Source organism: Sebastes umbrosus, chromosome 10 (genome assembly GCF_015220745.1).
Source record: "Sebastes umbrosus isolate fSebUmb1 chromosome 10, fSebUmb1.pri, whole genome shotgun sequence".
NCBI classification, from domain to species: Eukaryota; Metazoa; Chordata; class Actinopteri; order Perciformes; family Sebastidae; genus Sebastes; species Sebastes umbrosus.
Window position 1 is genome coordinate 18,086,285 of NC_051278.1, and position 72,089 is coordinate 18,158,373.

The 72,089-nt window shown below is 38.6% G+C and overlaps 3 protein-coding genes across 8 annotated transcripts in view; 1 reads left to right on the forward strand and 2 right to left on the reverse strand.

Moving 5' to 3' along the window:
• Positions 1-2,399: 2,399 nt before the first annotated feature.
• kcnk1b (potassium channel, subfamily K, member 1b) lies at positions 2,400-16,188 on the reverse strand. The gene is made up of 3 exons (XM_037783065.1): positions 15,675-16,188; positions 9,722-10,117; positions 2,400-5,744 (listed from the first exon to the last, which is right to left on the reverse strand). The coding sequence occupies exons 1-3, from the start codon at positions 16,027-16,029 to the stop codon at positions 5,488-5,490; spliced, it is 1,008 nt and encodes a 335-aa protein (XP_037638993.1). The 5' UTR covers positions 16,030-16,188; the 3' UTR covers positions 2,400-5,487.
• Positions 16,189-24,614: 8,426 nt separating this feature from the next.
• Positions 24,615-51,387, forward strand: map3k4 (mitogen-activated protein kinase kinase kinase 4). 3 transcript variants are annotated; one of them, XM_037782817.1, is made up of 27 exons: positions 24,615-24,882; positions 32,752-32,942; positions 33,864-35,311; positions 36,891-37,151; positions 38,267-38,419; positions 38,555-38,712; positions 38,830-38,946; positions 39,056-39,155; positions 39,310-39,393; positions 39,488-39,757; positions 39,846-39,995; positions 40,393-40,554; positions 41,487-41,620; positions 43,191-43,269; positions 43,385-43,463; positions 44,761-44,854; positions 45,174-45,296; positions 46,918-47,018; positions 47,110-47,190; positions 47,599-47,790; positions 47,883-47,953; positions 48,039-48,155; positions 48,246-48,405; positions 48,519-48,641; positions 48,983-49,089; positions 50,048-50,227; positions 50,411-51,387. In XM_037782817.1, exons 1-27 carry the CDS (start codon positions 24,851-24,853, stop codon positions 50,429-50,431), a joined length of 4,788 nt encoding a protein of 1,595 aa, XP_037638745.1. In that variant the 5' UTR covers positions 24,615-24,850; the 3' UTR covers positions 50,432-51,387. The 3 variants fall into 3 exon arrangements, with proteins under 3 accessions (XP_037638745.1, XP_037638747.1, XP_037638746.1); XM_037782818.1 differs by lacking the exon at positions 24,615-24,882 and adding an exon at positions 24,991-25,142; XM_037782819.1 differs by lacking the exon at positions 45,174-45,296.
• A 4,729-nt stretch (positions 51,388-56,116) lies between these two features.
• agpat4 (1-acylglycerol-3-phosphate O-acyltransferase 4 (lysophosphatidic acid acyltransferase, delta)) overlaps positions 56,117-72,089 on the reverse strand; it is a 20,274-nt gene continuing 4,301 nt past the window's right edge. For 2 of the 4 annotated variants that reach the window (XM_037783245.1, XM_037783244.1), the window contains exons 2-9: positions 60,424-60,605; positions 59,553-59,722; positions 59,290-59,451; positions 59,043-59,196; positions 58,803-58,905; positions 58,636-58,711; positions 58,264-58,462; positions 56,117-56,587 (exon numbers count right to left, since the gene is read on the reverse strand). In XM_037783245.1, coding sequence (XP_037639173.1) covers positions 56,496-56,587; positions 58,264-58,462; positions 58,636-58,711; positions 58,803-58,905; positions 59,043-59,196; positions 59,290-59,451; positions 59,553-59,722; positions 60,424-60,601 — 1,134 coding nt within the window. In that variant the 5' untranslated portion in view covers positions 60,602-60,605 and the 3' untranslated portion in view covers positions 56,117-56,495. The other 2 variants (XM_037783243.1, XM_037783242.1) reach the window with 2 other exon arrangements.

The following is a 72,089-nucleotide window of genomic DNA, read 5'->3' on the forward strand; positions in this document are numbered from 1 at the left end:
TACCACAGCGTTGTCCAGTCTGGGAGTTGTCCGCGTTTTCATCTTACAACTTTAACCTTTTCACAGTGTTTTCAGTTCATGAAAGTTAATTAAAACTTTTGTGGCCTGAAAATGTTGTTCAGTTGTACTTAGCTCCATCCTCTCGTGTCACTTCCGGTTGCGAAAAACCAAGATGGCGACGGCCAAAATGACGAACTCGAGGGTTCAAAACGGCAGTCCACAAACCAATGATTGACGTCACGGTGACTACGTCCATTTCTTATAAACAGTCTATGACTGCAGCCAGCCACCAGGTTGTGATCCAAATGCTTTGGGTTCATTTATTTATTTTCGCTGTCATGCCATCCATCTTTATATACAGTCAACGGTCACCAACTACAAGGAAATCAAGTAATTACTGTAACAATTTACCACTGCCACCTGCAGGCAATGAATGATATAGCTGCATTTTTATATCTACTGTTTACTGTGTTTGCTTATGTTCATATTATATAATTTAAACCTGAAAAAGGTGCATTTAAAAGAAATAATACAAAGGTACAGAGGCTTGAAACCACTTCTATGAATAAATCATAAGAGCATGAATGATAAGTGTGTTTAAGTGCGTGGACTAACCCTCTTAATACAATAAATGCGCTGTTATGTTGCTGTTGCATTATCACCATTATTTTACTCATTATTTCTTGAGCCTTTCCAAATAATACTGTATTATGTTATTCTGATGTAGCACATGCACAAGTTATTTTCTATGCATTGTGAATGTGATGGTTGTCTATGTATCTTTAATGGAATGAGGGCCAGCTGATTTAATTATACTATGTTTTTGATGGAGCTTACAGTTTGTTTTGTACAGAAGCAGGGCTGTGTGAAGTGAATATTTAGTTTTTTATATAGAAAGGTGCAGTTTTATGCTGAACACTTACTATTGTACCATGTCCCTGTTTCTGTAAGCAGGGCTCACCGGATTTATTTGCAGTGCACAAATTGAATGAGGGTTGGGAAGCAGTCGCATGCGGCTCTCAGTTCTTATGTGTTTTGTGTTTTGAGCCTGTTCTGTTGTAGGTTTATCTAAAATTTAACTTCCAGAAATGCACAGTGCACAATACAAATTCAAGCAGACTACGTACTTCAAAGCAAGTATTCTGATCAGTTTTTCTTTTTTAACAATGATATTATGTAAATGAAGAGATACATTTGCTATTCAGTGCTGATTCTTAATATGGCAGATTTGTACTCCAACTGGCTGACATCCTCTGCAGTTATTTTCTATTACTATGCGCCCACAGGTAATAGTTTTCTCATAACATGCATCCAATAAATATCTTGCCAGGAGCTGCCTTCCCCTCATCTTTATTCAGATAGTTCAACTTGATAACATGGATGTCGGCTCAAGAATTACAGCTGCTGTTTTATAAAACAAAAGTATTGTCTTTCAGCATCCAAACACACCCAATTAAATGCACTGTCATCAGAGACATATGCAATAGAATGGCAATAAAATACAATATATTCTGTAGTACTGGGATGAATGTAGGTGGAAACAGGAATCTGACAATTCAGACTGAATACGCCTACATTTTTCATTTTGTTCCATTTTTTAATTTGTATTTTTGTGTGCCAGATATTGTAGAGTAATACCAAAGGCACTTCTGCTTTGTTGGTCTTCACAGCTCATCATAAATCAGTGTCCTTCAACAACTAACAATGTCCCTTTCTTTTATGCAGTGCCACATACAATGAGTCTGATGTGCAAATCATTGCTTCTTATGCTCACACAAGAAAGCATTTCCTGTTAATTACTATCTGTCAGCCTCTTGTTCAACTCCAACTTCAATCACTGCTCTTCTTTGATGGAGACAATGATGGAGTCCACACCTTCATCTCATATTCAGAGATGAGACGAATGACTGAAATAGTGATTTAAAGTAACAATTAACCAACAATCTTTCTTTTACTACTCAAGACCCAACAGATAATCACATTCATTGCTTCTCATCATGCATATGCATACTACATCCTGTTTACATTCAGGTTTCCCATCTGAAATGCTGTCTTCCACAAATTCACATTTACATTACTATTTGATATTTACTTTTGTTTATATTTAAGCCGTGTATTTTAACTGCACTAATTTATGCCCTATATTATCATTTTGCTTTTACTTTTACTTGTGTGATTTGCTCTTTTATACATGTACATTATGAGCATTGTTGAAGGAACCTGAGACCAAAGATTTTCATTGCCAAAGACTGCTTTGCTGGAATTAGCAAATGACAAATCTTGAACGTTGAATGACCTACTACTGGATCGGCTAGTTTCGATTGGCGTTGAGCATTGTGCACAGTAGTAGCTGTGGATAATACAGTCAGAATAAAATGATAATTAACACAAAAGTCAGATTAAGTAATAACAAACTAACACTTTATTTAAGACACATTTTACAGTTCATGGATTCACTTCGTATGCTAAAATGAATTTTACAGAAATCCTCGGTGCTCCATGGCAATCCTGTATCACAATGTTGCAATAGTCACCTGTGTATATGAATCTACAGTATGCACCACAACAACTGAAGAGATGTGTACAGAAATTTGGGTTTCCAAATTTTCCAAACATTGTCAGCATGAATAAATAATGTCAGTGTGCTTTCATATGTAATCCTTGACACAATGTTTACTCCCCGAACAGAACTACTTTACCTGACAGTCATCACCCTCAAGACAAACTGCATGTGCGTGACGAACACTGCCGGAAACAGTAACGCTGAAGGGTAAAAAGCCTTGACATCAATCTATTTAATGTATCTACAAAACAGTGAAACATCTTACAGTAAAAGAGAAACCCCAGCTTGGTAAAATTCAAGTTCTCCTTTTTCTCAGCAGACAGTATGAGTAGTTTCAACGGTTCACAGTTTACACAAAGGCAACCACAATCCCGCTGATCTATAAAATACAATATCAAAGATCAGCGAGTAACTCAGAAGATGACACACTCAAAGCTAATTTTGCAAGCGGTCGTGACACCTTGCCACAGCTCTCCTGTACACACCGTTTCAAATCAACTTGTCACCACTAAACTAACAGAGCCAGAAAGAGAGCAGCCTCGAATCTCACCAGAGGAAACGGCATATAAAAAACGTTACATTCAAGACTTCATAAAAGGCTGCGACTGTGTCTTGATGTGGAGATGTAGCAGAGAAAGATGAGGTCAGAACTTCAGCTCCACACAGAGACTGAGACATAGTTAAAATTCATAACAAATGCATGTCTTTCTATTGAATGTACTAAAAAACAACAAATGAGTCTGCTTTGCAGCAGTATGCTACACTGTACGTGTGGGTGTCTATTTGTGCCAAACAGAGTATAACAGGGCGGATAAAGGCATGAAATTAAGTGCTTCTGTTACATATTTTTTTCTCCAGATACAAATATTCTTTTAAAAATACTCAGAGGAGTGCAATGTCAATGTCATACAAATGTGCAAGTGTATATCCACTGGTTTAAATTCCAATTATGGAAAGTTATCCTTGATGAGGAGATTAGAAACTGATGTGGTAGATAATCAGAACCGGGATATTTTAGCTGCACTCCTGTTGAATTTATACTTTCAAGTTTCCCTAATGCACCGTTTTTGGTACAGAATCACTTTCATTAATTACTACTAAAATGTTGTAAACCTTCCTCGTGTCAAAAATATACATTTCTACATTCAAATGATTTAAATACAGCAAAATAGTTTCTGTTCAAAATCGTGCCCTTTTCTCACTAAGAGCAATTATTGAGCCTTTACAGATCATCCACATCAAAAGTACAATTACTCCTCCATTAAAAATATCCCCTGTTTTTACAGATGAAATCTTTGGAACCATGTCCCTTTTTTTTCTGAGATTTTTTTCCTGTATTACTGCCCGGCTCCAGCACATGTGCAAACTTGAGCTCCCTTTATTGACAGTAAAATGCAACGCAGCACTGTGGTTCCCTTTTTAAGTTACGCTAGCCTCTGCTTCCCTTTTCAATCAGTCCAGCACACATTAAGACAAATCAATAAATTATAGTGCTTATCATCACACGTGGACAACTTTTGAAATAGCGCTGCAACATGTTGAGAAAATATACACACCTGCAGACAAATACTATCCCTCACTATGAAATGTGCGACGTGAAGTCTGAAGAGAACAGTTACACCTCCATAAAGATGAGCCAAAAGTGCTACAGAACACACACTGTAACTACGTTCTTATATGCAGAGTAAATGGTTTCTTCTTGGCGATTTTTAAAAATATATTCATCTGAGCTCAGACTATTTATTGTTCATAAAATGTATTGTCTATTTTTTCAGATGCTTTGTTTAGGATCGACGGCAAGCTCTCTTGACACTTTCAAAAACTCAAAAATCAATAGGAGCCAATCAAACTGAAAAGAATCCAATTAAGCATGTGAGAACTTACCCACTAACAAACTTTGATTAGTTTGCAACAAGCACTGCCAAAAAAGCACATCATGGTACATTAACTAAATTTGTAAATTAACCTCCAACCAGTCAAGTTGCAGCTTACATCCATGTCTGTCCAAAATGTCATCACTTCATCGTTTTATCCTGTTAGACATCTGTGTGAAATTGTCATAATTAGCACATGAATTCTTGAGTTATGGCCGAAAAAGTGTTTTGTGAGGTCACAGTGACCTTTGACCACTAAAATCTAATTAATTCATCCTTGAGTTCAAGCGGACGTTTGTGCCAAATTTGAAGAAATTTCCTCCAGGACTTCTTGAAATATCGTTTTCATGAGAAACGGATGGACGGACAGACGGATAACCCGAAAACATAATGCCTCCGGCTCACAGCTGTCTCCGGCATCAAAAATTCTGAACTCAAATGATGACATGAGTTGTTCTAATGTTCTAATGTTTTGTTTGGCTCATCTTTAATAGGTGTGTTGATTCTAGATGGCGCTATACTACACATACTTAAAACATCTACCTGATTATGTACATTCCACATACCTGTCAAGCATCTCTATTTATAAGATACGTACATGTTTATGTTCTATTTTGTGACAGACTACAGAGAATTGTCCTATATTTCAGCTAGATTTAAGAGACCAATTACTTTTCTAAAGTGTTCCTAAATATGCAATAAATAGCACAGCTCATAAATGAGCTTTTCTCCTGTGAGCCATAAATACAACAGAAGGCAGACTATGTCTTTATAGTCACTGTTAATGTTTCTCCCTTATTAATGTGCATAAATTTAATGTATCCTTCATAGCACTATATTGTAATTATATTGTGGTTTGATAAAGGAGGTTGTTTGCTTGACCGGAATAGTCTCAACTAGTTTTGCTACTAAAGTTTGCAGGGCTGAGCTTTGCAAAATACCTACAGCTGAGATTTATAATCTACTCATTCTATCTACGTATAGTCAAGCGTGCATTAACCCCTTGCTTCTTATTTTCATCCTTCAATAGACGACTGCTCTGTCGATGTTTTACTGGATCATGGGATCATCATTGGGAGAGGCCAGAGAAGAAACGCTAACAAATGGATGGGGTTTGCCCTCCGTGTAAGCTGTGGCTCTGTTGGACACAGTATTGAAGGACAGGTGGTCGTGCTCCAGGATGGCGAGGCGGTCCTGCGGCTTATCCTTCTTCAGGTAGAACATCTTCCTCAGCTGCTTCAGCTGCTGCAGCTCGCAGAGGGTCTCCAGCACCACCAGCATGACGATCAGACCCAGGAGCAGGTAGACTGATGAGACAAACACACACGTAAGGAAAGGGATAACAAGAAATATGAGTAATTTACCTAATAAATATCCACGCTGACAAGACACCACTTTAATATTCCTCTAAATTTAAGTTTTTTGCATGACTTCAAACAATATATACAATTGAATCTTGTTTTTTTATTACTGTAGACTTTTACCTGATGTATTTTTGTACTATTTTATGATTTTTTAAAGTCATTCTATTGGAAAAACAAGTAATTCACTGTTGTCCCAAATCCTGTTGTTTATATGCACTGACACAAGAGGGCAGTGGCTAGCTAACCATGTGTTGTGTGTCTTGTTGAATGGTGAGATAGGAGGACAAAACAGTTTCAGACAATGCTGGAAATTCCCATCTACATGTAAATGTTTATTGTTCAGCACCTGCAGGAAAGTCCTTCACTGATTGACTCTCATGTGATACAAGCAAACCATCTGGATATTAACATGAAAAATCCCCCTGAAACTCCCTCGCAACCTCAAGGTGTGTTTAGACCAGTGTTTGACCTTTATAAACCGTAGTACAACTACTGTATAGGCACTATTGCCATTTATACTACTACTAACATAAATAGTAGGAGTATTGCAGCACTATCAGTAGCATGTTGACGAGTATGTTGTGCCTGAATTAGCAACGGTTTATAATACATTTGAAATCCATTTTGTTTGGACTCAAGGAGGCAGAACAAACTTTACTGTACTGTATGTACACAGAATAGTGTTGTGCTGTACCTCTTATGCAAATCACAAAAGCAGTGACCAGGGCTGGGCGATATGGCCAAAATCTTCATATCTTTATATCACGATATAAACCATTTCATATCCTGATAACGATATATATCACGATATAGCATGTATTCTGGTCATTCAAAGTGAAATTATAGAGGAAGAATAAATAAATATAGGCCTAGTCTATTTGATAGAAATGGTATAGAAAAAATATATATAATAGACCTTTATATACCGTTTTGATGATATATATCGTCATGTTGCCCAGCCCTAACAGTGACTATCATCAAAGGTACTGGCTAAATCAAGACAAATAAAAATGTGAAGACTTCGGCACACCACATGATTTGTTCATTATAGGGCTGTCCTCGACCAAAGAAACTCTAAGTCGACTAACACACAACGACTGATCGATTAGTTGATTTAATCAACAGGTCTGTAAAACTGAGTTTCTCCACCAAGAATCACACAAAAGCTCCACTTTAAATCTTGTGTTTACCAGAGATGTGCTTATAAGTTTCTTGGAAATAAGTCATTCAGCATGAAAAAGCATTAAAAAACGACTAATCCACTAAAGAAATCCTAGTCGACTAAGACCAAAACGACCAAGAGGGAGCAGCCCTTGTTCATCATTTGTGGCAGACTGTGTCTTGCTCTTCTGTTTCAATGCTCCAAATTAGGGCTGCAACTAACGATTACTTTCATTGTCGATAAATCTTTCGATTATTTTCTCGATTAATCGAGTTGCTTGGACCATAAAATGTCAGAAAATGGTGAGAAATGTCATCAGTGTTTCTGATGAGTGTGTTTCCCAAAGCCCAAGATGACGTCCTCAAATGTCTTGTTTTGTCCACATCTCAAAGATATTCAGTTTACTGTCATAGAGGAGTAAAGAAACCAGAAAATATTCACATTTAAGAAGCTGGTATCAGAGAATTTTGACTTGTTTTCATTAAAAATTACTGAAACGGATTAATCGATTATCAAAGTAGTTGCTGATTAATTTAATAGTTGACATCTAATCAATTAATCGTTGAAGCTCTACTCCAAATGTTACTGCAGATAGCGTCACTTCCGATACTGACATGTTACTCTTCACAGAGGAAGCTGTACAAATGTGTCCGGTGTTATTTGTGCACACAAATCCATTCTGTCACAGCCCTCTCTCCTCCTACAGACTGACACTCTGTTCCTACTGAATGACGTCTCTGGCTGGTGCGTACCACACACCCACACACACACATGCAGATCCCGGTTCACTGGAGTAGCGTTCTACATTCATGCACACCCACAGCTTGTCAAGAGTGCATGGGTTCAAATTAAATGTGACTTTTTTTTAAATCCTAGTCACTATTAGCTGTGACAGCGCTGCTGACAGGAAGCTGCAAAAATCATCCAGAAAATCCAATCAATGCCTCAGTGCTGCTCTCCATTAGACCATGGCTCAATTTTTCCCCTGCACTGCACTATGTTGTGTTACCTGATTATGTAAAAGGCCTTTAAAAAGAATGAAAAGAGCAAAAAGCGTGTCAAAATGTTGCTCCGTCAGCAGCATACAGCAGCTCAGAAATATATAGATATTGCAACTGAACCTTTTTTTAATGAGCTATGCATTGTTTAAAAGTTTGCAGTGAAAAGTTCTCTTGCAGAATATATATGCTTCCTGTAGTAACAACTTCTATGTTTCAGTGTGTGAGTAGGACAGGTTATTTTTAATCTCTCATGTCAATATGCTGCAGCAGTTAATTTCAAATTTTTTCTATTTTGTTTTGTAATAGCGGCCTATTTTAAAATCAGTAGTATATCAATAGCAATATTTTTAATTCCTACTTTATCTGTCAGTTAAAACTATATATCACATCTCCTTTTGTCTATAACCTAAAGCTGTAAAGTGCAATAACTGATATTAGTGTTGTTTTAAGTCAAACCACTGCCATATACGTATAATACAAGCTAGATCTGAAACTGATGAACATGAACAAATCAATCGGTTTATGAAAATACAAAAAAATGGTCTTAGGAGGAAGTATATCTGAATTCCATCTGTGTATTTGTAATCTTTAAGCATGTGTTTATGAAATATTGCACATTATATAACACATATTTTAACATACGTAAACGGGTCAAAAAGTAGACCGAGCTGATCGTGTCACACCCAGGTAGATCAAAGTTCACCATCATAAAACACGTTTTACACATGCCATATGTGATATTCTCACATCAGGGAATCATTACAACATTTATTCTAGGGCTGCACAATATTGAAAATATATCTAATTGTGATTATTTTGATTGATATTGCAATTACGATATGATTTGTGATATTAGAGGGTATGATCATTGTTACGTCATTATTCTCATTTTCATTGAAAAACCTGTAGAATATGATGTGTGGGCCAGGACATCTCTGCAGCACAACAGTATTTAAATAAAAATGATATTTTGACACATTTCACCTTTACCAAAAAAATTGCAGCAGGCCATATTGCAATTTCAATAAAATTTTGATTAATTGTGCAGCCCTAATTTATTCTGAGACATTTGGACTATTTAACATGTTACATAGTGTTGCGCAAATTAATTGGAAGCTGGATAGCTTTCTGTTCTTCCAGTGAGAACAAAGCAATCAGTAATATCCTCTTTTCAACAGGAAGCGTTGGAGTTCATGAGAAATCTGATCCTGAAACTCAGACACTAACAATGACACTGCTGTGTGCCAGTAATATATTTTGACTCACAGCATATGCAGTATGATTGATTTGACAATGACATATGCTGTTTACAATGATTCACATAGTAGAGCTGCAACAATTAAACTATTAGTTATCAACTATTAAATTAATCGCAAACTATTTTGATAATCAATAAATCAGTTTGAATCATTTTTTAAGAGAAAAAAGTACAAGATCTCTGATTCAAGCTTCTTAAATGTGAATATTTTCTGGTTTCTTTACTCTTCTGTGACAGTAAACTGAATATATTTGAGTTGTGGACAAAACAAGACATTTGAGGACGTCATCTTGGGCTTTGGGAAACATTGACTGACATTTTTCACCTTTTGCTGACATTTTAAAGACCAAACAACTAATCGATTAATCGACAACCCTTCATAGTACCATTACAAACACCTTAGTAAGGATGAAAATGCATAGTAAGTGGTATTAATTTGACAGCTGCCACCACCTTGCCATGGAAATAGCTTCAAATACGAAGAACCATCAGCACTCACCGGTGATGCCAACTTTGTAGAGCGCCCTGAACTTCTGATTCATGGCCTCTCCGGGTACGTAGTCACCCAGGCCGATGGTGCTGAGGGAAATGAAGCAGAAGTAGAAGGACTCCAGGAAATTCCAGTTCTCCTCCAGCGCTGAGAAGATGGCGGCGGGGATGAGGAAGAAGCAAGAGACGGCCAACGTGGTGAGCAGAGAGGCATGAACGATGGCCACCAGTGGCTTGGACAGGCCCCAGCGCCTGGAGACGTACATGATCGGCCTCCGCGTGCTGAACACCATGATCCTTTGCACCACGGCGGTGAGGAAGAGGAGGGTGAAGGGGATGCCGATCACTGAGTAGATGATGCAGAAGGCTTTCCCGCCATCTGACAGAGGTGCTGTGTGACCATATCCTGTAGGAAAACAAACGGGACAGAAAATGAATATGTGTAAACCTAGGGCTATTATATCAATATTGTGATATGAGACTAGACATAGTCTTTGATTTTGCTTATCGTAATATGGCTTAAGTGTTGTCTTTTCCTGGTTTTAAAGGCTGCATTACAGTAAAGTAGGACTAGGCGATATGGAGAAAAATCAAATATCACGATAATTTTTGACCTTATACCTCAATATCGATATTGCAATGATATTGTAGGGTTGACTATTGGTGCTCTCACAAAATATATTTACACATTGAGACAGTTTCAATACTCATTTTTCACAGTATTGATACATGAGTACCAGCTGCTCTCTCTTCTCTCTGACAGCGAGTTGACACAATAAAAATCAACAATTTTATGCCCTCCATGTTGTGTCAAGTTTTCCTAGTGGCATCGAATATCGGAATTTTTCATGGTATTATATTGGAGTTAGAAATTCCAGTATCATGACAACACTAGAACAGCCTTGTGTTCAGGAAATGACATCACTTTACTGTAATGCAGCCTTCAAAACCAGGAAAAGACAACACTTATGCCATATTACGATATTCAAAATCTAAAACGATATCTAGTCTCATATCACGATATCGATATAATATCGATGTATTGCCCAGCCCTACAGTAAAGCGATGTATTTTTCTGAACTTACCAGACTGTTCTAGCTGTTCTATTATTTGCCTTTTCCCACTTAATCATTATATCAACACTACTAGTGATCTAGTCTCACCCAACAAGTTTTGGAAATCAGCCTGTTTCTGGCTTATTTAAATTTTATTTTATACAGTGTCGGTTCCTGAGCACACGTGCCCTTTTAAAGCAACATCCTCTTTAACAGTTTCACTGTGGAATAAAACAATAGGAACCGACAGAGTGACTAGTTAAGTTTACTGTAAGAGGCCTAGACAAACAGAGGAACAGACAATAAAAAGGTGCAGGCTCAATTAACGCATTTGCGGGCAGGCAGAGGAAGATTACTGGCAACAGTCTTGAAGTTATGTCCTGTTCATGTGAAGGAGCTATTGCTGTAAAAACCTCATCAATGGCGCGACCATCTTAACCCACGACAGTCTTGATATTACAGAATAACTCAGGCTTGAAAAAAACATTGGGTGCCTTTATGAGTGTATTGTATGGGAAACTATGAGGGGGCTTGTTTTGAAACAGGCAGGACACGACAGTGATCTTTTCAGTATGCAGGCACAGTATGTGTTGTGTTGTAATAAGTAATTCAGCGCAACAACAACAGACTAATCGCTGTGCTTTTGCAATGCAAACATCGAGACAGGTATCAGGAAACTGCATAGAGAAAGCAGATAGAGTTATGACAAGTATGATCGGACTGTGTGCACATTGTCAACATCTCAAAGAATGCACGGGTGTTGTCTGAGGACAGTAATAGTACATGAATGTGAGAGGTAATGTGTTTTAAAAAAAGGTGCAGGCTCAATTAAAGCAATTACAGGCAGGTAGAGGAATGATTATAGGGCTGCGATACTGTAAGTAAGGCGATATATTGCATTTTTTTAAATCTAATTTTAGTAACACTGTCATAGTTAAAAGAGCACACCACCATATGCATAAAATCTGAGGAAAATAACTTGTATGCAGTCAGAAGAGTGGGATCTGCATTTGCATTCATCACAGCCCCTGTAACACCCAACATCACAGCACTACTTTGAGAGGACACATACACTGAGAGGGTGCATCTCTTTGCAAATGACATAAAGTCTGACTGAGTAAATCTTTGCATGTGAACTATTAATTTAATATTGATAAAATGTTTTTGAGAATCAATACAGTATTAACATAATATCGTGATATTCTGTATTTATTTATATTTTCTTACACCACTACTGGGACAGTCTGGAAGTTATGTCATGTTAATGTGAAGGAGGCTGTAAAAACCTAACATGTTCTTGTGAAGTGGACCTAACAAGAGTGTTAAAAATACTATGGGCCACTAACAAGAGTGTTAAAAATACTATGGACCACTAACAAGAGTGTTAAAAATACTATGGGCCACTAACAAGAGTGTTAAAAATACTATGGGCCACTAACAAGAGTGTTAAAAATACTATGGACCACTAACAAGAGTGTTAAAAATACTATGGACCACTAACAAGAGTGTTAAAAATACTATGGACCACTAACAAGAGTGTTAAAAATACTATGGACCACTAACAAGAGTGTTAAAAATACTATGGACCACTAACAAGAGTGTTAAAAATACTATGGGCCACTAACAAGAGTGTGCAAATGAGGAAACTGTAGCTTGTGCTTGGTATTGAATCGGTTGAATGAAATGCAACCATTGAGAATAAGATCAAAGAACAGCTTCGTATTGGTTCCTGTTCCTTTTTCCTGTTTTGAGAATTAATTCCATCATGGTTTCTGGTACTGTATCTTGTAACTAGTCAGTCGTAACTGCTGAGTAACAAAGGTAATAGAATAGTTTTTTTATTGCAAGACAAAAGACGATACATTAACAAAACAACAAGAGGACGACAAGAACAGTGAATACAGGCCAGTTAACACAATTTTGCCATGAGATGTGAGAAACAAGTGATGCTGGTGTGTGTGTCTGTGTATATGTGCGTGCATGCATGTGTGCATTTGCATGTGCATTCGAGCATGTGTTATGGGGTGGAGTCTATAAGGTGGATTTATGGAGAGAGGAGGAAAAATGATAAATAAATAAGTAATAAAGGTAGTTAACTAAGGGAGAGCATAGGGAAGGAAATAACGAAATAAATAACTGAGCAAGGAACATAATTAATGTAATAAATCTAATTAATAAAAACAATTATAATAACGAGATAACAGTAATAACAATGATAAAGTCAAGGGGGTCACCAGGGTTATTGTTTAATTTTGTACTTATTGATTTGAAACTGTATTTATGCATTTAATCATTTCCAAGGGAGGGCGCCTGTTTAATAGAAAATATCTAACAACAATCAACAGCAGGTGTTTGATGTATCATGACTGGTAGAAACAATGAGGATCAAACTCATTCTGAAAGTGCCATTGTGACTAATAAAAGCAAAACGTTTGAGACAAAAAAAAAGCAAAAACTGTCACACGGAGTTAGAGCTCTATCTGATCTACACGCCTGTCAAGTCTCTGTTTAGCCATCAACAGACTTCTGTTGAGCCTTATACAGGAAGCTGTACATGGTATCAGCACAATCGGGTATGTTGAAACTTCAGAGATAGCTGCTGCCATGTGGTCAGACTAAAGTTCTCCAGGCATCCTCACTGACAAGCCAAGTTTGTCTCAGCAATGCTAGATAACAGAAAAAAAAAAACTCTCTGCAGTGTCGTGCAAAACTACAAAATGCCCTAAGAGAAAAAACACAGAACTATTTGTTAAAGGATTTGCCTTACTATTAACATGTGACTGCTAAGGGGTAAAAAGGGAAATTATGATGTTGACACTGTCTCAAGTTTTGTTTGCTTCACACTCTAGATAACCCCGCTTCTGTCTAGGAAACAGCAATAAACTGTGTATTTTTGCAAAAAAGGGCTGTTCATTTATAGTGATATTATGTAGGCTACACATGTGATCGCTTGGGAGGAAAAGGTAAATGATGTTGCTGACACATGTCTCACAAGATTTGTGTGCTCCTGTCCCCTCACACTGTATACAACCCCGCTTCTGTCTGGAATACAGCAATATACTGTGTATTTTTGTAAGAGGGGCTGTTCATTTGCAGTAATGTTATGTAGGCTACTGACTGCATGGCAGTGTTCACTGTGCCAACATAAATGCAAGATATAGAAAACACATAGCTTCTGTACCTGAATAACCAGCTATAAATATAACCAGCTTTAGGGCCTGGTTTAAATACTGGGATAAGTAGTATTGCAATGCGTATTTTAAATCTCTTTTTTAAAAAAACAGCTTATAAAAAGGCTTTTTTATAACTCCGTAAGGCAACAGCTTGGTGCACCTTTTCCCACACCTTATATTGTCCTCTTTTGGCATATGTGTAGTAACTTATTGTTTTGATATTGTTTATTGTTACAGGTTTTTAGTTTTCTCATTATTTGGTCTTGTTATGTTGTGTTCTTTTATTGTTGTTTTTATTTTGTCTGTATTTCATTGTATCTGTGCAAGCACTTTGAAACTATGTTTAGAAAGGTGCTATGCAAATAAAGATTATTATTACTATTATTATTATCATCAAAATGGCAATCATTTGTTAATTTACCCTACCTTATTACACATTTCCATTAGAAGAAATAGACTGCTCTATTCATTGATGGTTTTCATTAAGAACGTCATAACAACAAAGACTCCATTTATTTTTTACAAAAAACTATCCTTTAGTACAGATACACACAATTATTCCACAAAGCATGCTGCTGCAGGTTGTTTTACTTTACCAAGATCCAAAACCCCAATCAGGTCAAAGTATAGCAATATACAGAGCAATGCAAGGATGGAATTCACTCCCAAATCATATTACACAGCAAAATACTAAATATGGTTTAAAAAACCCCACTAAAAGAGCATTACTTAAAAAGAAACTTCAGTAATTAATAAGTATTCTTGGGTGTGTGTAAGGGTTTTATGGGCATTCCATGTTAAATGATGATATTTATCTGTCAGATCATGATAGATTCAGTCGGAGCCTTTCTGTTTTCTTTGTGTTTTTGTTATTTAAACCTTGTCAGTTGTTATTGTTTTATTTACAGTTGACGTGTATTACGATGTGTTATGTTAGTGTATGATGATGAGTAGTGTGAATGTGTATTTTTGAATTTTCACCATGTAAACTATGTGGACCCCAGGAAGAATAGCTGCTGCTATGCAAAAGCTAATGGGGATCTTAATAAACAAAGAAACAAACCTGCCTATAGTCTAGTTATATTATAGGCCATATAGGTGTGTGTGGCCTATAGTTGTGGCTCAGGTCAGACAAAAGGATGTTTTGCCAAAAGACGAGCCCACTTAAGACTTTAATAGTAGGCTATATGTTTTTACATCAGCATTATTGTGAGTGCGCACCTGGTTGTCTGCAGCATCATCACCTGTCTGTCCTACCTACACTGATATGTTTAGATATATTTTCTTTTCTTCTGTACTGTTTTTTTTGTATGTATTTCATTGTTTTTATTGGATTGTTTTCACAGTTTGGTTGGTTGGTTTTTCTGCACATTTTGTGTACTTCTTGTTGTTGTTTAACTTTTTTTGTATTTTTTCAAATTACTTTAGTTTAGATCTTTCTTCCTTTTTTTGTTATTGTTTTGTTTTCTTCATATGTGCAATATGTGCAAATAAATAAATACTTTATTACACATTTCCACTACCTGCCTTTAGTTACATTATAGGCCATATACAGTAGGTTTGTGTGGCCTATAGTTGTGGCTCAGGTCAGACAAAAGGATGTTTTTGCCAAAAGAGGAGACTAATAGATATAATAGTAGTCTATATGTTTTTTACATCAGCATTATTATTATTGTGAGTGCGCACCTGGTGGTCTGCAGCATCATCACCTGTCCTACACTGACCAGACACTCACCTGTGGTGGACAGCACGGTGCTGGCAAAGAACAGTGCAGAGGTGAAGTCCCAGTTCCAGTTAGCAGAGGCGTTGTTGAGGATGGAAACCCCATAATTACTGGCATCCAGGGCTTTCTTCAGAAACCTCTCCAGACGCTCCTCGGACAGACACTCATTCTCCTGCAGGAACTGTTTCTTGATGGCCCTCAGCTCCTGTCGCAGCAGGTCTTCATAAGGCAGCTCCACCGAGGAGAAGACAACAGCGCCGAAGACGAGATAAAGCACATAACCCAGGACCAGAGAGACAAAGTACCATGTCGATCTGTGACTCTGGATCAAGCGCACGCACGAATTACTGGCTAGAGACTGGAGCATTTTTTAAGAGGTATCACCTAAATATAACACTAAACTAATAACTAACCGCCTCTCGCTTTATATGACAGAAATAGACCATTAAAGAGAGGGATGTTGCTGCGGACAAAAGCTCAAATATTCTCTTCCCCCTTTGAGAAACAGAAACACTGCTGTGACACTTGAGGCGTTCCGGTGCAGTCGGAAATATCAGCATTGGATGAGAAGAACAGTAGGCTGAGAAGCTGCAGATCCTCCATGTGATAGGCTACTCCACTTGTGACGTCTTGAAACCCTTTACATTTATATTATTATGTTTTTTATATTATATTTTATTTCTAACTTCAATACAATACCTTGATATTTTATTATTTCATTATTATATTACTTTTCTTTTTTTTTATACTTTCTTTTTTCCCTTTTTTCAAGGCTGTTTTTTATATGCAATCCACTGTTTGTAATTAAAACAGTCTATAAGCCAACTTTTAAGTAGATGAGCTTACAGACAAACCCATCAAGTACACTAGAGAAAACAACCTCAACATTCAAAACCACAACAAAACCAAGAAAATAAAAAGAACAATAATAATAATAATGACAAAATGAAAGAGTAGTGTTAAAAAAACAAAATAACAAAGCAAACAAAAAAAAAACACACCTAACAAAATAAAATATATTATTATTATTAACTTTTAAAGCTCTGCATGGTTTGGCACCAAGCTACATCACAGCTACATCTTTTGGCTTATGTGTAGTTACTTATTCGGGTGCAGTCGAAAATATCAACAGTAGGCTAAGAAGCTGAGATCCTCCATGTGATAGGCTACTCCACTTGTGACGTCTTGAAACTCTTTACATTTATATTATTATATTTTTTATATTATATTTTATTTCTAACTTCAATACAATACCTTGATATTTTATTATTTCATTATTATATTACTTTTCTTTTTTTTTTATACTTTCTTTTTTCCCTTTTTTCAAGGCTGTTTTTTATATGCAATCCACTGTTTGTAATTACAACAGTCTATAAAACAACTTTTAAGTAGATGAGCTTACAGACAAACCCATCAAGTACACTAGAGAAAACAACCTCAACATTCAAAACCACAACAAAACCAAGAAAATAAAAAGAACAATGATAATAATAATGACAAAATGAAAGAGTAGTGTTAAAAAAACAAAACAACAAAGCAAACAAAAAAAAAACACACCTAACAAAAAATATATATTATTATTATTAAGTTTTAAAGCTCTGCATGGTTTGGCACCAAGCTACATCACAGCTACATCTTTTGGCTTATGTGTAGTTACTTATTCGGGTGCAGTCGGAAATATCAACAGTAGGCTAAGAAGCTGAGATCCTCCATGTGATAGGCTACTCCACTTGTGACGTCTTGGGGTGGAAAAAAACACCTTTAAATTTATATTATCATATTATTTATATTATATTTTATTTTCAATACAATACCTTGATGAATATTTATATTTCAATACCACACACGAAAAGTTGACTGCTGTGCAGTATGCTGCCTTCCACTGTGTAATTGTCTGAAATATATTAATTATTTATTTTTATGAGAGCTACAAGTTCTATGAACATGGTCATGGAGCATATATACTGTATATTTGTATTCTGGGGGTATCGTTCCTATGCAGAGGGTAGTTTAGTTTATTTATTGACTACGCTGAGGGCGCTTTATATTTTAATAATGTATTTATTTATTGTGTTGAGTTGAATGTGCTACTTGTACTGTAATTACCTTGTGCCTTTTCTATCTTTTTTCTTTTCTTAAAGCTGACTCGGTGTAAACTGCTCAGAATTCCAATGTACTTAGGTGTAAATGGCAAATAAAACTCTTGTATCTTAAAACTCTTGAATCTTGAATCTTGAATCTTGAACATTGAGGGTATAACATTTTAGATTTTTATATTAAAATATCATAAATAGCAGTGTGTGTGTGTGTGTGTGTGTGTCAGCTTGCAGTCGGAGAGAAGAGAGAGCCGAAAGCACAGCTGTTGCCTGTGTATATGAACCGATGCTGGATCGGATATCGGGTCGATGCCGATTCAAATTTCTGGATCGGATATCGGTGACAATGGGGCCCGATCTATTCAATTCAATTTTATGTTTATATTCTATATTCTATACTGTAATTTTAATTTCCTGTTTAAGTTTTGACCAATTTGTTGCTGCATTAAAAATGTTTACACTTTGTAATTGTAATTCCTGTTCATTTGGAAGATCTTTTACCAAGTCGCTAATGTACGATTTATTATTTTAATGATAATGAACAATTAAATAAATGTATATCTATATATTTATTTGTTACATTTTATTTTTTAGGGAAGTTTGGAGTCCCCTGCTGGAGCTGTTGCCCCCGCGACCCGATCCCGGATAAGCGGTTGAAGATAGATGGATGGATTTTATTTTTTACAAAGGAAAGCAATGTTTAAGTCAAGCCTGATGTTGCCTTACACATAAATGAATGATCCCAGTTACTTCCACACAGTGATGCATACAGCTTATTAATTATACTGGTATCGGATCAGTACTCGGTATCGGCTGATACCTAAAGCCCAGGTATCGGGCTGAAACAGTCAGATTGGTGCATCCCTAATCATTACTATAGGAAATGAGTATCAAAACTGTTTCAAATATTCAGTGTCGATATGTGTCGATAGCCGATACTTCGATATGTTTGTCAACACTAGGCTAATAGAAGCATGTGCAACCTTGCATCACAATTTTTTCTCTCTGCTGCTATCTTAGGCTGCAAAAAAGCAAACTGGGGCCTGATTTCTAAAAAATGATACAACCACGCCACAAATACAAATATAGAACACCAAAATACACGTTATCAAGAGCTCGTTATCCTTAGGACATTTTAAAAGGAAATTTTAAAATGTTCTGTACTGTTTCTTTTGTATGTATTTCATTGTTTTTATTGGATTGTTTTCCACTGTTTGGTTAGGTTTTTCTGCGCTTTTTGTGTACTTCTTGTTGTTGATGAACTTTTGTTGTATTTTTAAAATTATGTTAGTTTAGATCTTTCTTCCTTTTTTGTTATAGTTTTTATAGGTCCTTTGTATAAGCCTGTGGCTTCTTGACCTCTCCTGACACATTTCTTGTTTGTGTTTTTCATTGACTTAATTTTGTGCAGTTTTATATATGTACAAATAAAAAATTAAAAAATTAAAAAACTTGTGTTAATCTAACATTTACGTTTTTATATTAATTTCAGGGGGAAAACACTTAGTTTAAGGCTCCTGAATGTAGTTGTCGTATTTCCGAGCTTCAAGTGACACGTGAAGGCAGCAAGTGATGTGGCGGCGACAAAGGCCGTGTGACGTCAGAACTTCCTTTTCTCTCCTCCCAGGCCAGTGAGGCAGGTAGTCTGATCTATTTACATCTCTTTCAGTTTCACTTGTAAGCCATTGAAAGAGTCAAAGAGCTGTGACAGTGTGTCGCCCCGCCTGTTGTTTTGTAGCCAATGATAATAATGAATAACGCCCCGATCAGCTGAGTATAAGTGTGCAGAGGCATGCTAGGTGTGGAGGAGAGACAGGTTATATGGCTTCAAGAGGAACCGGCATGTCATGATGATAGACGCCTTAAAGGTTCCGTATCATGCTCATTTTCAGGTTCATATTGTATTTTGTGTTTCTACTAGAACATGTTTACATGCTGTAATGTTAAAAAAAAAAACTTTATTTTCCTCATACTGTCGGCCTGAATATGCCTGTATTACCCTCTGTCTGAAACGCTCCGTTTTTGCGCATTTTGACGGAATTTGCAACAGGATTGCATTGCTAGGCAAAAGCTTGGGTTCATGTGTACTTCCTGTCAGTTGATGACATTCACATACACTGCAACCAGGAATAAACTGGGACACATTTAGAATTTTTTTGTTTGAAACTGTGTAAAGGGTCTAAATATTGTATATTTGTGACATCACAAATGGAGAGAAATCCTACAGCTTGTTTCAAATGCAGAGTTTCTGAATACGGGGCTGTGTGTATTTCCCTGTGGATTGAGCGTTTCGATACTTTCACAGTATTTATATAGGAGTTAAGTCTGCTTTATAATAAAAAAACATGAAAATCTCACTTTTTTATAAAATGTCCCCTTTAATATAAATAATAAGAATAATTAATGAAATATGCCTACTCCTGTGGATTTTTTTAGTGTGTTCGGGGTAGTCAGTCACAACAAATTTAGCAGCATATTTTAAGTGTGTTCCATTTGTTTGTATTCATTTTTTTTACTCTATGCACTTTGCGCTTGGTATTGTGTTTTAAGGATGTTTTTGTAAAGCACTTTGTAACTTGTGTTTAAGAAGGTGCTATTTAAGTGGTTTTACTTATTTACTATTTTTTGTCAATGTTTGGTAACTAACAAGTAATTAAGTACATTTTAAGATATTTGTAGGCTACTTGAGTATTTTCATTTTATGCTACTTTATACCTTTACTCCTCTAGGGCCTACATTTTGGAGGCAAATATCAGGGCCGGCTCTAGCCCTTTTGGTGCCCCAGGGTTCAACCCGCCAGAACCCTAACATTAGCCCTGTAAACCAAAACAAAACACACATCAGACATCACAATGGTTTTAAGACAAAAATTAAGATTTTTATTTTCAATAGTAATAATAATAAAAACTGTATTTATTATAATATAAATAAACAATTGGTGCATTGATATTGTTGGCTTAAAAGGGTTTAGTCAGTTTCACTACAATTTACAGTTTTACTAACAAATATATGCGGCTGGGCAGATGAAAAAGTGTGAGAAAGAGAGTTACAGGGATGAAAAGTGTATTTTTTTTCTTTTTTTATTTGTTCATTTGTTATTTCAATGCAGAAAATGAGGAAGGCTGCCCCCTGGATAATTTTTTTAAATTATTATTTATGTTTTTAGAGGGCGACCAGCGCCCCCCAGAAGGTGGCGCCCTATGCGACCGCCTATGCTGCCTATTTAATTTGAGTTCTTTAGTTACTAGTTTGCAGATTTAGATTATTAATACAAAATATAATACCAGATACCAGTATTAAGATATAAGATAGTTGTATATGAAGTAATTAAAATTAGCCCAACCAAGTGATGTGCACATTAATGCATCACTAATAATAACCCATTAATATAATATATATGATTCTGAAAAGGAATATTCTGCATAATATATTTAAGTATATTTTGATTCTAATATCTTTGTACTTTTATTTAAATAAGATTTTGAGTGCAAGACTTTTTTACTTGTAACATTATGTTTTCACTGTAGTATTGCTAATTTTATTTAACTTTACTTTTACTTCTGAATACTTCTTACACTGATGATTTGTGTAGCTACTGCACGTCATAGATGCAGTTTTAATGTGTTATCCTTGTTTCCTTTCGGCGAGGGCTTATGAGTAGGCTATGTGGAATTTGGAGTGGGTGTAAGGCTACTTGACTAATAGCGAAAGTGAACTGAAAGTTTAGGAAAAAGATAAACACCAGCAGTAATTGTTGTATTTTATAGTCCCTTATTCAAAGGTTTGTTTTAGTCTTCACAAGGTAAGAGTCAAAGCCACAGCACCCACTAAAGATTAAAGTTGTTTATTATAATAACTCATAATATTAAATTATAACACATATTAACTAAATTTCATTATTCCTAGATGATACATACATTTGCTCATTTTAACTATTACGTTAAAACAAACTATTTTATCAGAATCAGTTTTATTTGCTAAGTACATACATACAAGGAATTTGACTCTTTTTTTTATGCATCTCTCTAACAAACAACAAAGCTGGACACATAAAGGTGAGGAATAGACAAGACTGTACTGTACACAAGTAGTGAAAAAATAGGTGTATATATAAATATCATATAAATATAGGCCCTATATAAAAAGCACCAATGACCAACGATTACAAAATAAATCAAATAAAAACGGCTATATACAACTCAAGTGTTCTTTAAGTGTAAACAATACAAATAGTGCAAAATCAAGTGTCTATATACTGTGTGTACAGCATTTAGGTTGTGCATTAAAGACTGTAAGAGTCTATATATAACTGCAGTGACAGTGTCTTGACAGTGTATGAATGATTTAACTGTTCATCAGAGTGACGGCCTGTGGGTAGAAACTGCTCTTGTGTCTGGTTACAGAGTTCTGTACAGTATAATCAGTATAATATTGGGTCTCTGTGTATAGTTAAAGGCAAGTTAAGAAGTTAAGGCAGACACTTTGCATTATCACATCAGGGTAACATCAGCTCCCAGGGTTTCAGGATGTGTCTGATGATTAATCGGAAACAAATGTTTTAGCTGTAAATGTTTATACATAATGTTTTTGTGTCGGGATGAGTGGAAAGTGGGAATTGACTAAAGTCACCCTTTGTGCCAAGACACCTACCCATTTGATTGAAACAGGCAGATTTGGGGTTAGATGCAACATCATAGCTCTGTTTAATCAAACTCATACTCCAATTATGAATATTATTATCTGGCGTTTGTTCTGTTCGTTTTTCTTTTTATTGTGTTGTTTTAAAAATGTATGCATGGTTGTGTGTAGGTGTATGGTTGTCTAACTTTGTAAAAACACAATGTAACAAAATAAATATATCGATACAAATTTAGTGATATTTATTTATTGTTAAAATGATAAATCGTACACAAACAACTTTGTTAAAAATTTCAAAATTAACAGGAAAACTTAAACAGTAATTAAAATTCCAGTATATAACATATATAGTATATAAACATGGAATAGATTGACCCCATTTTCATGATACCGATCCAGCTATTTGAGTCAGTATCGACCCGATATCCAATCCGGTATCGGTGCATCCCTAATGTGTATGTATGAGTATGTATGGGTGCATAGGCTATGTGTATGAATACATGTATAGTTTTTATCGTTTATGATGTACAATCATGTATAGATTTCTATTTTTTATCATTGTAAATTCTCCTTCCATTCAGTTGTTATGTGAGCATGAATGCAAATAAACTCAAACTCATTTAGGATTCCTGGATTACTCTGGTATCAAATGAGTTGCAATAGAAAACATGTCTTTTATTCACTACACTGCTGGCACGTGATTTGAGGTACATTTCAGTGTCACCACATAATATGTATGTACAAACGTGCAACATAAATTGTTACATTCATAAATGTTTTTTAAAGTAGCATCAGCAAGGTTGAATTACCAAATGGAAAACTGTCACAAGACCACCGGGGGCCCCCAGAACACCCTTAATGTTACGGCATAGGAATACTGCATACAATTCACAGAAGGTTAGAAAACAGGGCATTCATAGGGGCCCAGAAGCTCATTTTGCCCCCCGTCCCAGCAGATAAATCTGGCACTGCTGGTTACACTCACTCTTTTGAAAATCCTCATTCATCATACCATAGACAGGGTGCTCCTGAACATGACAATGGGCCCCTGACATCATGTCACATTGGGCCCCCAGTATACTGTAGTACTGTTTAAAGCACTACAGTACTGATGGTGAAAGACCATCTGAAATTAGTCCACCTATTCTCTCACTGACAACTATACAAACTAGGTTGTCATGAATAATTTACTAAAATTATCCCCAGCAGTCATTTGTAGCATATTGGATTTTCCATGCACAATGTTATTTACATAATTCATCATATCAGCCAAGAGGTGATTATATGACAACTGGTTCCCTGACGCTTTCTTTATTGTATTTTTATATCTGGTATATTTTTTTTGTACTTTGTACTACAAACTTTTTTACTGCCTTTTTACTAACATGTTTTGCACTATGGAACTGTGATGCTGGAAACTTGAATTTTCCTCGGGATCAATAAAGTTACTATCTATCTATCTATCTATCTATCTATCTAACTATATGGCAGTGTATAAAATAATAATAATGATGATAAAAAATTACTTGACAGTAAATAGCTAAACATAAAGTTAAAAAGGATATATATTTACAATGAAAATATAATAAAGCGATTAAATAAAAAAAAGATCCAATATATATATATATTTATACTGTATATATCTATATATATATATAGATATATACAAACATAAAACAGAGTAAAGCACATGTAAGATGGTGCTACTTTGGTTTCTATGTTGGTTTCTACTCTGCACATTTATAGACTGGTTTTTACTGTATTATGCCAATAATGTACAGCTTTATTCTGCACTTTAGATATACATATCTATCTATCTATCTATATATATATGTATATAGTTAAATATATACATATATATACATATATATATACATATATATATGTATATACATATATATACATATATATGTATAAACATATACATATATTTATATACATATATATGTATATATATATATGTGTGTATATATGTATATATGTCAAACATAAAACAGATTACAGCACATGTAAGATGCTGCTTTATAGTTTGAATTCATGAATAAAATGCAGGATTGGTTCCTGACCATTTTTTCTTATGAATATGAAATTTTCCAAAAAATAATTGCATCACATGCAACATGTTATTTTCCAATCTTATCTTGACTAAAATCTTTAGCATTACATCAAACAGTGTGGCCCTCGGTCTGCACAGTAGTGGCCCATGCTAAATGACCCCTCCGAGCTGCCGTAGCAGCGCTAGACTGAGGCACTCCTCCTCAATGAGCGCTGGAAAGATGGCGACGGCATACGCACCAGCGAGAGTCAACTGTGCCGGCGGGGTGGAGAAAGTGCTCTAAAAGACACACAAATCCGCCTCTCTTGCAAAGATTAAACGGTGCAAAGTGTGTCTGACACCGCCTAGACATGGTTTAGTCCATGCACGGCTAGGAACAAGAAGCCACTGCTTTGCTAATGGAGCCTCCGGATCGCAACAAGCCCAGCAGGTAATGTACTGAACACAAGACAGCCTATACACCATCAGGACCTCGCACTCTGCCAAATAGGGAGCAACAACGTGACAGTGCAGTGGGGTTCTAGAATTCTGCTTCCTGTCAAATAGTGCTCCGCGTGCAGTTGCTGCAATTTTTGGAGTTGCAAACTTTTTTTTGGAGCAACATTTTTTAGGGCATACTCTGCTGCAGAAATACACTTCTCGGTTGCTAAAGAGAGAGAGAAAGGCAAAAAATGCTCACCAAATGATAAGGTAACATTATTATGAACCCATATGCAACATGTCAGAGAGGACGAGCTAGCTAACATCTACTGTCGCTTGTCACTTTTTATTGTATAAGTTCAACCAGCAGAAGAACTGACCGAGCTGAAGCTAGTTTTGCAATGTGTGGCTCTTAAGGTGGATTTAAACGTGTTGTTGTTGGTTATTTGAGTGTGCACAGAGCATGCATTTCTTTATTATATAAAAACACCGACACCAGAAAACTTGGCTGGCTTTTAGTTAGCATGTTGCTCCTCCACTGTGATTGTTAATCATCTGTTGTGTCGCACTGCACTGCTGAATCATGATACTGGGGCTCCAATATCATGCACATTTTTTTTAGATAAATGCATTATTTGGATCATTATTATAACTTTGTTGTTGCAAATGCATGTGCAAGCAGTTTTCATCATGCTATTCTTAGTGCACATTTCTGCAGCAGGGGAATGCACACAAACAAGACAGCCATAAGATGTTTTTGTTCATATGTGCTGCAGTGTTTGCCCCTGACAGACCCCTCAGGAATCCTGCTGTTGTGTCTTCTCCTCCCTTTCTCCTCAACATGCAGTCTTCTGTCTGCAGAGAGAGTGACTTTGAGGTGCATTTATCAGCTCTGTTATCTGCTGTAATCCCTTGTTTTTCTCTGCTCGACTATTTCAGTAATGATTGAGTTGTCAGCCAGTTGTTATTCCCCTTGCACCCCTTGTGGCCACTCAGTTTGAAGTGGACACACACACAAACAGCTTGCATGATTGTGCAATACTGATCCTGTTAAAAGTAATTTGCTGTCCGCCATTGTGCATAAAGGAAAATTACTGAGTCATGCTATTGCTGGAAACATATGTCACAAGTTGACATGATCACATGGGATTCATTGTGTGTCATATGTTTGGTGTATGCACAAAGTTTGGGGGTGAAAGGTAAACTGATGTGGAGATCTCAATTGTATGTATTGGCATTGTCATGTGAGACTAAATGTGCATCTGACTGAGAATTTGTTTGCGTTACCATTTCTATTGTAATGGGATTAGAAACATGCAAAACTTGCAGCATTGTAAACATTAGATGTTACATGGCAGGTGTAGTTTTTAAGAAACATTAGTGTTGTGTTCAGACTGCATAGTAGGGATGCACCGATAACAGATTGGACATCGGGCCGATACTGACTCAAATAGCTGGATCGGATATTGTTGGCAATGTGGCCGATATGTTAAATTCACTTCTATGTTTATATACTACACACATTATATACTGAAATTTTAATTCCTGTTTAAGTTTTGACCAATTTGTTGTTTCAGGTTTACACCTGAGTTGTAATTCCTGTTAGGTTTTAAGATTTTTTTGCCAAGTTGTTGGTGTACAATTTATTATTTTAATAATAAATAACAATTAACTAAATTTACATTATGTTATCTATATACTGCATGCAGCTTGTTAATTTAACACTGGTATCTGATCAGTACTTGTTATCAGCTGATACCCAAAGCCCAGGTATCGCTATCGGTATCGAGACTGAAAAAGTTGGATCGGTGCATCTGTACTGCATAGCTCTGTCATAATAACTAACTAAACATGGAGAAGCAGTGCCCAGTTTTTATGCACCATATATCTTGAACAAACTAGCAGAAAACTGCAGGTCCGCTGCAACTCTTTAAATCCAGGCTGAAGACTTTTCTGTCTGCTGCTGCCTTTTATTAAATCAAATAATTTCTCACACTGCACTGCAACCTTTATTCTTGTATTTTAGATATTTTATCTTATTCTATTTTAGCATGTTTTTATTTCTATTCACTTGGTCTTAAAAGTGGTTTACAGATTATGTATAACTTAAATATTATTATCACTATTCAGCAGGTTTTATTTTCCATCTTATGTTATGCATTCTATGTGCTTTATTTCATCTTATCTGACCTTTTTATAATTTGTAGATGCGTTTTAATGTTTTTAAAACATTTATTAATTTTATGCATTTAACAGATTATACATATAACACAGAACCTTCCCCCAAACTGAACATATGGCAGTGTATAAAATAATAATAATGATAAAAATGACTTGAAAGTAAATCGCTTAACATTAAGTTTCAATGGATATATATTAACAATGAAAATATAATAAAGTGAATGAATAAAAATAAATAAATACAAAATACAAAAATATATTTATTAAAATAAATAAATAAAATTAAAGATATGGTCACAAACATAAAACAGAGTACAGAACACATTCCTCACAATAGATTAGTCATTATATAACTCTAACTTCACACTTCTAGTGCCTCTTCAATGTCACCATTTTTAACAAATTACAAAAACATTTCCCAAAGATGTCATAAAACTCCGAAGCTTTCTTCCTCACTATATATGTGAGTTTATCAAAAGTCAAACTTAATGTTAAGTTTTTCAACCAGTAGCTAAGACAGGGGCGACCATTTCTCGATGCTTTTCATGTTTTACGGTCATTTATGTTTTGTGCTTTGAATTGCCTTGTTGCTGAAATGTACTATATAAACTTGCCTTGCCTACTAAGATGCAAACTTCAGACTGAAATGACCTCACGGCATGCAGCAATTAGTTCTTTTAGTCTTTATAAAGGACAGATACTTCTATCCACCTCAACGAGTGTATATACTTTAACTGAATGTGTGAGGTTGGTTCAAACTGACAACTATTCTGAGAAAGATGAGTTATGTGCTTGCTTGGCAGTTGAGGGCGATCATTAGCAAGTACAGAGGTCCTTTTCTTTGTCAATAATGTCTTGTTGTCAAAGTCAGTCTGAAGACATTGTGGCTCACAAGCATTCCAGAGATTTCAGGATGTGGTGGACAACAGAGCGCCGTGGATAGCTGCCTGGAGCCCCGGAAAAGCTCATGGGTAGAACTCATTAATGCCTGCGTTTGCCAGGAGCACAGGCTGTAGAATACAGATGGACCGTCCTCTAGCGTTTCCTATCTGCATCCTGTCTCTGCCCAAACCTGCTTTAGAGGAATTAGTGCTGCTCTCACATTCTGTCACTCTCATCTGTCATTTCCTCTTAAACAATAGGATCTTTGTAACTGCTAAAACTATGGCAACTGATGTTACTAATACGTTGCAGGAGTAACATCATCATGGTAGAGAAGGAAAGGAAGATGGTTAAAGTGGCAGTGGGTTGAATTGGAGCAGATATGCTTAAAAAAAGTTATTTTTATAAAACGGTCACTATATCCTGATAGTAGTGCATGAGACAGGTAATCTGAAAAAAATCATGTGCCTCTGTGTCCTCCGGTGCTCCTAATGGCAACTGCAAGATTTCACAGACCGGAGGAAAACAACCAATCAGAGCCGAGCTGGAGCCTGCCGTCTCTGAGCAGCTGTCAATCACTCGCGAAGTCCGATCAAACGGTCAAACTAGGCAGCGCTGATCAAATATGAATCAATATTCTGTTACTGTAATGCCTATTTATCGCCTCAAATGTTTTCAGAATCATCTTGTAGTGTACTGTTTAGCTGTAAAATGAGAAAGTTTGTGATCCGGCCGCCGTGTTGAGATCAGTTGAGGAAATACCAAGCACCGCTCACCAGCCAGAGCCAACTTTATAATTTTACAGCTACACAGTATACTATAAGATGTTTCTTAAAACATTTGAGGCGCGAAATAGGCATTACAGTAACAGGATATTGATTCACATTTGATCAGCGCTGCCTAGTTTGACCATTTGATTGGAGTTTGCGAGAAATTGACAGCTGCCTCCGTTGAATGAAAAGCCATTAGGAACCCTCTCTCTGAAATGAAATGTGATTGGCCAAAGTCTCCTGTCACAGGCTAGGCAGGTTTAAGTTCTGCAGAGTCATGCTCGTCTATTTGATTTGACATTTATGACGTGCACAACTGCAAGAAACTGAAATGCCAACTGACAAAGGTGTTGCTCATGACTCTCTACAGTTTAAGATCAAATTTCATAGGTAGAGCAGATTACTGCCTGCACTTATGAGGCAAGTGGCATTAGGTGAAGAACATGTCATTACACCATTTACCTCATGCTGCCGCCCACACTCTGCAATCAGTGCCTACATTTGGATACATTACATCATGTGACTTGTTGTGGTTAATGGCATGAGCTGCCAGAGGTACAGTAAGGTCTATGTCTTTTCTTAGTCTGAGGATATTCCCTGCTGGTGTCAAGTGATTTAGCAGTGTTTTAGAAATGCACTGACTTTGGGATTCTTTTGAATTAAAGTGGCTGTTTGCATGTCATGCCTTGCAAAAGCAAACTCCTCTGTTGTGCATGTTTTGTCTGCTTTGCACAGATGCATGTAGGAGAGGTTGGGAGGTCCACTCCTGGCAATGTCACACACTGTTCCAGAGAAGGGTGGGGTCAAGTACGTTGTGTTCATTGTCTGTATTCTGTCGGCCTATGGTGCAAATTCTGATCTCAGCCTGTTTATCAGGGATAGTCAGGCAGAGCTCAGAGATGCATGCTTTTGTACGTATGAGCTACACTTCCATTGAGATTTGTGCACAAATAGTTTTTTATATTGCCTCACCAGTTAACCCTGGGCTGAAATTAGTAGCCAGCAGACACATCCTTTTTACAGTGGGGGGTAATCAAAATCTGGATTTAGCTTACCGAGCATCAGTCATGCCAGCATGACCTAATTGGTAGAGAGTGTGCTCTTACAAAACCCCGGCCTCCTCCTCCTCCTTTTCCTCTCTCTGAAAAAAAATCCCCTTTAGTTTGGCCATTGTGAGCAAGTGTGCTCACTAACCAGCTGTGTGCTATTCAGCAGTGGGCCTCACGGGCCACGTGTCACAACTATACAATAGAGTGCCCCTTTCCTGGTACAATAGTGTGGATGGTTGGTGTCAAAGGTCAGGCCCCCCCTGACTCTGGCAGCCCTCCGTATCACTGCTTCAGTCGCTGTTCAGAAAAGACTCTCGATTTTGTGCTGTTTATTATGCACTCAGTGTTTCTGCCTGGGGGCTCTAGCATTCCACTGGCCTTTATTGGAGCCCCAATGAGCCATCCGATGAGCCATTGAGACCAGCCAGACACCATCTGCAGTGATAATTCAGTAATGGCAGCCAGGCAGGGACAGCTTGAAGACCATAGTGCTGCTATGGTTAACTGCAGGGCACGCAGGCCTGTAACTTTCTCTGTGCGGCCTGCAAGTAGGTTTTTAGGAAAAAAGCAAAGAATACAGATGAGGAATTTGCACAGTTTTTACTGCAGCAGCACAATCTGTGCCTGAAGTGTCTCATGGCAACCAAACAAACAACCGGCCGTGATGGCGTCATTGGTGCCGCTGTCATTCCTGAATGATTTAGTCATGCTGCTCCGCATTGAGAAGTGTCTTTTTTTAAAACTTGGTCTTGTTCTTTCTCACATGCATGTGCTATTTCTGTCCTCAGACACCACCCGTGCATGCTTTGAGATGTTTACAAATGTGTGCACAATCTGATCATACTGGTGACGTAGTAGGAGGTTGATGTCATAACTATCTGCATTCTCTGTGCAGTTTCCCGATACCTGTGTCGATTCTTTCCATTGCAAAAGCACAGCGATTGGTCTGTTGTTGTTGAGCTGAATGCCTTATTGCAACACACATACTGTGCCTTCTTGTGCCTGCATACTGAAAAGATCACTGTTGTGTCCTGCTCCTGCAGAACAAGCCCCTTCACAGTTTCCCATACAATACACTCATAAAGGCGCCAGTGTTCTTTTTCACGCAAGAATTATTCTGTAATTTCAAAACTGTTGTGGTTAAGATGGTCGTGCTTTTCATGTTATTCTTGCGGTATGGCTTCGTCCGAAATCACATACTATGCACTACATACTCAACAGGTGTACTATCGTTCAACATACCTTTGTGGGAATAAACAGTAGTATGTATCTTTTTGGACGCACTGAACTGTAATTTGCGTCGTCACTACCTGAGAGCCTCCTTGCCCGGAGAATCAAAGCCTGAATTCATTTAAAAATATATACGCCTAGCAAAGTGAAATCTTATACTTACAGTTAAACTGAAGCGTTATTGGTGTTACAGAGCTGTCCGTCAACGCCCGTTACGAACGTTGGCGTTACTGCCCGCATTACATTGTGTGATATTTATGCAGGCATAGTGTCCAGCGTTGCATACTGTGATATTTCACCTGAAATAGTATGCAATTTGCGTACTATTGGTTTCATACTAAGGTTTCGGACATGCTAAAATATCTCACATACTGTTTTAGCGTACTAAATAACATGTAAGTATGGAATTTCGGACGGAACCTCTGTTTCATTCATGATGTCTTGATTGCATCTAGGATCTTATTGCAGTTGAAGTTGCAGGATTTTGCAGCAGGTGTCTGTCTGCCTCGCATGTCGTTCCACAGCTGCTCCCAGGGGACTCTGTGTGTTGTATAGAGGCAGATTCTGCAGCAGTGGGGCAGATGGGCAATAGAAGTCAGGACTCTCTCTCTCTCTCTATGTGGCTCCTTGAAAAGCTTAAGCAAGTGATTTCCAGATTACCCCCCCCTCCCTTTTAACACTCCCCCAGCGAGAGTGTGCCCCTTTCAACTCCTGTCTACACAGGCGCGTGTTGGGGAATGCCTTTCAGTCAGATGATCGATGGAGGGACACATGGCGATGAGCATATAGAGAATGCCCGTTTTCATGCCCCTCCTCTTCTTTCTCTTTTTGTTTTTGTTGGCGGGGTCAGACCTTCCAACCTTTCTCTCTAATCCTGTTAAAAACCCCTCAGAAAGGCATTAGGGAACAAAGCTCTGACGTTGTAATCTGGGAAGGCGCGCTGCTTGCACTCTCCGTTTTCTTTTTTTTCCCCCTTTTTTCCCAGAAGGAAGTGTCTCAAGTGATTCTAGTGTTTCCATTCTGCAGAACTAGATGCAACATATTCTGATGGCGTTTCATTATCTGAAATTCGCAGTCAGAATGTTGTTGGGCAATCATGGTGTTCACATCTTCATTGTTGCTCAAGATTTACTATAAACACATGAAAGTGAGATGCTGTTTTGTATAAGCGCTGTGCTTGCACATGGTCTAACAACTTTTACACACTTTGGGTGATTGAGTCTCAGTGCTACATGAAATCTTGACTTGTGTGCAGCGTGGTTGATGACTTAGCAGACAGAGTTAATGAGGGTTACTATTTCTCCCTCTCTGGTTGAGCCATTATGTTTACCTAGACCAAGAGAGGGTGCCAGTAGAGAACCCACAGCTTATTATCCTGCGTCAGGACGGCTGTGGTCGTGCACAGAGCGTCACTGCTGTGCATTTGGGAGGCAGCCAGTCAGACTCCGAAAGGACAGACAACTCGTCAGTCTGCTCTAGGTAGCAGCAGACATTCAGTCTAGTTGCAATTTAGCAACCTGTTTGCCGTGGCATTAGAGGAGATTTGCTGCACACTCTGTTATGGGTACAAACAGCCCAGCAGTTTGACCTTGCACACACATTTCTTTGGTTTTATTATGATATGACTGAAATAGTTTCATAATGCCAAAGCATGGGCTTGCTGTTAACATCACTACTAGGTATCAGTGCTTATTGTAAAGATGCAAAGTTAGCCCATGTCAATAGTTTGTCCTGTCGGTTTTATGTCACAATGTCATATGTTTACAGGCAGGCCAAGCCAGTGGAAGATGCCTCCCATCAGACCTCTGAGGTGGATGAATCCTGGGACTTTCCCAGCGAGGAAGAGGAAGCTCTGTATGGCACAACACCTCCTTTTACCTCCCGCCAGATGAAACGCATGTCTGGCAAACATCAACGAATTAGCCAGGCAAGGAGTGCTGGTCGGTCTCCCAAGAAAGGTAAGTTGACAAATCTATTCGACTGATGATATGGAAATCATTTAAAAATGTTTTACCTTTTTTACATGTATTTTAAAAGCCCTGACGCAATGCAGGAGGACAACCGCTCAACCTGTCTTAATCTCTGCTAAGGTGCTGGAAGAATCAATGAGTCCAAAAGATGATAGAAAAGATATCCGCACACTTAGATAGATCACACTTTTGGTCTGTTAGACCTTCATCAGAGCCCTGACGCACCAAGCTGACCGTCGGCCAATTTCAGGCCGTCAGTGAGCGTCTGTTGCCCCAGTTTTAGCGGTGTGTCCTGCACCGTCGGCCCAAGTCGGAGGCTTTTTGGCCGATTCAGCATGTTGAATCGACGGCAAAGCCTGTTGGTGAGAGAAATCACTCTGATTGGCGGTTCAGCTTAAATTAATCAGTGCACGAGAAGAGAAACGGAAGTGAGGAAAGCAAGCCAACGAGTAAAGTCAAAAGGAAAAACACAGAAGGCTCTTTTCATTTTTCATCTTCATCTCATCTGATCATTACAATACACAAATATTTGTGGCCATCTGGAATGAAGCTATGTGGTGAATGAGAGTGGTGTGAAATTGGTCGGCAAACGCCACTTTGTTCCATGTATGTATCATTACAACGGCTTGTATATCTGCATTCCTTTTTGAATGACGAATACAGACTACCGCGACCTGCTGGTGTGGAGAGTTATTTCCTCTCATGCAGACGCAGAACTTACGTGGTAGTTAGCCGTTGGCTCGTAGTCTTTGCGGTGTGTATGAGTTTATGTTTCTTGCCAAGACACAGGCAATGTGAGGTGATGCAATGGTCGGCCTTCATTGCTGCTAGTTCTTTGATGCTGATTTTGTGTGTCTGGGCCTTTAGATACGTTGTACTGACTGGGAGTGTTTTCTGTGTTTCTTTCAGTGGACCTTACCCCACCTCTCCCGAAAGAGAATCCCAGGCCAGTGGAGCCCCCAGAGGAGCACAGCTACAAGCACGGCAAGAAGCTGAGGGCCACACTGCGCGAGAGAGAGAGAGACCACAAGAAGACTTTTGAAGGCTCCTTCATGCTGGATCCACTCTCAAAGCCAAGCCCTTTTGGTGCCCTCAACATGGATCCCCGGAAGCATTACTTGAGCTTAGGCTGCAGCAGTTGCAAACTTCCTGTGTCTATGCCCCATATTGCCCGGACACACCGCCAGACCTCCAGGACAGACTGTCCCGCCGACCGCCTCAAGTTCTTTGAAACTCTGCGGCTGCTGCTCAAGCTCACGTCTATGTCCTCCAAGAGGAAGGAGAAGGAGCAGAGAGGCCTTGAGAACATGGCCTTCATGGGTCACAACAACGAGGTCATTTGGTTGGAGCTGCAGGCTTGGCATGCACGACGCTCCACGGGTGACCAAGACCTTTTTCTTTTCACTGCCCGCAAGGCCATCCCTGACATCATCAATGAGGTGCTGCACTTTAAGGTCAACTATGCCAGCCTGGGAGGGGCCCAGTGTTTAGGGTCTCAAACAATCCAGGAGGACTATCAGAGGGTCCCAGATCTAGTCTGTGGAGAGGAGAGGGAGCCTGCTGTAGCAGAGACCAACCACTGTGGAGTAGATCCCTGGGGCTTTAGCGCCTTCCCCTCACCAACGATGAATGCAGCAGAACCTCTGGGCTCTGGCGCTGACTGCAGGGAGCACCTTCAGCGCCAGCGGCTTGCATTTGAGCAGGTCAAGCGTGTTATTGAGTTGCTGGAGTCTGTGGAAGCTTTGTACCCCTCGTTGCAGGCCCTGCAGAGAGACTATGACAAATATGCAGCACGAGACTTCCAGGGCAGGGTGCAGGCACTCTGTCTGTGGCTCAATATCACCCAGGACCTCAACCAGAAGCTGCGCGTTATGGCCACTGTTCTGGGCCAACATGATCTATCCCGTATCGGGTGGCCCGTCTTTGAGATCCCTTCACCTCGCTGCTCCCGTGGCAATGAAGAAGAGGAGAATGAGGAAGATGAGGAGAATGACTCGTCAGCCACTTTTACAGCTGAAAGCGATGGAGAGGACAGGGATGCTGAGGTGGAGGTGGAGGAGGAGAACGAGGAGGGGGTATTGGGACGTGTAGCAGAGGGAGAGTTGTCTCCCTCCTTGACTCCTAAATTTGCCCGATTGTTATCAGAAGAGGAGTTTCTCCCAACTGCTACTGCAGGAAGTGCAGAAGCGATAGCGGGAGGGGGAGTATTCTGCCCTACATCCATCTACAGACCATTTGTGGATAAAGCTCTGAAACAAATGGGACTGCGTAAACTGATCCTCAGACTGCATAAACTGATGGACCGCTCTCTTCAGAGGTCCAGATCAGCGCTGCTTCGCCACACTCCTGCACTGGAGGTGAGGCTGTCTTTTTTTTTTAACTGCTTTAACTTCGTGATGATTACCATTATTTATTTATCCTCAATAATCTGTGTTTGAGTCTATAATTAACAGAATTGCATTATTACAGTTAAGTAAGTATATTTTTATATATCTACTATATAAATGTAAGGTATAATCTACAGCGAGCCGTTCATTGCTTCGCGTCGGGGCCTGCATTGCCCTGTTATTTCATAACCCGTTCGCTGTACATGATCCCACTTATTACACGGCTACTTACTTAAGAAATCAATAATTTGACACAAATGTGGTTCGCCAGAGTCCAACATCAGAACTGTGTCCATGGCAACGGTCTGCTATAAAGAAATAACAGACCATAGAATGCCATAATTGACCAATCCTAATCGAGTGTAACATATATATATATATATATATATATATATATATATATATATATATATATATATATATATATATATATATATATATATATATATATATATATATATAATTAAAAAATGAAGGTAAAAAATAGCTGCTGTGGTGCTTAACAGTCAAACTAGATGCAGTATTCTTCACTTAAATTTGCAAGAAAAAGGGCTCACTGTAGAAGTAAGTAGTAGTAGTATTAAGTAGTCACTGAATTCAATAATTCAGAGCTTTATTTATCACATACACAGGGTTGTAACGGTATGAGATTTTCATGTAGGGCTGGGCAATAGCGACAATATATATCGTCAAAAAGATATAAAAATGTCTTTCTCTGTAACGTTTCTATACCGATATAGCACAGGCCTGTATTTATTTCTTTTGTTCTCTATAATTTCACTTAAAACTTTGATGTTCATTTTGCAATCAAGTTCTTAAAATGAGAAAATACTATTATTATATTTTTCATGTATTTCATTTACACAGGAGTATACAAAAATAGGCTTTACCATGTGGCTTTCTCATATTGGACTATGTATTTATTGAATTACCAGAAAACATGCTATATCCTGATATGACCTATATAGTGATAAATGATTTGGTCCATATCACTCAGCCCTATTTTCACGGTACGATAACCATCTCAGAACATTTGGAGCTTACAAGAAGTCCAGGCTATAAACAACAGAGGATGTGTAAACACAAGCTAGTAAAGGAGTAGTGAAGCGGAGAGGATTGTTATTGAGTCTATTGTAATGGATAATCAGCTCATCTGGGTGCTGGAAATGGTGAGCTCTGAACACTTCATGGAGCATTTTAGGGAGGTTCAGACTTTGACCTCCACCTGCAAATGTTCGAGGAATGTGAACACATCTTGGATCGCTGATTTGTTGAATATGATTATCTTTCTTTGCACAGACCTAGAGCTAGTCAAAGTTTTACACTGTGCTGTGCAATCCAAAAGGAATGCATCTTTACAGATGCCTGAGATTTGGGCAGCAATGATGGATCAAGCTATGAAAACACAGTATCAATACCATTTATTAAATGACAAATAAAATAACTACTTTGAATTTATTATGAAGCCAACTGTTGACTCTGTTGATATACTAGCCATGGTGCTCTATAAGACATGCTAAATTAACTTCATCTGATCTTCCACCCGCAGTTTGAAGACTTCCCAGACCCCATGCTGTACAGTGATTACCTGCCAGAGCTGTCGCGCCATGTTTCCTGCAGTGGTCCGGCTCACCCAGAGCTTGGAGCAGACCAGGTTTCCTGGGAGGATTTGCTGGACATGGACCTCCCGTCCTTCCGGTCAGCGTTCCTCGTGCTGTGCAGAGTCCTTCTCAACGTCATTCACGAATGCCTTAAACTGCGACTTGAACAGAGGCCTGCCGGGGAGCCCTCACTGCTCAGTATCAAACAGGCAAGCAGCTGCTGAAACACACACTTTAGCATTAGGGTTATTAAGTGACTCTTCTATACAGGCTGAATGACTGAACGAGTCCAACTAAGGGGGCTTTCACAAGCCGTAGTCCGTTTGGCTAGTCCTAATCAGAGTGAAATTGACACTTTTGGTTAGTTTTCTATTTAATCTGGTTCGGATTCAAAGTGCACAAATTAAAGCAGACCAAATAAAAGATTCATTTGCTGAGGGGCGTGTACGAATTTATCTTGAGCTGCCATTTCTATGCAGGGAATCCCAGACTTTGATATATATATATATATTTTTCACTTTGACTCGGCACTGATCTACTGTGCACACAAATCCCTTTTTGTAGTTTATCTCAAATTACTTTATAAACATCACTATTTTTGTGGACGTTATTTTGCATATTCTGTATGTTCTCTTCGGCACGGATGTCAAGTAAACATCGGACTTCTGTAGAAGTCCATGTCCATCCTCTCCCACTCATGTTAAACTGTCGTTTACTTGTGTCCATCTCAACAAATGCTCACACAGTTCGCTTAAAAAAATGAGACCGCTTGCGAGAGTTGTTTTGGTCCCCACCAGAGTACGATTACTGCGTTCACAACTGCCCAAATGAACCGCACCAGAGTTTGATTAAAACGGACTAAATGTTAGCTTCTGAAAGCGCCCAGTCAGTAAATGCGCCCAACATATACTGTATCTTAGTTCCATTGCATGCTTCTTTTGCTCAAATAAAGAGACCAGTCATATGGCATGGTCTGCAAACACATACACTATTGTTAGAACCAGCAGCCCGCACACATACAGTATGTGTACTTTCCATCGGGACACAAAATGGGCTGGCGGAAATACCTTTTTATTCTTTTGATTTGATTGGATGTTTGTTTGCAGCTGACTTAAGTCTGGTAGACAGCTGTGTAATTCCTCTGTATAGATTATCAAATAAATGATTAAGCTTAGTTAATTTTGTCTTAAAGAAACAAATATTGAGATAACTATTGTTACCATTTTACTGAGCAGAACCATCCTTGAAGACAGTAATACATGACGGGTACGTCATATATAAGTCTAATCATAATGTTTTAACATGTGTTGTTTGTGCTCTGCAGTTGGTGCGTGAGTGTAAGGAGGTTCTGAAAGGGGGTCTTCTGATGAAGCAGTATTATCAGTTCATGCTGCGTGGCGTGGTGACTGATGCTCAGGGCTTGCAGACAAATGCCAATATTGATGAGTTTGAAGAAGACCTTCACAAGATGCTCATGGTAAGACTCTTAACATTTTGTCCCTCCTCTACTTCAAGTGTAAATGTATATAATCATTGAAGAGAAAGTCTTGTGAATTTATGCATTATTGAAATGCAAGTTGTGGTTATCTAATATCTGTCGATGTTCTTGTAGGTCTACTTTGACTACATGCATAGTTGGATCCAGATGTTGCAGCAGCTGCCTCAGGCCTCTCACAGCTTAAAGAACCTGTTAGAGGAGGAGTGGAACTTCACCAAGGTCATCACTCCTTACATCCGTGGAGGGGAGGCCCAGTCTGGAAAGCTTTTCTGGTTAGTCACTTACCTGCAAACCAAACTACTATAAATGTTGTTTTTTTGTTCATTTAAAAGATAGGTTCACAATTATCTAGGTTTATGTGAAACTGAGGACTATTCTGCTCTTTGCAGTGATATTGCTGGGATGCTGCTTAAATCCACTGGAGAGTTCCTTGATGCCGGCCTGCAAAAGAGTGGTAACGAATTCTGGGAATGTGCAGATGACAGCACCGCCTCAGATGAGATCAGGTAAGGGGGATAACATGGTTATTTGATTTCTGTTTCAGTCTGTGTGTTAATATTTTGTTGTCCAAGTGGAAGGGTTTTAAACTTTGAACCTTTTTTAACCTTCTTCAAGGCGGTCAGTTATCGAGACTAGTCGGTCACTCAAAGAGCTGTTCCATGAGGCCAGGGAGCGAGCGTCCAAGGCCCTGGGCTTTGCCAAAATGCTTCGCAAGGTGAGAGACAGCAGTGAAGTATTTTCACTCCCTTGAAATAGAAAGCCACAACAGTACTGACTTGGCAGTTTATCTGTGACCCTGTTGTCTCTGCTCACCAAATAACTGGGACTGTGTGTTCTGACACACACTTTGTTTGATTCCCTCTGCGCAGGACTTAGAAGTTGCTGCAGTTTTCAGTTTCACTAACGGGGTGACTTGTCTCCTTGAGGCACTGAAGAAGCGAAACTATGTCAAGGTTTGCGTTTCTGTTCATTTTACACCTTTCTGATCTTTCTTCTCTGTACTCAGGTCATTTATGTGCCCATTTAACCTCCTTCTTCTATCTCCAGGTTCAGATTCCAGGCTTGGAGGAGCTGCAAGTTTTTGTCCCCTGTGGCTTGATGGACCAGCGGCCTCTCATCCTGCAGCTCCTCAATGCCGCTGCTGGCAAAGACTGCTCCAAAGAGCCCGATGAAATTGCAGAGGACGATGCCTACCTGCTCATGAGCAAACACGGAGCTGGGGACCCCACTACTGATTCTGACTGGGCTCAGTGGGACGGAGAGCTGCTAAAACTGGTCCCCCAGATGGAAACTGTTGACACTTTAAGAGCCATGAAAGTATGTGACATTTCTTTTTGTGATTCAGTCTGTGTGTATGTGTGTGTCCGCTGTTTACAAGCCTCCCGCTGGTCCAATGTGCTTTCAGGTGGAAAACATGCTCTTGATAGTGATGCAGTCGGCTCATCTGGTGGCCCAGCGAAAAGCCTTTCAGCAATCCATGGAGGATGTGCTCACACTTAGCAGGGAGCAAACATCTAGTCAGCCTCTCATCGCGAGTGCACTGGAGGAGCTTAAGGTACTTACATAACCACATGCTATGATTTCCAACCTGTTAAAACACTTGTTTATTTTGTGTTGTTGTAAAGATGGGTGGGTGTCCCACTTTTCACTGCATATGCATCAGTTACCCCGAATATCCACTTTATTAACATTACTTGAAAAAAGAGGCCACTATCAGGCCAGATTTTAGAAGTAATTCTCAAAAGGGAAGTCACTAAGCTTTCATATCTGTTACATTCAGAGCCAGAATACCACACGTCATTTTCTCACAATGATGCAATCAGTTTTAAGTTTTGAATGCTTTCACTGATCGCTTTGGCTTTTAGGTTTTCTACAGAATCTTTTTATTAGAAAATAATACTAAAACATAATTAAACCCTTTCTGCTCCCCATCTTTCTCTCTCCTACCACAGGATGAGGCACTACAGCTATGCATTAAGATCAGCACTGCCATCGACCGAGTGGAGTATATGTTCACCACAGAGTTTGAGGCAGAGGTGGAGGAGTCCGAGTCAGCCACTCTGCATCAGTACTACAGGGAGGCAATGATACAGGGCTACAATTTTGCCTTCGAGGTAACTGTAACACAGTGTATATTTTTAAAGCAGCACATGCTTTAGATGCTACTAGGGGTGTCACGATTCGGGTTCGACATATGGTTAGATTTATGTCAGTTATTTAATATGTAATAACAACTTATTTCACCCGTTAATTGGGAACAAACTGTTAAACAACAAAAAGAAGATCCACTAGATGGCATGATGGAACTTTACAACAACAGCTAGAGTTTCTAAGAGTTTACGAGGTACACCTGAAAGCACCTGTTGGCGCCTACATGCTTTACCGTGCAAAGCAATGTAGACACTCAATTGATTTGAAGTGGAGATAGCGCAACAGCGGCTGAAATCGCCAAACAGCTAAGAGGGATCCACAGGTTGCTGCAGTCTCTAAATCTTCTGCAGCTGACAAATTGAGTTTTTCTGTCAACACGTTCGTTGTTTACATAACTCACGGTGAAGGCACAATATTGCCACACCGGTGACTTCAGGGAAGCAGGACGATTTTCCAGTTCTGTTGTTTCTCAGTCATCCTCGTGGTCATGGTGTATTGAAAAGTGCAGCTGCAGGCTACCGGTAAGCTATGCTGTGTTGTCTTTGAAGTCTTCTTTTTTTCTTCGGATGCTCGCGGGTAGGTTGGGGGTGGAGAGGAAAAAATACTGTGAGAATTGCCAATCTTGCTTTTGAATTTGAAGGTCGAAATCTAAAGCTCATTTATATTGATTTTTGACTTAGAATCGAAATCGTGATACCCCTAGATGCTACATATCTAATCTATCCCTTCTTCTACTCGGACATTTCTTGTCCACTTCTCTAATGATAAGGTTAATGGTGTTGGTGTAGTTATGGGTTATATTTTGCAAAGGGACAATAAAGCCACATTATAAGGACTGAATTAATTGAGGCAGCCATCCTTAATATACTCCTGTTTGTTTTTTTGTTATTTGCAGTACCACAAGGAGGTGGTGCGCCTGATGTCCGGGGAGTTCAGGCAGAGGATCGGGGAACGCTACATAACTTTTGCCCGCAAATGGATGAACTATGTCCTGACCAAATGTGAGAGTGGCAGGGGGACCAAGCCCAGGTAAGGCCTTACCTTTTATCACTTGAGCACATTTTAGAGTAATTCACTTCGGTCTATTTTTTGCCCTCTGGTGTGGTGTTCCTGAGGCAGCATTTAAGGATTTGAGTATGCTGCTCAGGGATGCTTTTTGTAGTATTGCTGCAAAGAGAGTTAAAGCCAGGCACTCTGGTTGGGCATTAACTTCACTAATCAATAAGCCGTCCTAGTAGTGCAATTAATCTTGGATACAAAAGTTAACAAACTGCAGACTAAAGGCCTTTACACACGGGGGGGCGTGACAAATAAACAACACGAAAATGGGAAATAGTCGCCTGCGAATATTATGTCTAGGTCTTTTATTGTGAAAGGTAAGAACAGAAGGAGTGGATCTGGTGAGCACTGCCTTTGTAGAGGTTGAAATGAGTAATAAAGTTTGCCATTTTGGTCTATGGAGCCTTTCGTGTTATTGTTTCATAAATATAGGCGCAACTCAACCCGTTCCATGCAACATGATTGGTTGATTGATATTTGCGTTCTGTGAAAAAGTACTCATGACAAAAACAACAGTTTTTTTTGTTTCCTACAGTACAAGTTCATAGTAGTTAAGCAGGTTTTGTTTGTGTGATAAATTCCTCATTTGCCCTGCTGTATTTTTTATATATATTAAATGTAAAATCAAATTTATCTTCAGTATAACCCGGTATTTATCTTCTGTGTAAGAAAGATAGAAAGAGGCCTTGAAATCCATTTATTTCATCCCTCATTGTCAATAGCTTTTGTTTTGAGCCATAACAAGCTACTATGGCAACGTTTTACTTTGATAATAAAGTGAAGCCTTTAGGTTATTTCACGGAATACAATTTTAACAGTAGCATTATTGAGACATAATAGAGACCTTTTTTATTCTGACAAATATAACAGTGAGAGTGAGTCAGTTGTCATATTTAATAATTAAAATGTAAAACTGTTCCACCGTATTACCTACTGTTCCTCCAGAGGAGAACACAAAGAGCTACTTAGAACAAGTGCTTAAAGGAAAACTTTGAAAATCTTTTAAATAACACTCAGCTACGCTTTCTTTAGTCCAACACAACAAACTCTGCCTGATTGGCACTCGTGTTTCCACCATGGATGTATTCCACTATTCCACTGTTGTCTTCCGGCAACACGCCTCCTCGCCAGATTTCAGAAAGAGACTTCTCCTTGAGTGAGACTCAAGCACTTTTAGTGGACGTAAATGACGGTGCCAGCTTCAAACTGCACGGCGCAGCTGCCGTCTACAGCGCTCTCACTCAATACTGGACCAATCTCAGAAATATTTGTCCCTATTAGTCAGTCAGACTCAAAAACATGGGGAAATAGTGTCCAGGTTAAAAAATACCAAAGTTAACCTTTAAGGATGAAGACACTGAAACCTGTTCCATAATTAATCACAACAGTACCGCACTATCAACTGAAAAACTTAAATATCTTAATCATGTCATATTTGTATATCAATTGAAAACTTGAACTGGTACAATGGGAGTGTATATCGGCCCAGTACAGAGGAAGTTTGGGAACACACTGATTGACTCTCATGTTTAACCTACAGGTGGGCGACTCAGGGTTTTGATTTTCTTCAGGCTATCGAACCTGCCTTTATATCTGCATTGCCAGAGGAGGACTTCCTGGTAAGATTGCCTGTTTTCTTCTCTTTGTTGTTTTCTAAAAAATTGCACAACCAGCATGCTTTGAATATGATGTATTTGTTATCTATTGACTGTGAATTTACATGTCTTTCTGCAGAATTTACAAGCTTTGATGAATGAATGTATTGGACATGTGATTGGAAAACCTCATAGCCCAGTCACCGGCCAGTACATTGGTAAGATTCTCCTCTGTGATACGAACTATTGGTGACTTCCATATCTGGAGTTCAGGATTTATTTCAGTGTTTACATTCCGTTGCAAGTTTATAACCTGGGTGTCATTGGGACGCGCTGTTACACAAAGCAGGCACAACGGCAGTGAAATAACAATGAAGTTCAAGTAGAATAGCAAAGAAGCATGTGTATGACCTGAGGTTTGTTTAGTCAGACTCCTTTGAGCTACAACATGCTGCTGTTTAGTGGTCAACAGTAGAAAACGGTGGTTGCCCTGAGCTGTGAAGTAGGGTGTTACTGAAAAAGAGGATGTTTGCTCAGCAAACATTTCCTGATTAAATAAAGACAGGATTTTTTTTTTTTTCTTCTCATATCTCGAGAACTGTTCATCCGATCTACTTCACGCTTGGCGGGTGTATTGCTGGAGACCTGAGGACAATCCAGAAATGTGATATGTTATTAATAAACTTTGAATAAACAATCGAACAGCGCTCTGTGCTGCAGCAGAGATGTCTGTAACTCGGCGGATTTCTTTTTTTTTAGGTAAATCAACTTCCCGTTACGAACATTTGAATAGCCCTAATTTAAAGGTTTGTAAGTTATTACACGTATAAATCGGGTCGGTGTCCCACATGCGCTCGCGTGTGGCTACGCTGTTCCAACACAAACTACACGGAAGCACCAAAACCGCAAAGCTATATCTAGTGAAGCCCGTCTTGCAAAACAGTGTCTCTTTATACATCAGTTCTCTTTATACAGCCATGGTCGTCGACCTTTACAGGCCACAGTTGACTGCAGTTCACTTTTGCTGCTGGATGCTGGATATACGAACGTTACAACCAAACTCTCATTCACTTCCCTGGCGTCAACGAGCAATGAGTGGTTCCCAAGAACGCTGCAACCGGCACTTCCGGGAACGAGAATGTGCTCTGAACAGGCACTACACTAGTAGAAAAATAATGCTGCAAAAAGTGACCATCAAATGTGGCCAAAATAATTTCTTGATGTAAAAGATCTTAATTTTGTGCAAACGAAGATATGGAGGCAACAAGCTGGTACTAGAACAGTAGTGCACAGAAGTAAACGTCTGTCTTTGACTTGGATGGAGTAAAGCAACACAGTACAGTGGCTTTCATGTGGTGACATAACGATCTGACCACTGTGGTTGTATAAACATGAGCACTTTGCCCTCCTACGGAAGAATTCATGTTATTTCTGTGATGTTTAGTTCGTTGTAGATTTTTCCCAAACTACAAACAATGTTTCCTAAATTAAACATTTGGGTGTTTTTCTTTTCAGCTCCCAGGAATAGTCCTCGACCTGTAAAGGTCCCTCGCTGCCATAGTGACCCACCAAACCCCAATCTGTTCATCCCTAATGCTGAGGGTTTCAGGTAGATGGTTACAGTTAAAGGGTTTTTACAATAATCTGTGTGCCTACAGTGTTTTATACTCTTTCCTGCATGGCTCATCATGCCTCATCACCTTTGCTTTGTATGCCTACTGATGTTTTTCGCCATGTAGTTGTTGAGCTTCTGTGTGTTTTGTTTGTGTCTGCAGTAGTCATTTTATTTGTATAGTGTCTGAGTGAGTGAGTCTGTGCGTCTGTCCCTCAACCAGTCACACACACACAAACACATCTACACACATCCCACTCAAGCCAACCTTACCCTCCCAAGGCAGAGCTCTTCAGTTTGTTTTTTCACCACACAGCTCTCGAAGTCTCCCCTGCGACCTCCGGAACCAGCTGTTCCCCAACGGCCCTCGCCCCGTCCCTCAGGGCCCGGGGGAACACAGCAACACCAAAGCACCCAGCAGCAGCCCCGGTGACGTCAGGTAGCTTTGCCCCCAAGTCACCTGCTAGAAACTGCTGTCAAAACACGGCCTCAGATACAAAAACAAAAGCTGATCTTTTTTTTATATATAAATATACATATATATAAGGCTTCTTGAAATTGAAGGAGGAAATGCTTCAAGTTTTAAATATTTTATCTGCAGGCCCTTTAACAGTGAATTTCAAAAGATGGAAAGAATGAAACACTGTGCTTATGATAGCGCTCTTACAGAGGGATATATTTTATATCATACTTGTTTTTATTCCATTATTAGTTTTTGTAGCTTTGATTTATATTGTTCTATTGGAAGATTGCTGATTTCCTGCTTTTAGCCTTCTGATTGCATCTAAACAAACTCTATAAAATTGGATATTTAGACAGATATTGGATTTACTACTGTATCCACAAATCTCCCATTCTTTGTAAATTGAGTATTGCCAGGCTTTTTACATCTAGCATCAAGTTTTAGTTTATGTTTGTACAAATAGTTTGGCTCTTTGGACTACAGGGACCATTTTATTAAATTAAATAATGAGGCATTTACCTGAAATCTAATTTTACTTGAAGTAATAGATTTTTTTTCAATGCATTTACAGCATGGCTGTAAAAATATGATAATTTGAATCGCTTATATTCTTGCTACAGCTTAACTGAAGTGCTAGAAGATGCATCTAAATAATATGCATGGCATTTTAAGTTAAGAAAAACCTCAGAATAGACTTAATAAGCAGCATTTTCAGCCTTAGAAGTGTTAATGTAGCTTTTACAAGCCCTGCTAAATGTCACCAAATCAGACAAATGGCCTTACACAAGTCTTATTACTGGTCAAAGGAAGAGACTGTGATTGTTGTGCATGGTGTGAAAATGAAAAAAAAAAAAATGCACACTACGTCAATGAAAGAGTGGGCTATGATATTCTGCTTTAGTGCTATTAACATCAGTCTTGCTTTGATGCTGGTGATTCACCGCCATTCGATTTTTTGGCTTATTTGTGTGTGCTTTTGAAATCACGCACTCCGGAGATCTAACCTTCAAGTGTGTTTGAGCTGTATAATGACTCTGATGCATGCTGAACTGTTAATGGGTTTCAAAAGGCATACTGAGAATCAGTTCAATTTTTGTTTCTCTTGAAAGGTCAGGTGGGGTTTTTTATCAGTTTTTAAATATTATTTTGAAACCCAAATACTGACTATCCAGCATAGAATTGTGTAGTATTTGAGTGCTTGGATTGCTTATAGTTTACAGTATTTATGTAATGTTTATTTTAAGCACAAGTCTGGGAAAATGTTCCCTAAAAGTTGAGGATATATCTCTCTCCCTTTGCAAGTCAATGGGTCTCCTATCATTAAGATGCTTTTAGGAAGCAGTAGCCTGTACTTTTTAACTTTCCACAGTTAATTAAACGTAAAGGACTCACTTAGTGCATGGAATTTTATGAAGAGCATACTCAGACATTTTGAGAGCATAAAAATAAAGTGCAGTGTTGGCAGATGAGATTGCACTCTGTGTCCATCCTTAATTTGGCCATGAACAGAGAAACTCCCAGACTGAAACATACCATCTGAATCAGTAGGTTTTGAGTGAACCACAGTGTTGCATCAGTATCTTCCATGTTCCTGCAGGGGATCCAGTTACCACGAGAATGACCGTCTGTCGTCGGTTGCAGCAGAGTTGCATTTTAAATCTCTGAGCCGCCACTCCAGTCCCACAGAAGACAAAGAAGGTGGGTGCACTGCCTTGTTTGATCCACATTGTGCATATTAATCTTTCCTACCTTCTTGGCTACATTTTTTCCTTGTGATTTCTTTCTCCAGAACCCTCCTATCCTAAGGCAGACCTTAACAGCGCTGCTCGTGGAAGCTGGGAGCTCCGCACCTTTATCAACCAGTCCAAGGGTGAGGGGAAAAAATCTATACAGCATAGTATCGCAATATTTTGCGTCGCAATATTGTATCTATATACGGATGTCAAGTATCGATCTTTTATTATATAAACTATTAACTTCTTAACAATCCGACGGCCGCTATTCTGTCTTTCAGAGGTTGTTACGGACTCAGTCTTAAAGCTAGAGTGAAGATACTGGTATCATATGCAACTAGAAAATATAAAGAATTGATTGGTTTATCAACCATTTCATGAGGGGGTCAAAAAGGAATCACAATATATCTTATCGCAATACTCAGCATATCGCAAAATGTTTAAAATTGCAATAAGAATGTATCTTGGATTGACTAAAATGTACAATAGGGAATGTTTTCCAACATGAAAATACTAAATAACGAATCCTGTTTCTCCAATCTCAGACATTGCAGCACGTCAAAGCCCCATGGAGGCCGTCCGCCGCTCCATACGCAAGTTCGAGGACAAACGCTACGCTGTGATGAAGCAGCGCAACATCATCGGCCAAGTGTGTCACACACCCAAGTCCTATGACAATGTCATGCACGTTGGGCTCAGGAAGGTGACCTTCAAGTGGCAGAGGGGCAACAAGATAGGTACGGCCACCTGTTGGCTGCTTTTGTTATGATGTGAATTATGTAACGCACATAACAGGCAGTGATGTAATGATTGTGTGTCATCATAATAGGTGAGGGCCAGTATGGGAAGGTGTACACCTGCATCAACGTTGACAGTGGTGAACTAATGGCCATGAAAGAGGTGTGTACTCCAGCAAGATCAATTCAGTTTCTCAAAATATCACAATATCTGCAGGTAGTGGTAACACTTTTTATTTTCCCACTAGATTCGATTCCAGCCGAACGATCACAAAACAATCAAGGAGACTGCAGATGAGCTGAAAATATTTGAAGGCATTAAGCACCCAAACCTGGTGCGATACTTTGGAGTCGAGCTCCATCGGGTAAGAGGCGCGCGTTCATGTCGGTCTAGGCATCACATGGTGCATACTGAAGCAGTTTTTGGTTTTAAATGTTCATGCGCTCACCTGTAGGAGGAGATGTACATCTTCATGGAGTACTGTGACGAGGGCACTCTGGAGGAGGTGTCCAGACTGGGGCTGCAGGAACATGTCATCAGGCTCTATAGTAAACAAATCACTACAGCCATCAATGTCCTCCATGACAACGGCATTGTCCACCGCGATATCAAGGGTCAGTGTCATGTGCTCTTTCTCATATTTTCTTTTTCTTATTAGAAGTGCAGGAAATTCTGAGTGAACTCAATTTACCCACTGTTAATTCTTTCTTTTTTTTTATTATATCAGGAGCCAACATCTTTTTGACATCATCAGGCCTGATTAAGCTCGGTGACTTTGGCTGTTCAGTCAAGTTGAGGAACAACACTCACACCATGCCAGGGGAGGTGAACAGCACACTGGGAACAGCAGGTAAGAAGTTATATTTTGTGTCTGGATGTCACCAGCAGAGGTCACTGTGGCTTGATATTTTCCATTTCACCAATAGATGTCCACCCACACACTTTGATTTATTACAAAAGGGTGTTCTTACTGTATGTAGTCTGGTGTGTGTAACCCTTTCTGTAACTTGTGTACTGGATACAACGATCTTCATTTTTATGTATTCGTTTGGTTTGCGTTTTTACATCAAACATATTTCCCATTGATCACATGGAATTGTACACAAATATATTTCTCTAATCTGCATATCATATCTCTGATTAATATATTCTAGTGTTTTATAACTGTTTGTTATTTTCTGTCTTAATCAGCATACATGGCACCTGAAGTCATCACCAGAGCAAAGGGTGAAGGTCATGGGCGAGCAGCGGACATCTGGAGTTTGGGCTGCGTTCTCATTGAGATGGTGACTGGAAAGGTAACGAGTGATCATAAATCTTTAAAAGCTACACCGGCTTGTATCTTATTCAGGGATATTTCTATGCTGAAAGTATACCATGCTGTAAGAAAGACGGGCTGAATAACTTTGATTATTGTCTGAGGTTATTGTTGCTCTGTTATAAGAATGAATTATTATTGCAAACAAGAGACACATTGTAGATCAGTTGTGGCTTCCACATGCAGTGATTATGTTTCATTCCAGTTGAGCGAAATTTAAATTACATGTATTTCAAGTAGAGTTTCACCTTCAAGTTCTTTGTGTTAAAACAAGCAGATTTTAAATACAAAAAAACAATTGTCTGAGACACTGTTACACTTTGGCAACCATGCTGTTTTATTCTGACAAAATCTGTGGAGTTGGTACGTCTTTAGCAAAACTCCCAGAATAGTGAAATGGATGTTTGGGTTATTTAGAATAGCTGTGTGAAAGTTACAAAACCTAATGCTAGTTAAGCTTGTCAAAGGCAACTTTTTGCCCACATATTTTAGGTCTTAAATTTGTCTGCGTTCCAAAATTGCATACTTTTTTCTTTTTACTTTTAGTACATACTGCAGCTCCCCTTACAACGTATGTACTGTTGCATGCAGTATGCATACAAATGGGACATACTACTTCCTCATAACATTGTGCCTTGATTGTTGTGCCCCATATATCTGCTTTGCAGAGGATTGGGAGTCAGATTAGCCAGAAAAGCATGCTGGCTTGTATACTGCATAGGATATCCTGGTATTTTTGGCGAACTGCATTTGACATACTATGTATTGGGACATACTAAATCTTTTTCTGGCATACTAAATAGTATGGTAGTATGTGTATTGAAGGGCACAGTTTACTTCCCCCTTTCCCACTTCAGGAAATTCACTTCACCAAAGACATAAGTAAAAAAAAAAAACACATGGAAATGTTATGATCTTACTTTTATCTGAACCTGCAGAGGCCCTGGCACGAGTATGAGCACAACTTCCAGATCATGTACAAAGTGGGCATGGGCCATAAACCCCCCATCCCGGAGAAGCTGAGCACAGAGGGGAAGGACTTCCTCGGTCACTGTCTGGAGAGCGAACCCAAGAGGCGCTGGACAGCTAGCATGCTGCTAGACCATGCGTTTGTCAAGGTGAGATGCTGCTACAGCATGGTATACATTTTAAAGAAGTCCTGTTTTCTTTTTGTTATATTCATTGTCAGACTAAAAACCCCATGTAATTGGAAAACATTTATTTAAAATGATTGTTCACAGATAGGTAAAGTGGTCATCCAACGAGTTCCCATTACGTCTTCTATATTTTGTCTGTTTCAGGTTTGTACGGATGAAGAGTGAACGGACCTTCTTCTGTGGCTTTTACGTTTACAAATTAAAGCACTACTGTACATGCTGTTGGCAAAAGAAAAAATAACCGTGGACGCGGAGAAGAGGAAGTTACGGCTGAAGGCACATGGAGTTAAACTGAGGAACTAATACAGTATCATTTCAGAGGACAACTGGACCTATGGAGAATAGGGTTGTGTCTTTATGTACCCATGGACTGGGGGAGGACGGGCAAGGGTGGGACTGTACATACTGTAATAATAGGATTGGCTTTAATTCTTGTATAAACAATATTGTAAATTTAAAGTAACTATTGCCACATTTGTTGTTCTCACTGGTGAAGAGACCTCTCAAAAGGCATTGAGGAATACTTTTTTTTTTTTTTAAACAAATGGGGGCGGGGAAGGGTGGGGGGGACAAAACCTATGGCACTTTTAAACTGTTTACCCAAGGGGCAGTTGAGTAGAGGAGGGAGGAATCTTATTTCAGTCGCCCTTTGAGGCTGATAAAGGTGCGGTAAGCCTCGCTGAATGGAAGGAAGACGCTGGTTAACCTTTATGAAATGAACACCATCCAAATATTGAAATTAATTTATCACTTGTCGTTTTGCAAGCGCGGGCACTAGGAAGGATTTTTTAATGTATTTTTTCTTTGCCTTTGCTGAGGAGTACGTGTCAAGTTGGAGCAATGTTCAAGTCTACTGGTCGCCGGTGAAGAGCTTTTCATGTGACTGGAGCGTAGCCAACTAAGAGGAGGAATTGGGGCCTGCTCTCCCTCCCTGCTGCTGAACACAAAACATCCACACAACCAAACACACACACGCACACGCACACACACACACACACACACACACACACACACACACACACACACACACACACACCACACCTTCTGGTCCTCTGCTGCTCTTACAGTGTTTGCTATGTACAAACTATATTAATAAACCAATCGTTTTCTTTTTTTTTTAATGACGTGTTTTCGTTCTTCCACCGTGAAAACGACATCTATTATTAGTATTACATTACATTTTGAGATGACGGTAAAATCTTTCTTAACTGCATTAACTCCACACACCGGAGGAAAACGACCAATCAGAGCCGAGCTGGAGTCTGCCGTCTCTGAGCAGCTGTCAATCACTCGCAAACTCTGATCAAACGGTCAAACCAGGCAGCGCTTATCAAATATGAATCAATATTCTGTTACTCTAATGCCTATTTCTCACCTCAAATGTTTACAGAAACATCTTGTAGTGTACTGTTGAGCTGTAAAATGAGAACGTTTGTGATCCTGCTGGTGGGCTGTGCTTGATATTTTGCTATATTATTTTGATCAGCGCTCTCTCTCTGAAATGACCTGTGATTGGCCAAAGTCTCCCGTCACACGCTAGATTTTTTAAAGCCTGTAAACAGACCCATGAGGAGGTGCAGAAGTCTAGTTTTCTCTCAGAACAGTTGAATTACAATATACTGAAAGGTTATTATGTAATTTTTGCCCAATGATGCCAAAACTATTCTGCCTACTGCCACTTTAAAATAGTTGCATTCTTATTAGAGGCATAATATTATCTTGTCTCACGTAATAACTTTTCCAAAGCAAGTTGAAAACACGTTGTCCTGTTTCATGATCTGACATCTTGAGCTTCTGGAGTATAGCGTTAAGACAAAAATGACAGATGTCAAGTCTATTGATTACATTTCTGCAAAGAAGCAGGTCATAAGTCTTAAGTTGTTGTTTAGAGGAGCCTAATTTTCAGAGCCCTCTAATGCCTGAATTTGACCAAAAAAGGTGGCAGTACCCTAATTCAGCAGTTGCATGACATGATCATAGTATGTGTTTTGTAGACTTTGTTTTTCCAAACTTTATTTCGAAAGTTCAGTGCTACAGGAATGAGTCCTAAAACCCGGAAATGAGTTAGTATTTTAGCACTTCCGGTTCGCTCGTCTGGAAGTCAATGGGTTTTTAGTTAGATGCCTGAAATAAGGTCTGTGGTCAACACAAGCTGAAGAGATTTTAATGTTTTGTTCTACAACATAAAGTACATAAATATCCCACTCGTGAATTTTAAAAACGTTATGTGTCTTTAAAAAGGCGGTTGCTAACAAGTGGCTAAATTAGACTACTCGTCACGCTGACTCCATAGTCTGGCGATTGCATTTACACTATAAAAATCATAAAAGTGGTGTTCATTTGTGAAGACTATGTTGCTGAACAAAACGTGTAAGTATCATAAACTTTTGTTTGCCAGAGTTTATTTTCTGCATTAATCCAAAACCCAATGGAAAAATCCCATTGGCTTTCTGTCAAGGGAACCCAGGGCGATGCGAACTTCCTGGTTGGCCTACAAAAATACGTCATCACTGGAGCACTCTATATAGCAAGCCTTTGCCTGACAAATTGGTAAGTTACTGGACAATATTGTTTTATCACAGATATAATGCAAATAGAAAGAGAAGCACTGACATGTAACATAGACAAAAATAATCAGCATTTTTGTCTTTGTCTAGTGGATCAAATGGGTCACAAGATAAACCTGAGGAGTAGCGAGGTGATTTAAAGGACAGGAAAGAAGAAAGAACATACTTCTGTTACACCAAATTTTAGATTTTTTTTACATAAACATGTTCAGAATTTTCATTACAAAAAAAACAAACAATCGGGGTCTGCTCAATTGGAATAAATTTGAAATGACTAAATAATCTAATTTGCCAATTTAGAATTTTTGAGTTTTAAATTTTCAATCAGTTAAATATATTTTAAAATCAGTATCTTTAAAAGTATAAAAGAAGGGTATTAGTTTACTTTATTATTATATTTTTTTTGTAGACTATAACCTGGACGATACAGAAAAGATGGATAAAAAACAAACACAAAAAACAAACAATCAGGGTCTGTTCAATTGGAATAAATTTGAAATTACTAAATAATCTAATAGTTTTTGCCAATTTAGAATTTTTGAGTTTTATGTTTTCAATCATAGTCATATGTTTTAAAATCTGTATATGTATGTATATGAAGTATGTATGAAAGAAGGGTATTAGTTTATTTTATTATTATATATTTTTTGTAGACTATAAACTGGACGATACAGCTTTAAGAGGCTGCGATCAGCGGTAACCAGCGGCGACCACGTTGGGAACACCTTTCCTCCATGAACCTGCTTCATAAAGACATATGGAGGACGAGATGTAAAAGTATAAAGCCTGGAGGAATACAACTGAAAGAACTGGAGTTTTTATTGTGAATTATGAGGTCAGTCAGCACAAGCAGGAAGGAACATGGCGTTTTATATCGCTTTTGTTATACTTTTCCTACTTTTATTGTTAGAGGCAATCAACACCACCTGTGGATGAGCACTTAGTGAAAGCCACAAGCATCCAGGCTCATGATCGGCATTGAGGTGGTGGTGGGTGGGGGTGTTGGAGTATTTCCAAACCTGGGACGTTTTTTTTATTTTTTTCGACATACTATACTATGCCTTTTTTTCAGCATACTATACTATGACTTTTTTTCATTTTGACATACTATATTATGACTTTTTCATTTTTTCAACATATACTATGACTTTTTTTTTTTTTTTGACATACTATACTATGACTTATTTGTTTTTTACATACTATACCATAACTTTTTTTCGACATACTATACTTTAACTTCTTTTTATTTTTTTCGACATACTATACAATGACTTTTTTTTTTTACAGTGTCGGCGGGTCGAAGTGAAGTTCAAGCTAGCCAGCTAAGTTATTTGGTTCAATTGAGAACACCTGTTACAGATTGTTGATCACTGAGCGAGGAAGTGACGTCTCGTTTTCTGTGTATAAAAAGCACAAAACTTGCCAGTTCCAGGAGGACGAATGCTAATTTACATGAATATGCATTGACACGTTTTTCTTCTGTCCAGCTTTACCTCAGGGTACAAATTCATCATGTCAAGTAAAAGGTGATAAGCTGCCCTCAAGTGGCCAATAAGCTGTTATTGCAGGTTTAAGACAGAATGGTGTTTTTAATATTTTGGCTTTGGTTGTTTAGCAAAAGTAAAAATAGATAAGTCAAGAAAAAAACTAAAACTAAACTTGATACTAAAATGCAGGATTGTACTCCAAAGTCTTTTATAGCTGAGGGAAAGGTCAGAGGTCATTCTGGACCCTGAAAGAATAGTTCTCTCTATAGTATCACGGTGGTAACTGTCTTATCTTTAGTCTCAACAACTGGAAGTGGGAGTCAAGCTATCTCTCAGAACACTTGAATCATAATGTGCTGAAAGGTTATTATGGAGCTTTTGCCCAATGATGCCAAAAACTTTTTGCCTACTGAGACTTTATTACCCAATTCTTGATGACTTCACCTTGCTTTGGCATGAAACCAACCTGCAGAGCAGAGAGCCACAGAACAGCCAGTTGATCAAGGCCAAGGGTCAGCGTTGGGAAACACCCTCTGTCTGTGTGTAGTGCTCCTGAAAGCTGTGCACCAGCAGGCGTCACTATTTTCCACCCTTTTTCCAATGGATGTCTACCAAACATTGTCTTAAAATGCAACTATGGCCTTGTATAATCTTGGTGACGAGTATGTGATGCATATTTTTAACATTTTAGTGTATGAATGCATTACTGCTTAATGAATACCACCAGTATGCCTGTTTTTTTTTTCATTTCTTTCTAGCCTCTTGGAAAGGTACAGAAGATCTTCTGTGTTATAGTCATATGCTGTAGTCATAGATGTGAGGGTATGCAAGGATTTTCTTTTCTTTTATGAAGTATGATTTGAGTCTCCAATGATTGAGGGGAATACTGGCTTACTTTAAAAGTTATTGTTTCTGTTTTTCCTGTCATAAAGAGATGCATTGTAGATCAGCTGTGGCTCCCACATGGAATGTTTTTGTTGTGCAACAGTGCAGTATATCTATTTATTCATTTATGAAAAACACGGAAGTGACTTGTAAGCTATGCTTGTAACTCAGATGGTGACCTCCCACAACCCCTTCTTAATGCACAAATTGAAGGATCAGGCAGGATTACATTTAACTGGAATTGTACCTTATATGATTACATGTGACAGATAAAATTGAATTGAACCTACAGAGGCACAAGTATAGGCATGTGCAATGATTTAGCATTCAAGGTGAGATATTGCTTCAGCATCTAGCATTCCTGCTTTCCAAATATACTACAAATCTCAGTACATAATTATTCACTTGTCAACTGGCAAGTGCAGGATTTTATGTATTGTTTTCTTTGCCTTTGCTGAGGAGTAAGGTTCTTAAGCAGGGGATTTCCAGTGAGTCCAGAGAGAAAAATGGGTAATAGTTTACTTTCACTACTTAATTCACTACAGAAGTGAGCCCAATGTGAGTATGAGTAATAAGAGTGACTATTCTGATAATAGGTTTCACTTCCTCCACGGTTATTTGATCAACTGTAGTTGACAACTATGGAATTCTGGTCTTAATCATATTTAACAACCAAAATATTTTCAATCAAGGTCCCTGGAGAGAAACCTGCAATCAAATGGGGAGTCGGTGACCTAATGCGTATCAGCTTAGAGGTCCTTTACATGAAAAAGGTTGAGAACCACTGCTGTAAAGCACTTTGAACTGCCTTGTGTCTGAATGGTGCTGTATAAATAGACTTTGCTCTGACAGTGTATGCGATGTACAAACAATATTAAACCAATATATTTTTTCAAAAAAAGAGAAATGTCTATTTTCTTCCACCATGAAAATTAATTTATTCTTTACATTACAATCAAAGAGGTAGTCCATTTTACACTGGTTAAATTTTAATTTCCAGAAAAGTTTTGTTTTGACTGTACTCAAATATTTACACTTTGATTTGAAGCCAGATTTGATCTCGCCTCACGTTCTTATCAGAAGTTTACCAAAGGAAGCTGCCCACCGTATTCCTGTTTCATGATCTTGCACCTTGAGCTTCTGCAGCATAGCGTTAAGACGAGACTACGCTGTCTGCATTGTGCTTGGAAGCAGGTTTGTACTTGTCGGACCAGTTCTGTCAGACTGGTGTTTACAAATTCGGTTGCCGGCAACTGTGCAAAGAAGCAGCTCAGAGTAGGTCGGAAGTCTTTAGTTGTTGTTTAGAGGAGCCGCTTTACTCCCATAGTTTGAACCTCGGTCAATCTCAGTCTGGCCAATCATCCAGCGAACTCCCAGTGAACCTGTGAAGGAAACATTCAGAAAGGGTACATTTAGAACATTGTTTGAGTGAGTTAAAAAGGCGTGGTGGATGTGGCTATTTTCACAGCAAATTCCCTTTTATTTTATTTAGTAAATCCCCCTTTAAAGTATGAAGACTTTTCAGGATCAGAATTTAGTGAAGTGATTGTCACTTTGAGATTGAAAGCTATGTAACAACCAATGTCCAGAGAAAATCTAAAAATGTTGTTCCAATTTAACAGACACTTTTTAATAAATGTATAAGATTGGGCTGGTCTCTTTCAAGAAAAACTAAATTTGTCATTTTACCCTCAACCACAAACATGGGCACTTAATTTATTGTAGAAATTGTAACATGTTCCTCATGAACCCATGCTGTTAGAGAAATCATTTCTCCATTTAACATCTCAGGCCCTCTTCAAACCTGGCATTGACATGCGTCCTGAGTGATCCGATCAGAAGTGGACAGTTTTAAGTACGCCTGTTCAAACCTGGCATTAGAATGTGTCTCCACATGCTGTGATCAGATCTCACTTCACAGCTCTACATGCAAATAAACACGTAGTAAACACGTGGCTAATACAGCAGACGTCGTGACGTAATATTACAGGAATGTCAGTAAGGCAAGGCAAGTTTATTTATATAGCACATTTCATACACGAAGGCAATTCAAAGTCCTCTACAGATATAAAAGCAAGATAAAAGAGCACAAAAGGCATAAGATAAAAACGAATAAAAGAACATCTGAGAACAGTTTGGTCTTGAGTCTAGATTTGAAAGTGGCCACTGTTGGTGCATCTTTGATCTCATCTGGAAGAGCAGTAATATTCTATATATATTTGTGATTTGGGTACATTTTATTAACATCAAAATAAGAGGATATTGTACGGGCGGTCCCCGGGTGCCTCCGCTCCGCCGGCACCGCTGCCTTTGCCAGGCAACAGCGGAGTACATAGCTTCAGAGAGCCGGGGAAGAGAGCGAGCGGGCGAGCGGTTGGTTGTCAGCTCCGTGCAAAGTGCAAAGTTTGCACATTGCGTGCCTTATCTGATAGTCTGTACATATGTAGCCTATAGATAAGATATATTTTATTAATATTCAGATGTACCGACATAATACAGTAGAGCACAGAAGTCGTTTCCATTACACGTGGCAGACGGGCGCTCGCATCTGCCTGTCTATTCACATGAGGAGCGCAGTGACCCCGTGGATCCCAGCGGGACGTCAGCTGAGTAGGCGGTTCTTAATGTGGCCCAGGACACATTCACGTAAACACTGCTAAAAGAAATGTGGTCATACAGTATGTGGCCCAGACCACCTCTGAATGTGCAGTGATCGGATCTCAACGCGTCTTGAGTGCGTTCACACCTGTACTTAGGGCTGTCCACTTGTGATCCGATTACTGAGGATGCGTGTTAATACCAGGTCTGAACAGGGCTGATACAGATGGATGAATGTTTAACTTTGCTGAGTGAGTACATGAATGCTGAATGTTGTTAGGGACCATGCTCCCAAGACTGATGAATCATATTTTCCAAAAAAGGGGACTTACATTTGAGTTGTCAAAATCTGCTGCTTTACATAACGTTTGGACAAAAAGCAGCTGGTTAAATTGAGGGGAAAGACTTTTATACCCATTTCAGGATTACGTCACCTTGTGCATGAATGCATGAAACCAACCTGCAGAGCAGAGAGCCACAGAAACTAAGATGGTGAATATCGATCCAGAGCTGACCAGTTGAGCGAGTAGCAGGCCTAGAGGGTAGAGGAGCAGGCAGGCCCAGAAAAGCAAGTTGATCAAGGCCCAGGGTCGGCTTGGAGGGCTCACTGTGGGGCCGGGGAAACGCCCTGTTTGTGTGTAGTGCTCCTGAAAGCTATCCTGTTGACACATTAATGCAAACACAACTCAGTATCAAAGTCCTTAATAGAAGAACATGGTTAAGTTTGCTTGTCCTTTGAAAAAGCCATGTTGCTATCAATGTCTCTAGAAAAGTGTTAGGAGCCAAAATGTAACTACCAGAGGCTAAACTTCCACCTTCAACACACTCTTACCTTTTCCTGGTAGAGTTTGTGGAGCCACGCAGCACACTCTGTCTCATCTTCTGGGATCGACTCTAGAGGGATTCTCCTGCAGGGAAGAGGGGGAAGTCAGATCTCTCAGATAAACAATGAGTACAGCAAACAGGAAAATGAAATGTAGCAAAAACATTTCTTTGTACCTCACATATAAATCTGCGTCATATTTTTTCCCATTAAGAACTCCAAGCAAGGTCGGCACTTCGTTGTTTCTGAAGTTCAGCGTACAGTCATAAACAGCTGCAGCTATACGAGATAAAACACACAGCAACAGTTAACTGCAACTCATTTGATTTGCAAATCCCTCTGGCCTTTCCCTCTCAAAGACATCCACACAGTATCTGGTATTTACTGATGGCCTCATCTAAATGATGGACACTCACCAGTTCCTCTGAGGTTTTGGACAGTTACCCAGAATCCTTTGGTCCTGGGCAGAAGATGATGCTTCAGTTTGGGTAAACCTTTGCTCTCAGCCACCTGCATGCTGAGCTGGTGCTTCTTCGGTGTGAAGCGTGTTCCTTCACAGAAAAGCAAGAACTAGCCCCAAGAAGAAACATTGTTTGTTAATATCATTATTCAAAATATCTCTGTAACATCAACGTAATATATATTCCGCAGGCCAAAACGTACCCAGAAGTTTGCTGGGTAATCCCGCAGGTTCTGAAGACTCTGAGCCACCGTCCTTCGGTCCTCCTCCCACTTCCTCTTGCAGAAAACCATCTCAAGGAAGTACCACATCCAGCCGATAACAGGTACATAACTCAACTCTTTTTTGGCCAACACTTTTGAGCTCTGGGAAAAAAAAAGATGAACATTTAAAGCATGTTAAGGAACTGAAGGGTAGCACTGTAATGAAAAAAAAAACTCAAGATTTTGGGGATACTTTCTCTTACCCCAAGAACTCCGAATCGGTCACAAAAGGTCCAGCCACACAGGAAGTCAATCTCGTATCTGTGATTGAGAACCGCAATTGCAGTCTCTTTTCCATACATTTGAGAACTCTTTGGGTCTGTGTAGAGCGTGCACTCTGTCCCAGACCACCACTCCAGGAGAACTACCAACTCTGAGGATCATTAGGACGGAAAGAAAAGTCTTTGTTACGTGAATAAAATGGTAGTTTATTGGTAGTCATGTTACAAAGTTACCACTGAAAAGACTAGGGATGCACCAATCCGACTTTTTCACTCTCAATACCGATAGCGATACCTGGGCTTTGGGTATCGGCTGATACCGAGTACCGATCCGATACCAGTATTTAATTAATAAGCTGTATGCCTCACTGTGTGGAAGTGACTGGGATCATTCTTTTATGTGTAAGGCAACAACAGGCTTGATTTAAACATTGCTTTCCTAACTTTGTAAAACAAAATGTAACGAATAAATATATAGATAACATAACATCAATTTTGTGAATTGTTATTTATTATTAAAATAATAAATCTTGCACCAACAACTTGGCAAAAAATCTTCAAAATTAACAGGAGTTACAAGTTAGCTGTAAATGCAGCAACAAATTGGTCAAAACTTAAACAGGAATTAAAATTACAGTATATAATGTATATAGGATATAAACATAGAATTGAATTGAATAGATCGGCCCCATTGTCACCAATATCCGATGCAGCTATTTGAGTCAGTATCGGGCAGATATACGATCCAGTATTGGTATCAGTGCATCCCTAGAAAAGACAGATTTCTTCCCTTCCAAAAACAGCACCAACAGACTTCAGCATCATCTCTGTGGCAGAGTAACAGAGTACTTACGGCTGCTGACGCAGTAGCCCAGTTTGATGTTGATCCTGCGGGCCAGCTGCTTACTGACCAGCCACAGAGGTAAAGTACAGATCTGCAACAGGTTGATAATGATGCCGCTAACCAGGAACACATAGCAGATGATCAGGTGGCTCAAGAACTGGGATTTCAGCAGCTGCAGGAGGCCCATTGTTCTGTAAAAGGTTGCACAATGTTAAAGCATTAATACATAACTATTGCTTCATGACACACCAGACTTTCGAGGACAAATTTCATCATTCAGCTCTGTCAGACAGAGATATCAGCTAGTGATTGCCCCAGGCTGTGACAGCAACCGTTTACACAGCAGCGCTCAGCCCACTCTGACATAAAGGTTTCCTTTGACTGAACTTTCTCGTTTCATCGGCTGAATGGAGCCTTTGAGCCGGACCGTGCATAAACGGCCAATCACAAAGCAAAAAAAAATTGCTCCTGACAGTGACCTTTTCAGGGATGTGGGGCACTGTACCATCAACTACTCATATAGCCCAACACACAACTGTTTCAACAGAGCATTTCCTAAAAGTCAAGGCAATATCAATTTATGATGCAAGCTCTGTGTTATTGGATCAATGTGCTCTGAAAGGTCAGGCCAATCATACTAGCAGCTTACGAGGAGGTTACAGTTCCCATTGTCAAACACAAACACACACACAGAAGCTCTATCATTATTTACCATCAAACGGTTTCTAATGGTTAAACAGAGACCTACAAGTATGCAAAGTAAGTGTCAACAAACAATCATCCAAAAGGCCTTACATTTAAAATATTCAAGCAGCATTTACATGAAGGTGGTGAGATGAGAAGAAAATAAATAAACTCGGAAAAAAGTTTTAAATGAATAAAGTGTAAAATTGCCAATATGTCTTGTTTGTTTCTTGTAACTGATAGAGAGTTCAATCATCCAATCCACCAAACAACTCAAAACAAAAGTCAATACCAACAGGAGAATACACTGTTTACCATTGGCAGAGCAAATTTTGGCAAATTTTTCTTGGGCGCTACCCACATAATCAGCTGTGCTGCTCATCCCACAAATGCATGATCCTTACAAGTTGGACATCATTGTGAAGGTAAATAAACAGGCTTTCCAACGATGTAAAATACAATGCCAATTAGAATTGTAAAAACAGAGAAATAATCCACCAAACACAAATTCCCAAACTTTTTTCCCCCCAGTTTATAAACAACTGGCCCCAAAAGCAAACAAAATAGGAGAAATATGATTTTAAGGTCATGTTATTATACTCACCTATGACAAACAATAAAAAGCAGACTTTAAATTCTTCTGAAACACCTGATATTTACCTTGATCAGAGAGCTGTATTCCCTCAGAGACCCCTCAACCTTTGACCTGTGATGGCAAACCAAGTCTTCAATTTATGTCCGTGCCAGTTGGGAGTTAATGTTCCTGTACTTCTTGTTCTTCAGATTTTATTCAAGGTTTCATTCAACATGTGTTCTCGCCTGTCAAACGACTTGTAGAAAGAAAAACTTCCTTGCACAAGTTTACCACACCCATCTGAAGGCCACGCCTGGACCCGAGGATGGTCTCCTCAGATGCTTCCTGGAATAACCTCTGGAGGCAGGCGGGCTGCAAAGATCGTCTATGCTTTGCAAGATAAATCAAAATACAGTGCGACAGTGCATTGCTTTCGGTTTTGAGCGAAGGATAGCAACAGTGCATTTAGTTTGTGGGTGATTTAGCCCAAATAAACCTTCAAAACATAAACTACTTTTTATCAGGACGCCCATAATCTCGCAAAGATGTTGTTTCTCGGTGCCACAAACTGGGATTGAGTGAGACCTCTTGTTGATTTTTTCTCTCCTCTCTGCGTTGCCCTTATTTGGTAACAGGAAACGCACGACTATAGCCGTCCACACGCATGCGCAGTGGTCTTTTTCAGAAACATCAGATTTATTGGTGATATAAGTATGTGATAGATAGATAGTAACTTTATTGATCCTGAGGGAAATTCAAGCTTCCAGCATCACAGTTCCATAGTGCAAAACATGTTAGTAAAAAGGCAGTAAAAAAGTTAGTAGTACAAAGTACAAAGTACAAAAAAAATATACCAGATATAAAAATACAAGTAGATAAAGAAAACTTTTATAACTGAATATAGTGCAGGGTAACAGCTGTGATACACGACTATTAAAAAAAAAGTAAATATAGTGCAGTTTATTTGTTGCTCTCAATGTAGGCTACATACATAGAAATAGGACAACAATGCTTGAAGCACATTTATAAAGCACTTTCTTTATAAATGTAATAAAGTATCATGAAGTTAATAAAAGTAAGCCTAACTGTTGTTTCATTTTGACTGAATTTAACACTGTTGCAGAACAGCTTTCTTCTGTTTAACATGTACCAATGTCAGGGACTTTACAGACAGCTGGTAAACAGTTATGCATCTTGGTGGACAGCACTCCCTGCTGGTTATGTATTGTATGTGCATAATATATATATTAATACATTGAATGTGAAATACATTTGACTGTGCAATATATCCTTTGATGCAATATATACCTCAAGTGCAACTACCTTTGTTTACATTTTATTTATTATATCTATCCTACCTATTTTACAAGTGCGATTACCTCTGTTTACATTACATCTATTTTACCTGTTTTATTTGCTTTATAACTGTGTGCGTTTTACCTGTTATATGTTTTATCTGCCTCGTTTAGTCTTGTCAAGTGTTTGTTTTAAAGCACTGACCAGAAGTGACAACTGTGAATCTCGTTGTATTTAATACGATGACAATAAAGCTTTCTCTATTCTATAAGAAAAAGTGATATATTTGTTTTACCCCAAAATGAATGCAGTCAAGCATCACTGGACTAGGTTTTTAGGAGCAGGAAGAAGAAGTAGAAGTGTAACTGGAATTAAACACTGTAAAAATGTAATTAGATGTTGGTACTTAATGACCCATATGCCCTCTAAAACGACTTTAACAGGCTAAATAATACATTTCCCAAAATTAAAAGGTTCTCCAAGAGGCAAGCACTCTGGCATCAATCAGGTTTTTCACAGTTTAATTAATGAATGAATAATTTATTTTCGTGTCTGGTCATTTATATAACCCATCCCTCGTGGGATTATTCAGACACATTAACTAACAACAAATCAAATCTTCTGGCATGTTAGCCCGCCATCATTTAACAGCACTATACACCAGCATCATCCAAACATTAACATCCTCCAGACATAAACGTGAACCTCCCAAAAGTAATGCTCCAGGATACAATCACAGCCCACCTGAGCACAAGACACAAACACAAATCCAATCACAACAAAAAAGGCAGAGTCTGAGGAATTTATCTATCATATATTACTTTTCTCCTCCTGTCCCATGCTTTAGAAAGATATTCAGAAAAACATCATCAAAAAGATTTTCAATTAAGGCTCCGGTCTCCACACCTATCAAATCTAAACCAGGACATGAACTTTTTCAAATAACATTTGTCGTAAATCATGATAATAAAATGAAATGAATTTCGTTCTCAACCTCATTTAGCTCACAATACTGACACAGTCTTTCGTCTTCAATTACACCTCTGTATCTTCCTGTTTCAATATGTAGTGGTAATATACCACATCTTAACTGTGCATAAAGTGAACTCTGACTTTTAACATATTTTTCACATTTGTAATCTTTCTTAAATAAACAGTGAGGTCTCAATTTTGGCTTTTGCCAGATTTCTTCTGCCCATGATTGTATGCATTTAGTCCGGACTTGGTATTTAAACTCCTCCACCTCCACAGTTGCTTTTTGTAAAAAGTGTTCTTCCAGTCCACGTTCTTCTAGTAAATCAAGTATTTCAGATACCCATTCACCTTCAACAGACAAGAAACCCAGAAACCTGTTCCACAGGCTCACCATGCTGGCCTTCAATCTTGCTTCACAGGAGTACCGCCCCATATCAAACATCAGCTACCAAAACAGGCGCATATTAATGAAGTCCCAAAAAGAATCAGTTAATACACAATTACATCTGTATGAGTTGGCTCATGGAAACACCGAGTTATATATCCTGTCAGAGACGTACCATTCCTCAGCTGAAAGTAACATAGGTGGAAACAGCTCCACTCATTACCTTTCCTCACTCGTGCTCACTTCAATTTCAGCAAAAAAAGAATATCTCAAACAATTTCCTCTTGCCAACTCCAGAGGGAAATAAAGATACACCGAACGCAGCTCCCTCAGATGAGAGAAACAGAATACCTTTCCCCCGTGGCACATAACGTAAATCACAAAATCTGTTTGAATTTTTATCGTGCGCACATGTATTTTCTGTTTCGTCTGCAAAAAAACATGTTTGATATGTCGCCTATATGGAACCTCCTCGCCAAACCAAGCAGCATTTGATTATTTTTCTTTGCAACCCAGAGACCCCTGAAAAGGAGGTCAATGAGGTCCCGTGACCGTTCAACCTTTGGGGGGGGTTGTCTCTCTTTTTACAGGTCCCATAATGCTTCAGCCCTCATGTCCTTTACAACCAAATAACCTTGAGGAGAGGACATGCCTGTCTGCAAACATACAGTTAAGTAGCTCAGGAAGCCCTTTATGTCCGAATACCAAAGAGAAAGAGTGTAAAGGGGCTCAAGGGAATAATGTTCAGTTAAGTATAGTATGTGCAAGTCACTTTGTATAGCTTCAAAGTGGTGAAGCTCTGTTAGCTGAACAGTTTGAATACATGTGTTAGCTATTTTAAATCCCACAGCACCTTTACAAAGTAGCCAAAGACAACATTGATGTATGTCCAACTCACTTTCATGCAACCGTTTGACAAATACTTTCATCAGACTGGTTTATTAGCCAAAAGTAATCGTTACATTTAGTCCAGCTCGATGCTGATAGCATATGATGATTAACTGGGCTGGTTTGTCTTTGTTACCTGATTTCATAGAGACAATTTAAGGATTTTTTTCTTGGTCATTATGTACAATGAAGTGTATTGTGAATAAAATATATATGTGTGATAAACATGTTCATTATTTAAGTTACAGATAGGGTATAGGATCATACAAGTGTTTACTTCTGCCTACTCCTTGGACGGATAACATTTATTTATTTAGATATTCAGAATTTGCTGTATATGTTTACTGTTCATTTTATTGGTTATTCTTGTTTTGTTTTCTTATTATTTGTAACGTGCAAAATAAATCGATCCATCTAACTAACTAACTAACTAACTAACTAACTAACATTTTGTTGATTCAAGCCAGGTTACATTCTTTGTTTCATCCTAATGCTGTAGTCTCCTTTTAAAAAGGGGAATAAAATGCCATCATTGCATGAGGTAGGACAGAGATTACATACATGGTTAATACGTGCATTTAAAATTAACAACGCATCATTTCTTATTTTAAGATTGTGCAGTATATCTACTTTATTGTTGTTATAAGAAGTAAAACTCTTACTGTCTTTAGTCAGAGGACAATTTGTGCTGATTTCATTACTACAAAAGTATGGTATCAAAAGAGATACATATAAAACAATCTGCTTTGAACAATAATTTGTCTCATATGTTTTTTCAACAAAAGCATTTAATAAACTATTTATAAATAATTAAAAGCACATCTACTCCTGTTCCCTAATTAAAAACCACAAATATATTAATATACAAATAAGATTACTTTTAAAAGTTTAACTGCTGAATGCAAGCTGTTTCATACTTCATTGAAAAGCCTGTTTCCTGAAGGTTTCAAGTTTCCACATCACACTAGCTGCACACTGGACCGTGATTGGTGTCCAAACAATTTGTGATGTCACAAAATCATGCATGGGCAATGGTGTGTTCAACTCAGATTGAAGTTGAGTACAGAGAAACTTTCCTCCTTCAGCAGCTGAATATGAAAACAGCCGTCTAGTGTCGAGCTCTGCACATACATCACTCTGCACAGTGAAGGTCAAACATTAAGTGAAGTAAAAGATAAGCTATTTATGAGTGGAGGGGGACTTTCATATCATATATTCAATCATAAACAATCTGGTAGCCTAAATGTAAAAAAAAAAAGAACTAATAGATGCATGAAATCAAAATAAAATGAACTGTTTTATAGATTTACTCTAAGAGCTGCCTAAGCTGAAACACTGCAGGCAAAGTCCAACTACACAAGAGGCAAGTACATGAGAACGACTTTTAAATGGAAAATGTAAATCACAGTGAAAACATACGTCTTGAAACTGGTTGTTGAATTGAAATGACTAACCATGAGTGTTCCTCCTACCCAAGCCAGGAAGAGAGAGAGAGTGTCTCATTCACATTTCACTGGCTCCTTCGTGGAAAAAATGCAGTTGATATGGGGTTGCTGGATATAAAGATGTGTGTGGGGGGCAACTCACCACAAGAAGTTACCCCTTTCCAAGAAATGTCAGCTTTCATTAAATGAGTTATGTGTTACTGTTAAAGTTGCCCTTCTAGGGCCCTTCTTTGGTACAGCAGGCAACTGGATACCATATAAGAGTAATGTCGTGAGTTTGAGTGCAGCTCTTGAAAGATTTGTTCCATGACATCCCCCTACTCTTATTTATCGTCCACTGTTAAATCAAGCAGAGAGGCTATAAAAATAATTTAAAAAAGCTTCCTCGCTAGATCAAACTAAGGACCAGATGTAATGAAGCTGGACTACATGCTTCTCTGACATGCCGGAAAGATGACCAACTCAGCACCAAAACATCCGCTTTAATCTTGAGAATCTCTCACCCCATTAGGAGGGTGGAACAAATTCTTAATAGCTGATGCGTTTTCCTTTATTTTGAAATAAATCAGCTACTCTTACAAAAAAGCAGTGGCTGCAGCTGACATTTTTCAGTCACGACTGAATCGGGTTGATGCAGCGGGCCAAAGCCAACAGCTTTCAGCCAGGGAGAAGTATACTTTTGGCTCAGCAACACAGGGGCGATTTGGATGATCATGCTGTATAAAGAATGCACCGAGGATTAAGTGAAATCACTGCATAAGTGTGATTTATGAGCCATTCTGCGTCAATAGACCGTGACCGGCGTTCACTCCTTTTATCCGAAACAAATTAACACTCATTCAACCCCTCTACACAAATCTTTAAGGCAATAGGTCGGCGGATATTTCTCAACATTCAACACTGTGAGAAAGCCCAAGTAAATATTCCTCATTTATTCATTGTAGTACAATGCGTGGCTCAGAAAACAGATATGCAGGCGATAGTAAAGACGGCTTTGAAAGCGTGAGGAAGAGAGTATGTTAAAGACTTGAAACTTGACTTGGACTTTTTATAAAATTTCTTGTGAGCATCTCTGCTTTGCAGTTCATGAAAGTATATTTTGTATACTTTAACTTATAGTACTTAGCCAATGATTTATGTATTACATAAAGAGACTTGCTCCTTTTGCTATTTGACTTGATGATTTGTGATGAGATTAAAAGATTAAAAAATATAATAAAATGTGTTGTTCTCGCATAACTACGGTGAACGGATAATTACAAAAACATGATCAATTGAAGTAAATTCATATCAAAACATCCTTTTACAAACTATCACACACTTTAGTAGGCTACTCCACCAAAAAGTATTCTTTTCCATAGGCCTATAAGGCAAGAATACTTAATTATACTTTTCTTAAGTATATCTTGATCAAAAGATTAAGTAAGTAGTCCTATAAGCCAATTATACCCAGACTTTTCTGTATACTTGTCAGTTTAAGCCAAGTATACTTAGGCTTTTCTGTATACTTGTCAGTTTAAGCCAAGTATACTTAGACTTTTCTGTATACTTGTCAGTATAGGCCAAGTATACGTAGACTTTTCTGTATACTTGTCAGTATAAGCCAAGTATACTTAGACCTTTAAGTATACTTGTCAGTATGAGCCAAGTATACTTAAGTATACTTTTGTTAAGTATATCTCTGATAAGTACATAAAAAGTAAACTGAACGTATGCTCTCTTATTTTAAGTTCAAAAGAAGTATACTAATAGCACACTTGAATAAACTTCATTTTGGTAAGGGTTTGGAACACAAAATGCGGCTGCACAACCGGTTTTGATGTAAATGATTTGACCAGACAGCACAGTAAGCAACATTTGTTTGGATTTCTGACTGGAAAACTGTGACTGACTACATTTGTGGGAATGGTCTGAATAAATCCGGAAGAACTCTGACCTGGAAAATGCTGCATTCATTCAGGTTTTACACGTGCAGGCTTTAGTAAATAAGGCGCTAAATGTGATTAAGTAATTTTGGATGACTGCATGTTGGAATCTCATGAAAGGAGATAATGTGCTCAGATTTTCTGAATGCATGCATTAGGTCTCTTGGATATATAGGAAAAAAAGTGCAAATCAGAAAAAGTGACAACATAGCCCGGGACCTAAACTTTATATGACACAGTGTATATGTGCAGAGAGCCAGTAATGAGATCCTGATGTATGCAGTGTGTGTTTCTCCCAGGACTCGGCTCCGCGGCCTCGTCCATCAGGCAAAGTAGCCGCGGGCCCCGCCGACACATCCGACTGTCAGTGAAACGCTGGGAGGTTTTCTGGAGACACCTGCTCCGCCGCGCTCTGGGGCCCACGCATGAGGCCTGACTCAAGTGCCAAAAAGTACCGTCCTGAGTGAAGTTATTTGATGCAATGCCATCACCAAGGTGAAGAAGATTTAAATACTGCATGGTTATGCAATCACACGTCCTCTTCTTCAACTTTTGCTCCTGCCTCCTCTGACAGATGTCAGAATTGGGATTTGAACGCTCAGGGAAGAGAAAGTGATTCAACATGAGGTCACATGTACAGAGCTGTGGATGTAGGTCACGGCACATGTGTGTGAGAGCTATAGTTCGTGCTGTCGGTGTAATTTATTCAAATGAGAATAGCATGATATTTCTGTTGTTTCATTATCAAGGCAACGGAGGAGCAAAAGTTGACAAAAAGTGACATTAAACCGATTTTTTTTAAAAATCCAACAAAGCAAAAACCTACATTAAAACCACACAGGTCAAAAGTGACAAAATAGAAGTAATAATAACGTATACATTTGAATACTTTACTATGTGATGACTAGTTTACGAGGTGAAGCTTCACCCGAAAATAAAATTCAGTAACTACTTCCTCGCAAGCACTATTAAAGTATGCAGGACCTCCAGATACAGTGAGTATGCCCCCGTAGTTCTGTGTCAGCGCTTTGACAAATGACTGAAGTCACCAGGGCCAACGAGCATAAAAAGACCATCATGTTTTTTTTCCAAACAGCTTGTGAAGACTATTCCAACTGTTTGGTAGTGAGGAGATTGCCTCCAAAGATTTCCATCACACACATTCTGACATTGTTTTAGACAATGCCAACAGCTGTGCTTCTGAACATGTGTGCAGCCAACAACCCTCTCACAGACGTCGGAAGACTGTTAACATATAAAAAAAACTTGACTTTACAACCAGCCAGGCTATATATATATCCAGCTATATCATTAGTTTGGGAGGCAGCGCTGGCACAGAGGCATGTGCGGTCAAAGACTTTACCACATATTCTTTAAGATGAATTATTTACGTTGAAAGCCGCTACAATCTTTCGAGATAAGTCAGCACCCGTCAATCAACACACAGTAAGCTGAAGTGTTGGCATTGAAGTGGAAAACATCAGTTTACCTGCAGTCTGTGTTCTTATCACTCAAAGGCTAAAGTGATTCACTTTCCAGAGTTTTTTTTTATTTATTATTATAGCAATATTGCCTAGTTTATCATTGATATTCAGTCATATTTCATAAATAAAAAGCATTCCTTCAGAATAATATTACAAAGCTGTCATATAGGGTAAATATAAACATTTATCTTTCTATCGTAAGTTGAAATCAAAGTACACCTAACCACTTTTCTTAAGACACCAGTTTAAAGATTTAGCTGTTAAGAAACATTTTCATTTGCATATCTTCAAATATTAATAAATTAAACTACTTTGGCACAAAGAGTGGAAAACTCTGACAGATTTTCCAGCAGTTCTTTGATGGGAAAATGACAAAAAAAAAAAAAAGGAAAGACAGGCTGATATCTTAAAACAGCTCGCCATGTGTATTTTCATGGAGTGGATGTTCCATTACAGCAGAGCGCAACATGGCTGAAAAACCCATCAGAGATGTAAAAGGATACGGTGTGATCACTTGTTTCCACTGGTGAAAAAAGGGAGGGGAGCTTGTAGCATTGTAGTCACGCTCATAAAGAGCAGACTGCCTGAGTCCCTGTCGTGTCGATCCGTCAGGCCTGCCCGCAATGCCTCTGCTGCATTGACACTAACATAGTATACATATGCCTCCATATACGGAATGAAATTGTAGCTGTAAGCAGGGCTTTTTAAGTGTTATTACTGTATTTAATTACTAGTAATGTATGTTTGTTGTGTACATTTTCTGACTCACTTAGACTAACCCTTTTTTTTAGTTTTTGTAATGTGTGATTTGTTGTCTGTTTTAGATATGGGACATTGTGTTTACAGTTGGATTTTTGTTTGTATATGTTGGTAAACAAAGTAATAAAAAATGTTAATTTAGTCATAATGTGAAGCATCCATACTTGTTGTATGAAGAGATAATGAACAATTGACGATAAAACACAGTTGTAGTCATATAAAACATGAATATAAAGTATTTATTAATGTATAAATAGTAAGGCAGTCAAGGTTAACACGATAACGCGTTAACGCAAATTTGTTTTAACGCCACTCATTTCTTTAACGCATTAACGCAACTTGTGATTTTTAAGTTGTAGCGGGCTCAATTTTAAATCTAGTAGGCTAAATAATGCTTCAAACTTACGCTAAATTTTGGCGAAGAAAAACTAGTATGGGCATTTTCAAAGGGGTCCCTTGACCTCTGACCTCAAGGTATGTGAATGAAAATGTGTTCTATGGGTACCCACGAGTCTCCCCTTTACAGACATGCCCACTTTATGATAATCACATGCAGTTTTGGGGCAAGTCATAGTCAAGTCAGCACACTGACACACTGACAGCTGTTGTTGCCTGTTGGGTTGCAGTTTGACGTGTTATGATTTGAGCATATTTTTTATGCTAAATGCAGTACCTGTGAGGGTTTCTGGACAATATTTGTCATTATTTTGTGTTGTTAATTGATTTCCAATAATAAATATATACATATATTTGCATAAAGCAGCATATTTGTCCACTGATAAGAGTAGTAAATAGTTGACAAGTCTCCCTTTAAGGTACATTTTGAACAGATAAATCATGTGTGATTAATTTGCGATTAACTATGGACAGTCATGCGATGAATCGCGATTAAATATTTTGATCGATTGACAGTCCTAATAAATACATTACTTTATATTTTATTAGAAATATTTTCAAAATCTTGTTCATAAATATTTCCTCTTCACTCTCCATGACAAAAAAAAGCAAATACTATCCACTGATACCATGAGATGCAGTTTTTTTCCGTTAAACTATTATTTTTGACGTCAAGAATGAACCTTAAAGCTCCTCATGTCTTCATGAGTTTTGAACACATTTATAAGTTTAATTGAATTTGTTCATGGTTGTAATCATATTTCATATTTCATATGCTTAAAGCTATTTTATTGTTTGTTATAAACCATTTATGAAATGTTTATATACTGATTATAAATGCTAAATAGCTAAGTATAGTGTTAC

Excerpts from the sequence above, each read along its gene's own strand:
- kcnk1b (XM_037783065.1), bottom strand. The coding sequence starts at position 16,029 with ATGCTCCAGTCTCTAGCCAGTAATTCGTGCGTGCGCTTGATCCAGAGT. Across the intron at positions 10,118-15,674 it reads CACCGTGCTGTCCACCACAG|GATATGGTCACACAGCACCT; the intron begins GTGAGTGTCTGG and ends GTTTTCCTACAG. Across the intron at positions 5,745-9,721 it reads CTACAAAGTTGGCATCACCG|TCTACCTGCTCCTGGGTCTG; the intron begins GTGAGTGCTGAT and ends TTGTCTCATCAG.
- map3k4 (XM_037782817.1), top strand. The coding sequence starts at position 24,851 with ATGGAGCCTCCGGATCGCAACAAGCCCAGCAG. Across the intron at positions 38,713-38,829 it reads CAGTCTGGAAAGCTTTTCTG|TGATATTGCTGGGATGCTGC; the intron begins GTTAGTCACTTA and ends TGCTCTTTGCAG. Across the intron at positions 47,019-47,109 it reads TCCCACAGAAGACAAAGAAG|AACCCTCCTATCCTAAGGCA; the intron begins GTGGGTGCACTG and ends TTCTTTCTCCAG.